Here is a 69,882-nt window from a genome sequence, read left to right as displayed (position 1 = left end):
TTCCTGACCAAAAAATGACATCAGTTTTACTGACTGAAGGCAATTTTTAATTTGTTAAAGACACTTACACATTTTTTTTCCTAAGCTTTACTCATATGTACTTTCCTTTCCAGCTTCCCCTGGGTGCCTTATCCCTAGGAGCATATGCTGGGCTGCAGTGAGTTGGTTTGGTTATTACTGCTGAAAGAAACCAGTAATAGCATTTTAGACTTATGCCACCTGACTGGGCCAGATTATTCTGCAAATATGTAAGTCACTGCTGTTTCTGAGTACATCTGTAAGGATGAGCCAGGTGTTACACCTCACCTGCAGCTGGACTGATACTTCTTCACCTCCTTGGAATCTCCTTTTGTCTCAAAAAAAGAGTTGCAAATAATGCTTTGTGGATGAAACAAGCCAAGACACTTGGAAAATCAACTTGAGCTTAACTCTGTTAAAAGGAATGAGAGAAGGGCAGGTTTGTCCTATCACGCTATAGATATTTTTGGTGCATTATATAAGCTGTTGCACAACTGGAAGTAAACTCATGAAGTTTCACTGTTGATTTATCCCTAACAGTATAGCTAATCATTATAGTAGTGAAATATTTCCTCTATTTATATCAGTCCTGTCATGAGATCACAGCTTGATTTCCAGACCTTGCATATTAGTACAAGGTTACTGAGGTATGTAAGAATTACTTTAGAAATCTAATTATTTTTCTTGCTTAAATGGTAGAACATACTGCAGTGATGAAACTTGGGAGCAGAGCAGTTCACAGCAGATAATTTAAGAGATTTTTACCCCTTTCTCTGTGCAAATATTTTAAGCATCTTTTGCTGCAATTTGCTTGCCTAGTTTTTCTTATTATGTAGTTTTTTCTGTGTGAACAAGTTCAGGCCGATTGATTTTTAACAATCTGCTCCATGTAGATGACATTCACATTGGTTTTTTTACCAAGACTGTCTGGCAATCTGCTCTTTTCTAATTCTAATGCAGCGTTGTAAATGGTTTAGTACAGGGGCTTTGTTCTCTCAGGCTAAGGGAGAAACAAAAAGTAGAAGATGAGTTAATCTTGGAAGTCTGATGTTAATATTTCTTCCTCGTCCTGTCCTAAGAAAAAACATAGGACATATGGACCTGGTGTTCAAATTATCCTGGATCTTTATCTGGAGGAAGATATGATTTAAGCTTGGTAGCTTTAAGGAAACTTGAGATTCCTTTCTCTGCTATCACAGTTATGCCATCTGATTCAAGTGCCTTCATTCACATGACCCTGTTCGAAAGATCTGTCAGACCTTTGACTGGTTTATTGAATTCCCCTGGGTGCCTGAGCTTTGAAGGTGGGTATAATTTTCTTAATCTCTGTAGCCCCAGATCAGGAGCACAAGAAATTACATATAAGTGCCTTTTTAAATGCTGCTTTTTTTGAAGACAAACGAGGGATTTTTAAGTGTCTCTTTCATCTCAGACTGAATAAAACTGCTTTCTTGGGCCTATCAGCAACCTGAACTGAACTCGGTGGCCTTCCTATTTCTAGGCTGTGTTGTTGTGTTTGCATTTGTCATATTTGTCATAGTAGTTCCTTCTTCCACACTTAGAGGAGTATATGCACTTTCCTTTCTTTCTTTTTTTCTTTTTTTTTTTTTTTTTTTTTTTTTTTGTGGAGACAGCTCTGAACAGAAGTTAAAAATGACTAGCAATCAAGGGAGATAGTAGCCATAAAATCATAAGGTTCCGAGTAGCAGTATTATTTTGGCTAAGGAATTTGGAGAGAGTTTAAGCTGTAAATCATGCCTGAGGGCTACATCTTATGTTGGCTGAATTCTTGGAGCTGTAAAGGAAACAGGTAGTCAAACAAGTAACTGAAGAGCATGAAGGGAGGTAAGATGTGAGTAAGTTGTGAAGGACCTCAGAAGGAGCTCAGATGTTAGGCGGAATGGCTCTCGACAGCAAAGAAGCAGATTTGGCAGGCATCAAAAGGTAGGGGGCTGCATTTATTGAACAGAAGTTCAAGAGGTACATATCAGTTGTGTTAGAAACTGGTTGAGGTTCTACCTGACAAGTAAGCACTGGGGAAAATACAAAAGCCAACATTTCCATGCTGGTTCTGAAGTCTTTTGTGGTGCAGAGGTTCACAGATTTAGAAATAACTTAGAGAAAGTTTTTAGACAGTTTCACTTGGAACCTCTTTTGGTGCAGGCAGAATCCCAGGGTGAAACACAGAGTTTGTTTGACTAGCCCACAGAGACCAGATTAGTAGTTGGAGACAAAAAGGGATGAGTACTATGTTTCTATCATTTTGATAACAACAGTGTTTGTCTTGCCTTATGTGGCTTACAATTTAAATACACTATCCAGAAAAGTTTTGTTTCATTTTTATGGAACAAAAATAGATGTTTGGGGATTTGCATTTGAAGTTCATGCAGAAAAGTGTTGGCACAGCTGGGAACAAAACTTTGAGCTCCTTGTTCCTAGACTAAAGACTCTTCTCCCTGTGTTTACTGATCCTCCACTGATTCAGATAAATGTTATGGTATGAAATACAATTCAGCTGATTTACATCAATAGTGAACTGACCTTTTATAAAAAGATAAAACTTCAGAGTTTCATTATCCACTTGAAATCTATTTTGATTTCTAAATACGACTGTAATCCAGCAGACAGAATGTCTTTTGCATATTAAAATTCATGTTGTTTCTTTCTATATCAGTTCTATCATGTAATAAGGTTTTACAGAGAGAAGGCTGCATTTTTTGTGTAGTTTACAGTAGCCTGTTAGGTATTTGGATTCCACACTTGTGATGTGTCATACTGGTGTCTGTTAACCCAGTTAAGCTGGTTTATTACAGAAGGACATACTGTATGTGATTCTGGGCTGGGGGAAGAAAACGAACTAAACCACTCCAAAATTAATTGCAGAACTATGCTGACTGAAGAGAATTGATAATGAAAAACATGATGTGGAAAAAGAAAATAATGAAGAGAGGGATGATCGCAGAATGACGTTTAAAAAGAGGTGAGATTTAGATTTGATCTTTTTCATTAACAGTCAGTTGCTGTTACTTTTAATGATTCAATAATATTGAAGTTCAGCTATATGGGACGTTCCTCAATTGTCTGCATCTTTGAGAAGACTGTAAATAAACCTGAAGTAGAGGGACTGACATATGTATTTTGGAATCTTTTGTACTGTCTGTAATTTATCATTCTAGAGTGGTAGCCAGGAAAGGATCTGACTGAATTGTGGAGTGGGAAAAAACTTTTTTCCCCCTTTCTTTGGTTGTTAATAATGATTGCCAGCCATATGCCTTTTCTGGTGAACTTTTGATTCTTTCTCCTCTGGGAACAATATTTTTTGTGGCATTTTGACATGTTTATCTGATTCTTCACCCGACATTTCATTAACTCATTGGTCTTGATTTTTTTCTCTTACAGGGATGAAAACTGAGAGCATGTTGGTGTGCAGCTAGTGTGAGTGAGACCAGGTTTAAATTCAGTGACAGATTCCTGCCTCCCACCAACCTACTGTTCCAAACATGCTAATGTGTCTTCTGGGATTCTGACACTGCAGTTAGAGTTTGGCTAATAATACAACCCATACACTCTTCACCCTTGTGTCCATGCCTGCTATTCTAGCACAAGCTCTTGCACAAGAAAGTGGTAAACCTGATTGAGGAATTGATTTGGCTTCAAAAGAACCTGGCAAACAGCCCTACTTTGTTTTTCAGCTAAATAATTTTTAGTTCTGTCTCATTGGATTGCTGCTAAATTGTTATAATGCTCTGTTGCAAGGGGTAAGAAGTGGCAACAGGGAAGTGAGATTGTCATTATTGCACCCCAGAACTGCTGTGAAAACGTGAAAAGGGAGGAGATACCTTGAGATGTTTTGCCTATATTGCTACTACTAGGTGCCAGGACAAGCCCCCAGTTCTCCCTCAAACTGAGTGGAAAATGCTTCCCTGGTCTGAAAGCCCCAGAAATCTTCCTCCTTTCTGGTTTCAAAATTATTGTAAAGAGAATATTTGTCTAATGTTGAGCACTTTTATAATCATATCTTAAGAGTATTTTTTCTCTGTGTTTTCCTTCACTAAGATTTTGCAGATGCCTTTCAGCACAAGATATGCTTAGGCAACATGAAGAGACTCTTTGCTGCAGAGGAAAACAATGTGCCTGGCAGTAATTTTATTGTTATATAACACAAACACACACGCATATATATATATTTACATATATATATATATATATATATGTAAAATATGTTATGGACTATCTGAAAAAGTCAGTCCTGACTGGGGTGGAGAGAACAAACAGTTTCTGATGAGGGGAAAAAAGAGCACTGTGTCCTTCTTAGTGCTGAATAGATTGGAAAATAGCAAAGGTGTTTTGCTGTCCTTGATAGATATTTACAGGTAATGTAATAAAATCTTTATGCAAAGGTTTCTAGATGTCTCCATCTGTGTGATCCTCTTTTTTTCCAGTGTCAAGCTAGGGTAGTTGAACTGCTAATTGATAAAACCATGTTAAACTGCATTAGACCTAATCTAAAATTGGAATACTAGAGAAGCACTCAGTGATATTTTTTTAAATTATTAATAATAAGAGATACCTTTTCACTGTGTGCTGCTGGCCAGAGCCAGGGTCAACTGCATCTACCTATAACTTGAGCTGTGGGTGATTTTCAGTTCTACATTCAATCTCTATTTCAAAGTGCCAAGTTCCCATTTTGAGCTATGTTAACAATATTTCCATTTTTGATAGTCATAATAATTCCCATGTATATATGTTTAAACCTTCCCACTAAGACTACTGGCTGTAGCTTTGACTCCGGAGTTGTCTTAAAAGGGAGATTACACAGTTAGAAAGGGGATATCACTTTTTGGCAGTACCACAAAATTGAAGGTACTCAAACATAACTGAATTTTGTTAAGGTTTCTGTGTCCATCCAGACTAAGGCAGAATTTTGGCTTTTATCACTATGAAATTACATCTCTGTCTGCTGAACTGGCTGAATCCTGCCTTCTCCTGTAGTTCTTTGCCTGTTCTCTGTAGATGCCCAAGGGAGGGAGGAAGGAAATGGACTTGAAATGAAGGAAGGAAGGAAATTCGGAGAGAGGTTCAGGATATAACAGCTTCCTCCTCATTACATAACTACGAAGTTCTGGTCAATATTTTCATTAACGACTCCGGTGATGAAATAGAGAGATTGATAGACTTATGAAGAACTTGAAAGATTTTTTTACATTTAAATTAGAAAGCAAAATTTTCTGGAAAAATGGAGATGTGACTTGGAAAAGTCTGCATATTGTCCAGAAAAGAGGAGTGGAAGTTCAACATTTAGGCAGATCTAATCAACTGCAATAGTATTTGGTGCAGAGATTTGGATAGTACCAATTCTGAAGGAAACCGACTAGCCTAGATTTATAACTGAGGTGGGTTAAGACAAGGGGTTGTTCAGGCTGAATAAAAGATTGAGATTAATTTAAAAATACAGAGCAGGATGCTGCAAAGAGGGAGAGAATAATTGTCCATCCATGTCTGGCAGCTGGGACAAGAAATTATGAAGTTATAATGCAGCAAAATATATTTAGAGAGTGTTGAGATAAACCCTCCTGAGAAGGATAGTGGCATATTGGAATGAATAACTAGTAGGGGGTGTCAAGACCCCATAACTCTGCAGAGGAAATCTTAAGGAATTTAAACTATAGATCTGTCAGGAATGGTATGGATATCATGGTTCTCCCTTGCAGGAGGGATGTGGACTACAGCATTTCTCGTGTCCACTAGAGGCACAGATTTCTTATTTTTTTAACTGAAATAACTCTGGCTGGTTTTTCATTCTTTTTTATTTTTCTTTTTTCTTCCCCTCTCAGCTGGGAGATTAAGAAGATTGAGTCAGTAAGATCCCAAGACAAATGGAGTGGGAAGGGACCTCAGGGGGTCTCTTGGCCAACCCTATTGCAAGCAGGGTCAGCTGTGACATCAGACATGGTTACCCAGGACTTCAGCCATTTAGGTCTTGAAAACCTCCAAGGATGAAGACACTCAAGTGTCTCCCTCTCCCAGCTGATTCCCATCTGATAAGTGTTTGTCCTCTTCCCTGTCCAAGTGCAATTGAACCCCATGCAAAGGAATTCAGGGGAGTTCAGCTCTACGAGCCACTTCCCTCCTTTGCAAAATGATACACACGAATACAAGATTTTTCGGGCATAGTTTTTGCTTTTAACATTCCTGTTGATGTTTTAGGAAGCACTGGAATGAAAATAATGTTTGTGTTACTTGAAAGAATTGAGGGAACATTCCATGGAGAAGACCAAAGCAGAGGAAAACAAGGTTAACAGGTACCTTAGGAACCACTGATCAGCTGAATGAGTTGGAAGAAATGAATGTAAAATGTCATCATGGCTACTTTTTGTATCAAAGGGAGACTGACGCATATATAAAAATAGGCGGTTTTATTATTTTTTACCCACAGTGCTTATTCTTCAGTTTCTTATAATTTTTCCAATTGTTCTATAATAGGATTGCTATGAGCAGGTACTCTTGCTCATAAATGGATTAATCTGGCTTCTCCTGAAGACAAGGAGACATTTCTATTGATTTCAGTGGGAAATGAATTAAGTCCATTTTCTTTAAACTTGGCACCAGTTGTCATCACTCAGAGCTATTGTTCAGGGAGCGGTAAGTAATTGAAAAGATGGGAATTAGTGTCTGTTTGTGATGCACTAAATATGCTCTGGACTTGATCCAAATTAATTTCATATTTGTACAAACTGTCCAACATATCAAATTGTCCTTGTCCAGTGGTTCCTTTACTTTGCTTCCTGCCATTCTGAACCATTTTATTTATTTTGCCTTCCCATTGGGCCCTCAAACTCTGTGTGCCCTCACTTTGTAGCCTCGACAGTTTGTGGCCCTCAAATTAGGGATGGAGTTCTCATTGTGGAATGAGTTTAACAAGTACCATATGTCCTCATGATGTTTCCCTGACCAGACCAATCCTGCCCTTTTGTTGTTTGGCTGATCTAGTTTCCTTCTTTAGCAGACTGCTGAGTTGAAAACATCCACACCAATGTTCCCATTCCAGTGGGCTCCACTGCTGGAGGCCTATTTTATCTAACAGCTGGCTGTACGTCATTGTAAAATTGTAAATGCTCAAAACTTTTGCTCCCGTTCCCAGGGGTTCCCCCATTAAAATTATTTTGCATTCACTACCTGCCAACAGGGCCTGTAAGTGAGCCAGAAAAGCAGCAGATTAGGCATAACTATGAATTCTGAGTGGAACTGAGGGGTTGGAGACTGAATTTTTAGCTGAAAAAAATGGGCCTTTCATAAGAAACAAAACTGAGTATCAAGTGCTCTGTGGGGCCTTTATATTGAACTGTAGTTCACAATTAACACCTCTGCTGTTTTCTCACCATGGGAATAGAAATCCCCCCAAAAGTTCATTGTGTTAAGATTTGTCCTTCACATTTTGGAGATCTTCTTCCAGCCAGATTCTCTTATTTCTGTAGGCAGAGTAAGTTTTTGTGGCTTTCTATTTAAAAAGAATCTGGGTATTAGCTGCACCATTCTAGTCTTTTCCCTAGGCTTATAATCAATGGATGTGAAGTTTTAATCCTTTCAGTTTTACAGACCTGTAGAAATAAGTAATGAGAAAAAAGCCTCTTGCAGATTTTCACCTTTAAGTGCCCAACTTTTCAGTGTTGTGAACAGACCGATTGTGTAGTACAACAGATGCTGGGGTCTTTCATCCTTCATAACAAGGAAGAAAAAAAAGTAAATTACACATTTGCAACCTGGAAATGTTTTCAAAGGAGTGAATCTATCTTTCTATAATGAATATTTACAATATGATTGTTTCAGTTCTTAATTATCACTAGGAACATCACTCTTCCATTTTGCTTCTATAACCCGTGCTTGTGGGAATGACATCTTGATCTTTCTTGTGATGCCATTTGCTGTCACATGAGTTTGTGTTTCTAGTAACAGGCCATTTCTTTTAAATGATTTATCTGTTTTCTTTCTCCTGTGATATCTTGGCCTATGTGCTAATGATTGCCTGCTGATGTTGAAACGTAGTGTCACTGTTCATGTTTGGTTAAATTGAAATGATTGTACTTCTCTCTTAGTGTTTATTTTTGTTTGACAGGGGGGGAGGGAGAACACTTGCCATCTTATATTTACTATTGAAGTTCACTTAATATTGTACTGTGTTGTCTTTGGAGCTGTACTTATCTTAGGTGCTTCATAATGGAGAGCTGTTAAGAAAGAGATAATTGAATACTACTTCAGTTTTGTGTAGCTGTATGAGACCTGACACCAGTATATAAATACAGAAAGAATATTTTGTTGGTGGATATAATGGAAGAATTAAAATAGTTAAAAACAGGAAGACCAAGACCATCAGTAACTTGTCAGTTTAACCTTAAGAAATGTTCCTTAGAGATGTGTTTTCAGTGGGAGTCTGTAGAAGAGAACCTGAAAGGAAAACAACCCCAACTAAGCAAAGGCGGGGCAACACTTTCACTCTTTATTTATATTGGGTTTTTCTTGCTTTCATTCTTGAAGAGACAGAATCCAGAAAAAAAAGTCCAACTCCTATTCCCTTTTTGATAATCAACATATAAAACCAGTAGCAAATGCCATAAATAACAGCTGTATAACTGCTGAAAGGTCTGGGAACTGAAATATGTGGTGATGTATGATAGAACATTAAGTGATGGCTTTAAAATATTATTGGGAATACATTTTGTCTTTCTCAACATAACTCAGGAAGAAAACAAGATGGTGAAAAATAGTTGAAACAGGCTTTAAATGTGCTTGACTTTTTCTTAAAGTGGAATTGAAATAGGAGCTTTATATATGTGTATGCATATATATTATTCGTGGTGTTTGACAATGCAAACTTCTCGTGTTTAACGTTCTGTATTGCCTGTAGTTTAAAATTCTTCAATCAAGTGGAGGAAAACATTCCAATATGATCATGCTGAAATATTAAACAAAATGTCATATTTCAACCAAATATAGATAGCAACACATATAAAAACATTTTAGGCTTTTTGGTTGACATATTTCACTATTTTTTCTTCCTACTTCTTGACTTGAGCTGTGTTCTAAATTGTGACAAAGCCCATCATTGAGCTTTGGAGATCTTGAAAAGAACTGGACCATGTTACAGAAAGACAAGAAAGTAATTTTGGTAACATTTCTCTGGGTAATTCTTACTTCAGAGCCACTTTGAAAGATGAGGAGTATACACCTATAACAGAATACTTGTGAAAAAACCCAACCCTTGGAGCAAGAAAATTTCAGGAAAAATCACTGAATGACTAATTTCAGAAATACAGAAAAGCAGCTCACAACTGAACATGTAAAAGAAAAGAAAAAGATCCAGTGTTTGTCTTTTTCCTGGTTTTTATTGAAAATTTTGCTTGTTGAGATATTCAGAATAATTGCCATGTTTTGGCACAGGCAATTGTTCAATGATTTTTGAACAGTCCCTCACACTTTACTTATAGTCACAGTGGTCACAATTCTTGACCTGTACATGAATTAATTTCTTTTTGATTTTGTTGACTCCTGAAAATTGCCCTTTCTACTCAAGAGACAGAAAGGATGATTGATCACAGGCAGTATTGCTGCTCCTCCAGGTACGTGATCATGTACTTATGTGTTTCATGTTCCCTGGAGGAAGAAATGAAAATTCTGGTAAAAGTGACCTTCCCCATGTCATCACAGTGTTATTGATGACAGACACGTTTCTTTTATTTGCTTGCCTCTACCATTACTGGATGGAGGATAATCTGTTGGTGCTGCAAATCCTTCCCTTGCCCAGTTAATGATATTTCACATTTTTATTATCAGCCTTAAGCTAACCTTTTTGCTCAGAAACCCAGACCACACATAGTTTATTGAACAGGGATAATATTGAAAGCTATGTTATATCTTGGTTTTGGACTAGTCATAGAAAAAAAATTGCAGTGAAATGGAGGTTAAAATGCAACTTTTTTTACTACATCTTGTAGAATTAGTTTTAAAATATAAACCTATTCTTATGTTCTTATGAATCACAAAGTTATAAGTTTCTATTTTCTTTCTCTTCTATATTGATCTTAAAATTGCATTCATATTTTTATATGAGAAAAATATAGATGCCCTTTGTAAGTTGCAGTCAGGGTAGCATTAAATATAAATAAACCTGGCAAGTACAGGTACCAAGATCAGTGTGACCTTTCACAACTTGAAATGCAGTTTTGTCCTTAACTTTGATCTACACTGATGTAGTGTTATTAATAATAATCATGAGATTGTCTTTGTCTTCAAGAGAGGTGTTAAAACAATATGTTTTTATAGCATCTCATTTGGTGGTTTCTGATTTTTTTTGATAGGGTTCAGCTATGAAGTTTCGCTTAAAAGCAGAGGTAAGAAATTGTTTTGAAATCTGACCTTCAAATACAGTTACAACTGGGATTTTGAAGAAAAACACCCAAAACAGCGAATATTTTGATAAAATTGTGTGCTGACAATGTTATACTGTCTGATCAGCCCATGCATTTTTAAACAGTTAATAATATGGAAGTATTATGCAGCAGTAGTGTTTAGATACTTGATATGAATATCCACTTGAGCAAAATGGAGCCCATCTGGTTATTTCATGTGAGTTTTCAAAGTTCAGTCATAATTATGAGCCTCAGCTGGGTTTAAAATCCTGACTTGTAGGTGAACTGTGTCATATCTCTTATGAATTTTTATTCCACTCAGAAACCATGGGATACCAAATATGTCCTTTTTTCCAAACTCTTTCACTGAGTCTGAGGTACAATTGTCTACAGAAATTCCCATATAACAACGTGATTAAAAAAAAAAAAAATGGAATGACCTGGTATCTTCCAAGTTTTTATAACCTAAAAGTGGTTTGTAACTTGTAGAAAATAGGGGATAATTCAAGAAAATATTGACATATTTTATTTTCATGGCTGTTTTCATCATCCCTTAGCTGTGACATTAGCTGCTGTCACATGATACTTGAATGAAGGCTTCCCCTCAGCAGTCCAAGGAACTCTCCACATATCCACATGGAGGTCACTCACGTAGCTTACCTGGGAATGAAAAATCCACTTGGGAAAAGAACAGCATCCTAAGAGCTGCAAATAAGATATTTGAGCAGAGTGACATTCCATTGACATCATCAAATATAGCCGAACTCTGAGCATATTTATTGCTGGATTGGTCCCTAAGGGGGAAAAAAATTGTCAGAGAAGGTGGATAATGTGGTACTGACAAAGGGGATGAGTTATGAGCTGTCCTTCATAACATTTCATTTCTACAAGCTCTTCTTTTGCAATTGCGGCAGTCAGTTGGTTTTGGGTTTGGTTTTTTCTTCATCCTTTAAAAAACCTCAACAGCCCCACATCCCCAACCAGAAACCAAAACAACAACAAAACAAAAAAAAAGCCCAAATCTGAAACACACAGAAGAGCTGGTTTTACCTCACTATTCTCTAAAAGCTCTGCCCTGGCTCTAACTTCCAGCTCCCTCCATACCAAGTTCTCTGTCCCTCCATTCTAGTAGGTTTTGAAGAGTGGGCAGATACAAAGTGCAGTCTACAGAGTCACTTGGTTGATATCATTTGGCTCTGTCACACCAGGGCTGCTTTAGTTCACCTGAGAAGTCCTATATTTTCCAGGGGAAAAAAAAGAAAAAAAAAAAAAAAAAGGTTTTGATTTCATTCTTGGAAGATCAGTGTAGGCTTGAAGAGATTTTACCCTATATCATGGCTGTCCTTAAAGCCCTAAAGCAAACTTTATGTAGTGCAGTAGCAGTTTCACCTACTTGGTTGCCCTGAAAGAGAATTAGGTTATACATTTCTGTTAGGTGAATGAGACATGTCTGAAACACTGATGTTTTGTGAAGATGTTTTGTGAAGGAAAAATAAAAAGGTCAATCACCTATGGAACAGTGATGGCCTTAGAAGCAGTGTTTTTTAAAGTACCGCAGTGGTTTTCACTCTTTTCCTTACTTATTTCCCATAGTTTCTCTTCTTTTTAGTAAGTGTGTGGCCTTTCCTATTTTCTACAGCAACAATACTTCAAAAGAGATACTTTTCACCTAGGAATGGTTAAACATTTTACAAATACCTTAAATGTCATAACATTGCTTGTCAGATTGAGGCAGATATTTATGGAGATTGCATTAAACGTATCTCCTGTTTATCTAGCATAACATTATGCTATTTTGCACCTGCTTATTTCCTTCTGAGCAGAAGAGACAGTTCATTCATTGTTCAAGATGGACAAACCTATTGAGGATGAAATTCTTCAATTCCTCAATATTCAACATTCTTCAGCTTCATTTGTGAGTAATTTTTAAGATGAGAAGAATCTTCTCAATTTCAGCCTGCTCTTCTCTTGCTTCCAGAGGCCCAGGAAGAAACAAAATCAAGGTATTTCTTTTGGGGAATGTCACATTTTGGAAAATATCTTGGGGAAAGTTGTTTCAGAATTTTAATTCTGCAGAAATTTTCAGCTTTAACTTTTTTGGTGAGCCATATGAACTCTTTTGGTGTAGTTAAAATCTAGTGTCCAATCAGGTCTTATTTCTGTCACAGGTTCTCATGGAAGCTTTCAGCATAGTGCTGAGAATCATCGGAATGTACATGCTTAAAGGGGTTAAGATTCTGCTGATAGCCTTAATTCTGGCATTGCTTGACTTTTTTTTTTTTTTTTTTTTAAGCATGACCTTACAAAATTTCTCCAGTATTGTTGCTGTATCTGTAATTATAGAGAGCCCTTGATTATATTCTATGAACGTCTTGGTTTCTGTAATTTGTACTCCATTCCCACCTTTCCAGAGCTTTCTGTTACCTGCAGAGCTCCCATGGAACTTCCCTCTCAGCAGAATACACCAATCCTTAACCTGGAAGGCAAAGGGAGGTCAGCCACGGGAGTAATTGTATTTTCAGGGTGGGAGGTGGGGAGGGGAAGAGCGGAGCTCCTGGCTGCTGCTGAGGAGGCTGGTTGGGCAGACCTGTGAGTGGGTGACAAGCTCACTGGTGTGAGGCACAGCAGAACACCTTCTTCCTGGCCAACTTCATTGCTGTGACCCTTTTTCCCCACCAGCAGCATATTTCCAGGAAATGTGAATGGGTAAACCATATCCCAGCATCTGAGGAGATGCAGTAGATGTCAGGGTATCTTGGGTGTTATTTTCAGCAGAACTTTGAAATCTGAGGGTGAGGATCATATGGGATCTGTCAAGAATCTGCCCATGACTCAGATCATCTCTGTCCCAGCAGATATCTGCCAGATGACACCCAGAACTGAGAGTCATGTGTGCTCTGTGCATGAGCTACTTTGTGGGTACTTGTAGACAGATTTTTTCGATCATAAGACTGATTCAATCAAAACATTACAAGTTCCTAAATAGCCTCAAACAATAATAGCTATATGTAAAGCAGGACAATTATCAGATGGATTTTCAAGACATGCTGACAGTCTTCTCACTGATACTTTTTAATTTTCAGCCCTGAGGTCATATTTTGTCTGTATGTTTTGCTGAGTGCCTTATAAGAACTCTATAAATAAAAAGTTATAACCATGTGTTTGCATTTTCCTTGATTAAAATGCGATGTAAATGTATTTAAAATGACATGCAAATGATATGAAGGCTCCAGGCATATTTTTTCCAGCAAGACCCTCTGCATTGTAAAGGTTGTTAACAAAGCAAGAAATTAAAAAAAAGGGAGACGGGGAAAAAAAAAAAGGAGAAAAAATCAAGTCATTACTGGAAGCAAGAGGGCAATGAAGGAGATATTTTACAGTTGTAAAATGGATTTAGAAAGAGGAGGCAAGACATGTTGGTACAGAGTTCACTCATTTCTGGTGACTATCGTGAAGAATTAACAATATCCCTGGGTCTTTTGCTAAGGCTTGTTTCAGAAACCCATACTACAGTGTACACTGTATTTTCTACTGGTTAGAGTTTATGTATTAGGATGGAATTAGCTAAAATATCTTTCTGAAACATCAGACTTAGTATTGAAGGAATTTATGGTTTCAATGTTTTCTTGTCTGGAGTTTGACATATCATAATTTGGTGGCACATGAAACTGTGCTAGGAAACTTTATGATACAATTTTGACTCGGGTTATAAAATAAGAGACAAAAATGTGCCTTAAAAATGTGGTACAGTATTCACAGGTCTGTTTTCACGATGGGATGAGTACAAACTCTGTTAGCATGGGGTTTAGCATTTCCAAGCTCTGCACCTTCTGCTTTATTGATGTCATACTTGGGTTCTTTTTGAAACCATGTTTTCTTGTTTTCTGTTCTCTGTGTGTGCATGCACGTATAAGGATGTGTGTATGCATATGCATGTCAGTGTGAACAACATGAAATGACTCTTCTTGAATCTCTAAACAATGGAAAACTGGATATTGCTGAATTACAGCCTTTAGACAATTCCTTACTGGATTTATATCTCCATATAAAAACATGGTAGCATGAGATTCTGGGGTTCATTCTGCATGCTCTACACCTGCTCGTTTAGTTTAACTGCCTTTAGAGATGCCTTTGGTCACTGACTTGGCATAAATAAGGCATCAGGATCATAATAGCCAGTTTTGCAATACTTTGCTGGAGGGAGAAATGGGGGCTGTAACTGAAATTGTCTAAAAGCACTTCCTTGTTAACAAAGAAGTCAAAACTTACTTAAGCCTTCCTAGCTGGCACAGAAAATTCTCAGCCACTTAATACCTGCTGAAGGAGTGTAAGTCTAAGTCAATTGTGGATAAGACAGCTCAAGGTCAGAATAAAATACTTTATCAGGTAGCTTTGTTTAAGCAAGAACAGAACTGTAATCCTGATTTTAAATTTTGCATATTCGTTTATCTCATCACCAAGCTAAATATCTGTCATTGCAGCAGGCTGTGAGTTTAGGAAAAGAAACAACTTTCCTTGGGCTGGAAGATTTAGAAGGGGAAGATGTGACCTTTGAGATATCTTTCTTTTTGTCCACAACAAAAAGCTCAGCAGTTCTGAGATGCAACAGCGTAAGTCAGATGTAACGTGCTGCAGAGCTGATCAAGTTCTGTGGCAACTGGATGCACAAGTTAAAAGCTGACTAGGCAGATACTGCTCCCAAGGCAGTTAATTGTTTCCAGCAGCTTTTCTTTGATTTGCTCTTTTTTAAGAACATTCTTCCTGGGTGAGAGAAAAGCCAATGCAAATATGCATAATGAGTATTGCTTTAGGTTTCATTCAGGACACAGGGCATCCCTAACAGTATGTGAAAACTCCAGACATTTCCTACAGCTCAGACTGAACTGGAGTAAGAGCTGGCTTTAGACAAGAATAAATAAACCCCCATGAGAGAAAGCCAGGTTATGTGGCAGGTACCTTCTTGGGTCAGTCACCACTAAAATGAGAGAGATTAGGAGAAATTCCCTTTATGATTTAGCATGGTATTCTATTTCTCCCCTGAACACTATCTTGATTAAATTAACTGGGGAAAACGTGCCAAGGTCTTTAAGATGTATAAAATAAGGTACGCCAATAAAGTCAAAAGGTATGTTAGTAAAGTTCAACATGTTTGTACTAATAAAAGCAGTGATTCAAGAAACTCACACTTCTGCAGCCTTTGAATGAGAGAACTTGTTCACTAGGTGTGAGTGAGTCACATTGCATGCATGTCCAGGCATTTCAGGGTTTTATGTGCATGAGGCTAATGTTGTCAGAGTGCTACTGAGCTTATAAGGAATGTAGGGCGAAAGAAAATTCCTTACCAAGCCTTGTATGTTTTTGAGAGGAACTGAAATATGTAGAGGAATTCATCAAATATGACCAGTATATTTAAATTGCTTGCAGTGATAACAGAACGAGATATTAATAACAGATAAAGGGGTTCTTAGTTACATACTTAGAAGCTTATTTAAAGAGCCTAGATTAGATCATAGATCAACACAGCCTCTCTGGAAAAAGCACTCATCTTACACATCGGGCTGCACACTGCAGCACTTAACTGAGACTTCAGTGAGATAAAGCTATTTGGCTTTTAAGCCAACCTTGAGATGACTTTCCCTTAAAAAAAGCCAAACCGCTTTGATTATGTATTTGGTTTGCATGCTAAATAAGCTGCTCAGCTAAAAATGTACCCCTGCAAGGAGCTTATGTCATCTCCCCCCCAAATGTGTGACAGAGAGTGAAAGACAGGCAAGGCAGAAGAGGCAATATAAGAACCCAAGTTTTAATTTCTGTCAGAATGAACTGGCAAATTTGCATTAAGTTATCTAATGCCTAAAAGACAAAGGCTTTAGCTTTTAGATGACAAATCTGACAGCTGGAGACCAGATCTACAGGTAACATGATCATGTGCAGTTTGGGGAACTTTGTTGATTCTGTGCTGATTCACACCTGTTCCAATGCTCATATGCAAACCTCATGACCTTTCTGCTCATTTAAAAAAAGACAGCAAAGTCAGGAATGAAACCTATGGCACCTGAGATTGAATCTTTCACCCCATTCCCACTGTACACCTTCAAAACCAGGTGCAGACCTGGCTGTCGTGGGCCATGAGCTGGATCTCCAGAGATCCATGTACAGCGGAGGTGCTGGCTGCCCCTGTGTCCGCAGCCAGCACACGTGGAAGAGTAACAGGTACAATGGATGTGCACTCCTTCCTGCCCTCTTTTAAACGGTGTGCCCACCAGATAAATTCAGGCACTGTCAGAGTTGACACCTTTCTCAGGAATTAACAGGAGGCAAAGATCTGAAATGCCAGATTCACAGTAAATTCTCTCAGCTTTTCATTAGTTCTCTGGTTGTAGGAACTTACCCCAGGAGATGTTTAAGGGCCTTTCTATTGTTCTAAGGAACTTGTTGGAGTAATTTAAATAGATAGGAACACCATGTACTCTGGATGGGAGGTGAAGGAACCATGATAAGGCTATTATTTTACTCGAAGTTGGAGGGTGAGAAATAGGGAGTGTTTAAATTTAGAATGAACAGCTCTGTCCAAAGGCTGTGGAGACTAGGGCAGTTTTCAACGGCTTATTCTTTTTTTGTTTGTTTGTTTTTGTAATCTCCTCAACTAAACAGGGATCAGAAATGGAAAAGGAAACCTCAACAATGCAGCCAAACCCCTGGGGAAGCAAGACTGATTAATGAACAATTTTATGGCTCATTTGTAAAAAGGGAAACTCTAGCAGAGTACTCTGTTTACTTTGTCTGTACGATTCATATCAGCATTTCTGGGAAAAAATGAAAAGATGTTTGGATATCTTGAACACCTTGGGAAAACAAGCAAATAGCTTATGGACATCTGCCATGAAGAGTACAAACTACTGGAGGATTTATTACAAACTTTGCATGTACTGAAATGGTCAGGCTCCAGCAGATTTTCCTTTAGCCTCATATTCTTCCTATCAATTTATTTCTGAAGGTTAGTTTGGAGTTTAGGGGTGAGTTTCCATCTAAGAGAGGCAGTGTTTGCAGACCTACATCCAGCCAGACCTACAGACCTGCAACTGGTTTGGGGAGCTCAATGACACTTTGGAGTCTCTCTGTATCTCTTTGTGTGTTTGATCTACCATGGTTTGATTTGCTGCACTGCTGACCAAGTCTGTAATTAGAACAGCAGCAACAGGCAATTATACATTTCTGGACCTCAGTAAATTAGTTTAAGAGGCTCTGGTTTCTTTTTTCTGAAGTTTTGATTCAGAATTACCTATTTCAAATTCCCTGTCTCTCCCCCCCCCAAAAAAAGAAGAAAAAAAAAAAAAACAAAAATACCAAACAAAACAAACAAACAAACAAAAAAAACAAATGGGAAGAGCTAGATTAGCCTCTTCCAAATTGTACACAGATTGGCTGTCTTTGGCACTGAATTGACAGGACTTGGACTGTTGGATTGTTTTCAGATGTGTTATGGCTATCATGAGATGTCAACTGACTGGGAATCACACACTGGGAAGAGTAAAAGGTGCAAGACAAAAATCAGAAATGAAGAAGAGGTATTATACAAGGAGGGGTGAGCTGGGAGAATATTGGTAGAAATGAAGTGCCAAATACCTCCTAGATTTTGCCAAAAATAACAAGCAAATTATGTAAACTACAGAGGAGCATAGGCTCTTTAAAATACACAAGCATGCATTACATACGTGTGCTGAGGCTCAAGACAGTGCAAGTGCTTTGGAGCGAAAAGCTATGCTGAAAACTTTTCTGTTTAACATCACCACCTCCTGAATCATGGACATTAATGTTAGTTTAATGCTACACTTGTAAGCCATGAGATTTGTTTCTCTTTTTGTATGTATATCTGAGTTATAGTCACTTTGATGAAAAGTTGCAGAGAGCCTCAAGGCAAAGGTGAAACCTGAAGTAAAATACATTCTTAGTAAAGGTACACAGAAACCTGACTCTGTGGCTCCCTCTGTTTTTGATAGATTCTAACTGTGATTGGCATGTTTTCACTGAATATCTGAGGTTGGAAGAGAAGTCCAGAGACTCTCTAATTCAACTTCTCTGCTCAAAGCAGTATAATCTGCAGCAGGTTGCCCATATGTAATCAGGATTTGGTTATCTCCAGAATGGAAGCTCCACAACCTCTCTGGGCAGCCTGTTGTACTGGTTGCCCCCTGCCCCAGAAAATTGTTCTCTTATGTTTGAATGGAATCTTCTTCTATTCAGTGTGGGCCCATTGCCTGCTGTCCTGCCACCTCTTACTGGATATTACCAAGAAGAACCTGGCTCTATCTACTTAATCCCTCCCACCAGGCATTTATTTTTATTTGCCCTCCCTGCCCCAACCCCCCTACTATGTTCCCCCAAACCTTTGTCTTCTCCAGACTGAACCACCACAATCTTCTCAGACTCTCCTTCTCAGTCAGATGCTGCAAGGCCTTATAATCTTTGTAGCCTTTTGCTGGACACGCTCCTGTGTCTCCCTGGCTCCAGTCCTGGAGGGCTCAGCACTGGACACAGCGCCCCAGATATGGGCAGGCACTGTTTATCCTACTGCAGCTAAGGATGCTGCTGCCTTCCTTGCTGTAGAGGTAAACTGCTGACTTATGGTCACCTTGGTGTCTAGTAGGAGCCGCAGGGCTTTTTCTAAAAACCTGCTTTGCAGCCAGTTGGTCCCTGGGTTATTCTGGTGCAGGAGAATTTTGCTCCCCAGGGACAGGACTTTTTACTCTCCACTGTTGAACTTCATGAGATCCTTGTTGGCCCATTTCTCCAGCCTGTCCTTGTGCCTCTCTATGGCAGCACAGCCAGTGTGCACACATCACCTGCACACCTTAATCAGAAGGTGCCCTCTGTCCCACCACACAGGTCATTTATGAAGATATTAAACACTGGGGGCCCCAGCTCTGCCCTCAGCCATGCAAACACCACCAGTGACCAGCCTCCAGCTGCACTTTGAGTCACTGGTCACAGCTCTGAGCCAGGCAGAGCAGTTTATTTCCAGCCCATCTCTCTGTCCCTTTCTCTAGTCCATATTTCATGGGTTATCTGTGTGGATATTATGGGAGACTGTCAAAAGCTTTTTCATAAGCCAAGGTAAACAATATCCACTGCTCTTCCTTCCTTCTCTGCTCTAGCCATATGATAATGGAATGCTGTCAGGTTGGTCAGGAATTATTTCCCTTTCATAAATCCATCTGGTTTCATTAGGGGGTATAGCTGCATTTTGGAAAGAAAACCAGGGAAAGAAAGGAGGTGAGGTTAAATCAGGAAGCTTCACATGTAATGTTACATTTTGTCATATTGGATTCTCTACCCTAAGCTCAAAATAGCAGTGTCATACATAGACTCTCATATGATAACATCCTATCCTAAGAGGGTCTAAGGTATGTGTTAGCTCTGATTTTGTATCTAGCTCAACTGAGAGCTTATACCTGACTGGCGGATTTCCATATTGTGCTTTATTTCAGAGTGTTAAATGAACACCATCACTGATATGTCCTAAGTGTCTGCCTCTCCTGCCCTTTCATGACCTATGGTGTCCTTTGCCCCTTCAGTTTTGGGGCTGCCTTACTAATGAATACCTGTAGTATTTGCTTTCTTGTGAGGCCACCTTATCTCGCCAGACCTCTACACTTTCCATTTAGCCTAATTTTGTATATGTTTGAACAGTGAATTCTTTAGTCTCTTGGCAGACAATGTAATTGGTTAATTGAGCTTTGTTACTCTTTCATGCAACAATCACAGTTGCCTTTGAGGGATTGTCCTTGCCTGTTGTACAGTCTTGTACTTTGTGGAGATTTTGGCACTGATAAAATGCTTTTGGCCAGACTGGATGTGTGTTATTTACTCCTGTTTCTTCAGAGACAATTATTCTAAGGTTGACTGTAGCATCAAACAAATATCCAAACCTACAAATGCTTCTGATCAGCTTTTAGCTGTCTGACAATGCTGGGCTTATGTGCATGTTATTGGGAACGAGCTATTGAGCTCTGGAGGGGATTCAGAGCCAAAAGTCGGCAGCCTAACTGGGTTGGCCAGAGAACAGGAGCTGAGCATTTCTCCATTCAGCACTGTGTGCTGTGAGTGCCTGTGAAAAGCTGGCCCTCCATATTTCCACGGGCATTTTAATGCCTTGGGGTGCTATTTCTCAGAAGAAAATAACAGGAAATCTGTGCTTCTCATCATCTTTCAGTTGCTAGATATTGGAAGTATCTTGAGGACAAGATCTCCTGTTGTTTCTTCCTCATAAGGGACTTTTTGAGGAAAACACTATCTTGGAAAAATATGGGTCCATGCACCACCGCAGCTATTGAAATAATTCATGTTAAGAAGGTTTCTTGTGGGATGCAGTATGTAAGGCTTGTTGAGCAAGATCCCTTCTGGGTGGCCATTGTTCATCTCCCAGTGTTTTCATGACACATTTCCTACTGCAAAGAGTAATTAAGGGCCTTCACCACAGAGGTTCAGGAAGAGTGGAAGGAGGTACTGCCTGAACAATGATATGGCCGACACTTTTGTTCCTATCACTTTCCTGATAAGTTCAAGCTGTTAAACTCCAGCAAACCAATCAGTAGAACAATTTACTACCTCTGTGTCATTTTAAGTGGGCTGTCTGGCTGGAGCAGGATGTATTCAAATGAAAGTTAACAAAGTATGTTTTCTTTTGAGGATTTGTCTGCTATAAAGAGCCTGAAGGGAACTCTTCAATGGGCATTCTCATCCCGTTACAGCTGAAATATCCATTGTACCTCCCACAGCTTCAATAAGTGCAGTTATTTTCATTTCCAGCACATTTAGAAACAAACGATGTTGAATCTACTTTATTGGATGGGAGAGGTTCATAAAGAAAAGGCAAAGGGCTTGCATTTTTAAAATATTTGGCCTTCAGATATCCTCTTCTTTCCAGATCCTTTAAGCCGTGCTCAGGTGACCCTTACAGGCTGAGCAGAAAAACCCTGCTGGGAGAGAGAGGGGCCCAGAGCTGCCGCAGCCTCCCTTGTGGTCCCTGCTGATCAGTGTCTGCTCTTATTCCACAAAGAGACTGGACTGTCTTGGCAGGGAAAGCTTCATGGGATCAGGTATAATCCCCTGAGGAAAACAATTGTATACAATAAGAACTTGAAAGCATGAAAGGAAAAGATTTTCAACTCCTCTAAGCAGAGCTTTATTGATAAAAACTGCATCTGCCACTTTTCCCTAGTTAGTTTTCTATTATGTGAAAAACTGTAGGAAAGCAAGGCTCATGCCATTCATAAATGAGTTTGTCGTGTAATTGAAAAATAAAATAAAGTATTTGGCTGCAAACCGGATATAAGCTTGACGATTGAGTGCAAGGTATTTGTTTTCTTGTGCAGACTTCTCATATTTTCTCCTCCCCTTACTCCAACCCGTCTGTAGAAATGTTTTCTTTTCTTGTTACCTCAAAGCCTGAATGTTGTAGATTCTGGGTGAAAGACTTAATTCAAATCCTTTTCTCTCATCCTTCTGTAGAAATTCAAGACTTGTTGGTTCAGAGAATGTGGGTTCTTCTTGTATTTTCTCTTTTTTTCCTTTCAGGATGATCATGTTGTTTAATTTTAAATCTCAGTGTTAGCTAACTGGCATGATGGTGGAATACCTTTTTACCTTTTGTGTGACTGCAGCAGCTTGTTTCCTCTGTTAGAGAATTTAGAAACCAAACAAGATACAAGTTTATGTTTTTTTTCTCTTTGCTGATGAGAGAGCCCTTGAGGACATTTTTAAGTGCTAGTTTGCAGGATAGCCAAACCCTGCAGGTAAATGTTGCCCATAATAAAGGAACATTGTACATGTGCCATATGTACCTGAAGTGTCTTTCTGTGCGACTGGGATGCCAACAGGAATTTGCCAGACACCACACAGAACTGCAGCTGAGAAAAAAAGGCACTAAACCGATCCTTTGTCTGCTCTGACTAACTTGGAACTAACTTTATAGACCTTAATTCTCTTTCCCTCACAGCTCTTAGCCTGCTGTGCACAAGCAGAAAAAAGGCTGCTGCCTGGGCTGCTGTCCACCATGCAGGTGATGGGCAGAGCCAAACTGTGGTTCTTGCCCCCATTTGGGGTAAGCCCTTGTACACTGCTTAGAGTTTTTGGGCAGCATTGAAGCCTGGGGGTCCTTAATGTTAGGTCATGTGTCTGCCTGACCTTTAGTCAAGCTATAATTTTTAACCCCCTGTGTAGATTCTCCTGGTTAAATTATTGGGCTTTTCAAATCTCCCTAGAAGGTAGAAAATAAAGCTGCATTTTGTCTCTCTCCAGCTACTGAAGCTCAAGCTTTACATCTATTCTACATTCTTGTAGTCTTAAAATCCTACCTGTTTCCAAGGAGTCTAAATGAGTCTCAAGTGCAATTAAGCTATTCTATTTAATCTCAGCTGTGAAGAGAGGGTTCAGAAAGAACGATGTTTTTGACATCTGTCTCTTGCACAATCACCTTCCAGTGCCAGCAGAAGAAATCCATTACCCTGTCTGATTAGAGAGTGATTTTAACTAGCAGAGTTATAGGGTGATACCAGCTATAGTGACAGATATATATCCTGGAATGTTTTCCCAATCCTGCTGTGTTTATAAAAGGGATACAATCAAGACAATGTTATTTTTTTATAGCCACATTTCTGGGAGGAATAAAATCCTATTCTTCCCACAAGTAATATTTTGATGTACACATTTAAATGATGTTGAAATTACACCTATTAACTGCTAAAAGTAATAGATGCACATTAGTATCACAAAAAGAAAATACTACAACAGGTAAGAACTGAAATAGAGCTGGGGAATTTAACATCATCAATGTATGATTTGTCATGTTGGGGTTTTTTTTATTGATTCTTTGTGATAAAAGAAGTTACCAGCTTTTTAGAGAAACAATACAGAACAAGATTATATCCTGTCATGTTGGTGATACCTGTTCAAAATCAGAGACAAATGAAACTTAGATTTAAATTTACTATTTAATCTAAATAGTGTTATTTAATTTAAATAAACTAATAAACTAAACTAGTAAATAAACTAATATTTAATTTAAATAAATTAGTAAGCCCACATATTTTAACTATGAACCAGTTCTGAAAACTGGGGAACTGTAAAAACACATGAGCTTCAGTAAGCCATGGTCAAGTAACTATGACTTTGTGATGAGTCAAACCAAAGTTTCAAATCCAGCCATTCCTGGGCACTGGAACATATAAAATAGGAATTTGGCAATGGATCTGTGGCTTGGTTCTGTATCTCAAATAAAGGAGAAACCCCTTTCCCCAAAACAAAACGCACTTGGGAAAAATGTAGAAGTTATAAGGGAAAAAACTTGCAGAGGACATCAAGAGTTGTTTAAGTGTGCTAGTCCTCAACCATATTACCAGATAGAACATTTGGGTGTCAGTGTGCTTACCTGAGGGTCTAATGTCCCTCTCATGTGCACAGGTGTATATCTGACATATGCTTAAGGTGGAGGCAGTGATGTCACCTAACCGGGCTGTCACATTTGTCTCACACGCCTTTACATTCAGACTTTGCCGTATGAAGAAGAAAAGTGTTTTGATTGTTGGTAAAGAAGGTAAAAAGGGAGAGACTTTGGTCACTGTGGTGTGAAAATTCCTCATTGGTATTTAGGTATGGTGACCTAGGTAAAAGGTGTCCTAAGGATGCCTTGGAAAATGGACTTCCAGGTGACTTCTGCTCCAAGGGTTATTAATCAGCTGTCTGTGGTTTTAGCTGACTATCACCATAAAATTGGCTGGCACCTGATCAAAAAATACACCAGGGACTTTTAACTTCCAAAACAATACCTGATAAGTCTGTTGCAATACTTAGTAATTTAGGCTGTTCTGCAGCTGAATCTTTCCTGAAACCCTAAGAAGGATGGTAAGACTTCCTAAAGTACTCAAATTGCACATGCACACTTAAAGTCAGCTGATCTTTCATGAAAATACTATGATAATGTTTGATTAGCTTTACATCTTTCAAGTATTATAAGAGTGCATAATTGCTTGTTTTCCTTGAGTGTCAGAAGCAGCCTTTTAAAAAGGGAAATTTAGTAGAAAATTTAGCAGGAAAGCTTTTAAACTTAGTGGAGCAAGGAGGCCAAACTCACCTTTTTGTACAAGAATATGCTGTTGATATATTTCCTGGCTCTTCCCAGCCTAAACAACATTTAAGATCAAATCTGGAGTGCTCTGCAACAAATATAATGAAGCTTAGGGCCTCAGAAGGTAAAGTATTGGTCTCAGGAGGAAAGGGCTGTACAGTACAGCTTGTTCTTCCCTGAATTCTGCTAAAAGCTGGCTAAAAGCGGGATTTGAGGGATTCCTTGTTAAATAATAGAAATGTTGTTTTGTAACTGATGACTTCTCCTGCCTTTCCTCTTCTCTGAAATGGGCTGAAGCCAATAAAAGGATTCCTGTCACCTCAAATGAGTTTGGGATTGTGCCATATCAGCAAAGCATGGGAAACAAAGGCAGTCTGTGTCTGGCACTCAGGAATGAGGAAGAGACACCTATAATGTGGGTCTTGTTCTGTCGTAGTTTTCATATCCTTTTCATACACTCATTCTTTATTTCCATGCAACTCATTGCATATCACTAAAGGCAGCTGCAGTTGTGCAAAGATGGCAGGAAAACGGGAGGAATTAGTCCCCCAAACCGGTAAATATGGATCAGGGCAGAGCAGAATCAGAGAAGGTTGGAAGCATTGTTTATGCTAAAAAGGCCATTTGCTGGTGTAAGTTGTACTTCCCATTGTCAGGTGGCAGGGAGCCCAGCGCCTGGCTGGCTGCAGCCCCGGTAAAAACAGTGCTGCACAGAAGGTGGATGGGCTCCCTGCTGCACTGAGGGCAGAGCTATCTGCTGCCTACAGCCAGCATGGAAACGGCACAACCCCCCAGGGACCACATTCACGGGGTAACTTCAACATTCACCAAAACCCTTTTTTCAGACCCAGCTGCCGACTTCTGAGTCTGCCCTTATGTTCCTTTTAAAGAGACTGGCTGTGTTCAACAAGGTGAATCTCACTATTCCCTTCACCCTCCTGGTTTGTACGTGCTCTGTGTTAAATTCACTGTGAGCAGGTTTCCTGTTCACTTGGTAAATCCTGGGCTGTGAGCACTGCTTGGCCAATTAATTTTTGTGGTACCTGGGGAGCAACAAAGCCTGAGAAATCATGTTTTTCTTTCTTCAATTACATTAATTGTGGTAGCAAGGACGAGGTAGGAATCACTAAAATAATTTGATCCAAAGTTGTTTTGGCAGAGTGCTTCTGTGATGAACTGCACTGCGTTTACTACTGATTTGGGATGATATGGGGCCACAAAGAGCTGCAAATAAATGAGGAGTTGGAGCAAACAGGTGAGTCGGGCTTCCTTTATGTGCCATAAGGACAAAGAGGGGCAGTTTCACACTGAGTATCCATCGTGGAGAATCAGCCTCCCAGAACTGCTGTCATTAAGAAGCATTGTTGAATGAAGGATCATTTAAAACAGCTGGACAAGGAAGGAGGCAGTCTACTCCAGTCAGTCAGCAAGTGCAGAGGACAGCAGGAGAGCAACAGAATTAGTTAGAAAGTCTGCCATTAATGATATTTTTTACTAGTAATTTTATTAGAGGAAAGGCCTTTTATTATTATTGTTTTTTCATTAGAAATAATAGTGCTTGTGTGTGAGGCATATTTATATATTGTTCTCTAGGACTAGATTTGCTCACAGAGTCTAAAATAACACGTTGTGCTGTACCTTATATGTTTGGGGCTTTCAATTGCATTTTGTTGTCACCTCAGTGAAGTGTTTCTTCTTTGGAAAACTGACAAATCTGTGTCATTAACCTACACAGTAAATAGTTTGACTTTTCTAGATCTAGGACTGGGTTTTAGAAGGGAAAGAAGAATGTTGCATGTGACTTTTTTTTGTTTGTTTGCTAGTTAGTTTTGGGGGTTTGATTTTTGTTGTTTTAGGTTAGTGGGTTTTTGCCCGTTTGTGTGTTTTTGGTTTTTTGTTTCCTTTTGTTATTGTATTTGTTTGCTTTGTTCTGTTTTGTTTTTGTTTTTTGTTCAAATACTGCTTCAGGTGTCATTTTGGCAGAATAAAAGGTGCCAAGTTAAGAAAAATAAGAAAATCTGTGAAGTCCTGTAGAGAATTCCTGTAGGATTAAAACAGTTATAACAGTCTCCTTCCTCTTACATTCATGCATTTGGCCTCACAAACACACATTACTAGCACTGCCCAGTTTTTGAGCAAATGTGCTTTGCTGAAGTTTTGCAAATGACTGCTGCACTCTTTGAAATGGCTGCTCCAAATGCAGGTGTCTGCCATGCAGGACTTCGCCAGCTGCGTCGGTAAATGCTCTGCCTTGCTGCAGCCTGCAAGCTGCTTTACATTGCATGAGAGAAGTCAAAAAGTCAATTAATATGCTGACCAAGACAAAATAGTTCTTTGCACCTATAGTCAATCCCAGTGTGGACTCTCTTATGAGAAAATTATTAATAATAAGTATGTTGTAGGCCTCATGTCATCTCTCTAGGAGATACTTAATCCTACAAGTTGGATCAAGAATCTAATTTACTTTTAATCAGATGGGATATAGCTTTGTGTATGAGGAAATACTGCTTAATCTTTTGCATTCTGGTGGGGAGGCTGGGAGTCCAAAAGCCATTGTGATTTGAGGACTCATTCAGTGCTGGTAGAAGTGAATAAATTCAGTATTCCAGGGACTTAGTGTGACTCCCGTGGTTTCCTTTGCCTGTCCTTTTAGAAAGTGTTTCGCTGAGATGCTCAGAAACAATCCGGGGAGGGTGAGCTGAGTGAGAGGGAGCATTAACGGGTCACAAGGCAGCTGCTGGTGTAATGACTGCGTTGTTTGTGTTACAGACTGGCAGCTCGGCACTACCGCAGGTGCAGCTTCAGGTGTGAAGGCCCTGCATGTGCAGGATCTGTGCACGGCCATCCCAGACACACCTGTGCCTGTGCATTTGCAGCTCCAGAGCCTTTGCTGCACTCAGCTGGATCTCAGTTGCCATTTAGTGCAGCTGCACCCGGAGGAGCCATGAGGACATCAGGGGCGTACATGACATTCAGAATGAAAGAGGACTCCAGGTATGTGAGGCTGCTGCTGATTAACCTCAGCTCAGGTTTTCCTCCATGGTTCAACGTGCAGCTCAGCAACTGTGTTTGGTAAAAAGCAAATTGAAATAAATTTCTGTGTATCTTCTTCCCTCCAAAGATTAAGATGTGATTTTGCACTAAACACCAAAAAGCAAACTGGGATAGATTCTGAGCCCTGACACCTTCGTATAAAGTAAATTTAGGCTGAGCACTATAACTTATTTTGTCTTTTTGCTCTAAGATCAGTAGGAGAACAGGATTTGGCCCATTAAACTTCATTTGCAATGTATGGAAGCTGTTAAAATTCTACTTTTAAAAAGCTAGCTGCAATCTGTCATTTAATTTGAAGAGTCCCTGCAGCACTGAGATTCAGGTAAGAACCAATTAATGATAATGTTATTAATGAACTTTTCCAAATGCACATTTCATTTAGCTATAACAAGTTAGTTATCTCGGATACAATGAATATCAAATTAGCTATCCAACTGGAAGAGAGAGTAATGAATTAGATAAATAACTAAATATATAATACTTTAACCTTAATATGAGAGTTTAAAAGTAAAGACTAACTGGTCATCCTGGGCAGATCATGTTCAAATAAACACTACCTACAGAATTAGGTTAAATACCAGTCCAGGTTTTTTTATATCAGTAGCAGTCTAAAGTAATGAAAGAATCATGTTTCCTGTAGGGAACATGCCCAGGTGTAGACTGGAGGAAAATGCTGCCTTCACTTTCTTTGTTAATGCTGGGCATGCTTGTAAGATAGAGGTTTTTGTCAGGATACATGTGCTGTATCAAAAACGTTCCAGCAATATAACAGAAATTACACTGAATGGCTAAAGAATAGCCTGTGTATTTTATTATTTCACTCATAGCCCAATTTGATGGAAGTGAATCCTCTCTTTCCTGTGAAATTATTTTTAATGAGCTTAATATAATTCCTTCTCTACATACAGCTATTTGTTCATAACCCTGGCCAGTGAATAAGAGAAAATTATGTATTCTTTGAATCATACCAGGCACAGCTATTTTCCAGCTTCTCAAGGGCATATTTATATTAATCCTAACAGCAGCCAGGCACAAAGTCTGAGTGACAAAGCAGGCTCAAAGTGTCCTTTGTGTGTTAGGACCACTCACCCATATAAGCTGGGTCTGGTCATGGCAACACTCAGAAAAGACTGGACACTACGGCAAAAGTTGTGTAAGCAAGAAGACAGAATCATTTCCATGGATAACCTTGAAAAAAGGACAGGAGGAGAGTTGAAGAGAGAAAATAGGGCTCTTTAACCCCTGAAAGGTCAGCCATTACAGCAGAAATGAAAGAAGGGGATGCTATGGAGGGCATGGCATGTATCTCACACAGCAGTCACGCATCCCTGCCTCTCTGCTGAGGTGTCGCATATTCAGCTGAGCTCTGGATATACTACAGACATCAGTAGATGTCTCAGCAGTGCCCAGGAAACACATTCCCACATTGCCTCCTCTGATGGATCAAGGCCAGAGAGAACTGTCTGCTGTGTCTGTGGCACTCAAAGTGGCAGCACAAGGTGAGGGGCTCACGTCTGCATTTCTCTCTTCCCATTCCACTCAGCAGCTCAGCCCTCAGAAACCTGTAAACTTCCTCTCCTGCCAAGTGAACTTTACCCCTCCACAAATAGCAGCAATCCTTATGGCTTTGTGCTGCCGGTCTCCATCTATGTCTTACTTCTCACTCAGTTTCTGCATCTTTGTGACACCTAAAAGTGCTTAGCCCTGCTCCGCGCCCAACCCCAGCTAAGACCTGTGATACTGCTAGTCGGTCATAATTTAGATTTATAGAAAAAGCAAAATGAACTTGGAAACCTGCAAATAATCTTGTTTCTTGATGTGAGAAAGCTATCACACAGTGAAGGAAAGCATGACAGCTGATTAGATGATTGGCATACAGCTGTTAATTGAAATCAGCTGTTCTGTGGCAGGCAGTGCTTTAAGGGAATTCCCACTCTGTTGGTTCCTGAACAATGCATGAGCTTGAGTTGGTATATAACTGATATCTAACCTATATCTAACCTGCCCTTTCTGGGCCTTGGTTTTCCATACCTAAAATGGGGACAGTAGCTCTTTCCTGCATCAGAGAATTGTTGAAAGAAAAGAGTGCATAGCACTTTGGATTCAAAACAAGTAGAATTGTAACCAGACTTATAGTATAAGAAGTAATCATAGAATACTTACCAATAGATTTCCTTTTAGAAAAGCAGCAGAACAAATAGAGATTTAACAGATATGGTTTAACAAAAGAATATTTAATTCTCTCAGTTGGCTGTTTTCCATTACAGGCTAAACAGGTACAATTCAGAAAAATTCCAGTGACTTGTATGAAGAAAAAGAATCATTATCTGAGAATCTGATTGGTCCTCCAGTATAGATTTTATATCGTTTTTAGGGCCTACATGAAAGAAATGAGACTAATAAATAGCTTCCTATTATGTTAACTTTGAAACATAAAAGTTGGTGTAAAGTTTGTTTGTAACAGTAATTAAGAGAGGCAATGAGGAATATTCTTATCTAAATACTTATTACTGAAATGCATCAACAAATCACTGTCTTAAATGTAATGCAGTAGGTGGGTCACTAGCCTTTGCAATCGCCTCTGTGAACAAGCTCTGCAGGAGGTGTAATCCATAGCGAAAATAGGAAAAGTGTTCTCAGATGTTGAGTTTGTGGCTTATAGGGAAATCATCGTGCTTGGTCCAAATTTACACTCTGACACAGCCCCTTATACTGAGACTGGGAAGAGACCCCTGTTTGCACTTTGTGAGGATACACAAGAAAAAAAGGAAAAGTGGTTTGGAAAGGCCTACTGTGTGGCTTCTAAGAAATGATAAAAATGTGCAGAAGGCAGGAACAGAAGGATCTTGGTTAATCTAAAGCAAACTTGTGCTGGGAACATCTCAAGAACTGTCTCTGGGTGTAATGGTTTTGGATCCAAGTCTGGCGAAGGGCTAGTCTGGGTTGTCTCTCCTGAAGTGGTAAGCAGAAGTCCAAAGCACAGGAGAGAGAGAACTGTTCTGGTGCAGGAGCGAGGAAGGAAGTCGGAAATACCTGAAAACAAATGTCTTGGTGGACTCTTAAATCTCATATTCATTGCATTCATATTGTTTTCACAAATTCAAAGACTGAATGTGGGAGGCTCATAGAGTGATCAGGGTTTTGCTTTTCTGTCCTTGTTTGCTTTCTCTTGATTATAAATGACCAAGCCACTTCCATTCTCTTTGAAATGAAAATTTTTTCTGTCAAAACAGACAACAATGCTCCTTTTTATGCCACAGATAAGCTTTCCTCTCTGTATCAATATCAACTCAATAGGGATTCATGCTTTAAAACAAGGAACCCCTTGAAAATGTACCTGCAATAAATAGCAAAATACCATCCCTTTGTTTTCAGCTAAAACACCATAATTGTTCTGGTTGCAACTTAAGAACAGCTTTCCTTGGATGAAGATAATTAAATTTCACTAATTGTTATGAACACTGCTATGCTTTAGTGAGTTTCTGCTCAACAAAATAGCTGGGAACAAGTAAGAAAAGACCTGAAGGGGAAGATAGTTAATGGTGGGTTTCAGGTACTGAAAAATGCCTCTATCACTTGGAAACAAAACCCGAGCAAAATGTCTGGTAAACAGCATCAGTGGAGGAGGGCATGAAGCAAAGCGAAGGACTGGCTCAGTGGACTGGCTACTGCCAATTGAATGGTTTCATGCACTGTCTACCTCAGGTAATGAGGTCTGGCTAAGCCTTTAGGCCCTGGGCAACCATTAGAAAAGACAAATATAGCTGGTAGGGAAAGAGAAAATTCCTCTGGGACATCTTTGATTTAAACAGAATCAGATGGCACGCTGCCATGTCAATGGTCTTTCATAGAATGCAAATAGATCTGTCTAATGGAGAGAAAATGCACATCATTCATTTTAGACTATAATTAGGTTTTAATTTAATCAAATATTGGTACCAAAGCAGGCCTTGGAGAAAGATTCTGATATTAAAGCCTTCAAAGCTCCTTTGGAGAACTCTAAATGGTTTGTGTGGTAGTAAATCAACTTGCAAAGTGGTGACTATACAATGTGCATATCTTAGCTCTATCACAGTCTATTATAAAACTTAAAACAGGGAACAAGTGGAATGCAGTCCTTTTATGAAAGAAAACACTGAGTAATACTGTGAGTCACTCTGTCTCAGGGAGACAAGCTTTTTGAACATTGGCTTTTAGAAGAGTAGTAAAGGAACTACCAAGGAGAGTGTGCAATTAAAGGTAAATTTAATCTGCATTTAGGGGCTAGAGTATATGGTATAGAATTATTAGTAAATAATGTTTAATTGCAAAGCAAGGGAAGCAAATATGAAATTAATAATGGCTCTATAATTTTTCATTATTGTGGTCTTGTCCATGTGAGCAGATTTACATAGTCCTATGTTCCACTCTGGCTGGACTTTGGAAAAGGAAGAGATGCTTTCAGGTTATGTTGGATAATCTCCAAAATTATTTTCATCCCTGGCAATGTCCTGTCTTGCTCCTTAGGTACTGCTACCCTGTCAAGCAGGCTGTAGCGGAACACAATGAAGCTGGAACAGTTTCTGTGGAAAACAGTCATCACTTCTAGATCTCATTTCCATTTCTAGAGTGCAGCCTGGGTTTCCTGGCTAGAGTGTCTCCCATCTTAACTAGAAGTTGGTGTGTAAAGAACTCAGTGTTTTCTAATAGCTGCTTGATTGTGAAAGATGGAGATTTGGTTCTGGGCTCATGGAAATGAATGAAAAAAACATTCTGCACTGGATTTTTCAGCATATATTAAGTGTAGAACATGGAGAAAATCATTATATTCATTTCATGCTTAATTTTCAATTTAACATCCAAACTATAACTAGTATTATATAATCTGTATTATTTGATTTTGTAGTTAAGATTAAAAATGCACATAGTCAGTTATGCATTTTAAATGATTCAAGCTCCCTTTAAATACAATATTTTTTTTTATGGTGGACAGAAAAAGCTTCTTTTACATTGAGTTTAGGAAAGAAGAGAGGGTAAAAAAAATCCTGTATTCTCTGGAAACTGTGCAGAAAAGTAGCACTTTTTGATGAAGAGAATGGTGGGTATTTTTTACCTTGGCTTATGAAAAAGCTTTTGACAATCTCCCATAATATCCAAACAGATAACCCATGAAATATGGACTAGAGAAAGGGACAGGGAGATGGGCTGGAAATAAACTGCTCTGCCTGGCTCAGAGCTGTGACCAGTGACTCAAAGTGCAGCTGGAGGCTGGTCACTGGTGGTGTTTGCATGGCTGAGGGCAGAGCTGGGGCCCCCAGTGTTTAATATCTTCATAAATGACCTGTGTGGTGGGACAGAGGGCACCTTCTCCAGTGTGCAGGTGATACACAGCTGGAGTGGCTGATTTTTGTACTTCCTGTAATCTTGAAATAATTTTGAACCGTGGCAGGGTGTTTCATTACAGAAGAGGTGTTCTTCATAAATAAATGCATAAAAACTGCAGCAAATGAGGACTACTGTGAAACTTCATCATTGTGTCCAGGCCTCAGTTTAGGAACTTGTTCTTGCAGTGCCCACTGATTTCAAGAGAAAGCTTTAGCAGGCCAGGAAGACAGACTGTAAAAGAATTTACAGGAGGATGGATCTGAAAGTAAAACAAAACAAACTTCACCTATAAAAAGAATAAATTTGTTTTTCATTGCTGACAAAAGCTCATTGACTGAACAGTCTGTTTGTAGCTCCTGCTTGTGCTAAATTGTGACTAAGCAGTTTGCCTGCAAGAGGTGTCAATTTAGCATCATCTGGGGTAATGTGCTTACTTAAATACCTTCTGAGAAATTAGGAGATAGTTTTAGGAGATCATTAGTCTGTCGCTGTCCCCAGCAGAAATGTTGCAGGCTCAGTTTTTCAGAGACTGTTAGGAGTTAATTTCCTGCCCTGTGTTGTTTTCTGCAAATTGTGGCTTATGAGGGCATGGGCTTTTACTGTAATCACAGCAAAAGTTAACATCTTAAATTAAGATAAACAAAGTTTGGTTGCTAGGAAGAGAACCAGTCAAGCAGGAAATGCCAAGCAAAACAACATTCTTTGGGCACCTGATACAAATGATTCTCCAAGCAGCCTGTTGGGTCCTGCTGGCTGGGGTTTCCCTAAACTTTCTCCAGACACCCAGTGAAGGGAGAGTGATCCTGGCTGAGGTGTAACAATTCTCATCCTGTATAGAGCACACATCTCAAACGTTATGTTTATTTTACATGGGTGTCACTCTTAGCATGCTCTGAAGACAAGGCAGTCCTGAGGCTTGCCCACTGCACTTGGGCTCTCTGGGAACTCCCAGCAACTGCAGTGTGAAATGGGACTGTTTCCATTTGAAAAAAAATGTGGTGTACCATTTCTAATGTGGCCTTCCAGTTTGTTCTGAAAAGTTGGTTCTACTATTGCCCACATTGAAGCATGTGGGATGCAAAAAGGATCTTGAACTACTTAGCTGCATTCTTACACGATAAAAATTGTTATGATTTCCTTTAAATGCATGTCCCCCTGATATCAATCAATGGAGAGGTGAGGCAGGGGTGTTGCTAATTTTTATGGAATTATGAATTTGTATGCGTAGAATCAGGGTTATTGTTTCCATTAATAGTAGATCTGTGAGATTGTTACTAATACTGATTGCTTCTGATGGGCAAAACACCTTATTGAAAGAGGCATTAAAAGCAGTTGTAATCTAGTTTACTCTACTTGCAAAATTTTAGTCTGATGCCATGTTGATTTCTTTGCTGCTAATGTGATTAAAATGACTTTCCCTTGCTGGTCATCATATTAGTGATGGTGATCTCTCCTTCAATTAGATAAAAGGAGTAATAAGCAGAATGCCAATAGAGCCGCCACCCAATAGAAACAAGATCTCTACAGTAATGCTGATGCTTCACCTAAAGATCATCACTGAGGCTCCTCAGAGCCTTTACTCTGCAGGCATAACCTTGAGGCTGCCACAACTGCAATGTGAATGTTCACTTGGGATCTGGCCTCATGAGGTTATCAATGTCTCACAGTCCAACATGGCCAGCCCATCTGGTGGCCTATGCTTACTGATGGGCAGGGATGAGGTTTGGAATCTTGTGTGAAATAGTTTCTATTTTTACGTATTTTTTTGTTTCTGTAGGCTGCACTTCTTCAATGATTAGCTACCATGGGAACTGACTTCACAAAATCCCTGACCAAGGTGTAGCTGGGGACACTCCTGTCCTTCTATTTCTTCAACCTTGCCTTCCCCTACCACCCTCACCTGACCAAACAGAGATGCATTTGTAATGGAAGACCTTAAATTTCACATTAAATTCCCAGGGCTTAAGTAGAAATCTTTCTTGTTCCCCCTTCTTATATTTTACATATATTTTAATTCCTGAAGCTTCAGATCAACATATTTTTTTCTTTAATAAACACTTAAGTTTACAGCCTTTAATATTTTTTTTTATTTAAAACCACAAAGAAATGTATAACCTTTTATGAATTCAAATTAAAAATGAAGTGTGATGGAAATGATTTACAGTCACTGGAGCTTAACAGGGGAAATATACAACTCTTTTGCAGTACATCATATTCAAGCAAGCTGTAATGTAACATTATTCATATGAAGAAAATGTAGCTTCAGTTTGAAATATTTGTTGTAGCAGAACTTCACTCACCTGCAAATTATTTATTCTTTAAAAAGAAAAGAAAACATGTGAAGCACACACTATTGTATCCACAAGAAAAATGGATATATTTAGAAAAATCCTGCAGTAAATTATCTTTGTATTTTTTACCTTTTTCCTTCAACCACTTTCATCTTTCCTGAGCTCAGCTTCCCCTGCTCTTTCAGTCAGATGTTCTGTCCCTTGTGAAAGTTAAAGGTGGCTGGACCAAAGAGAGAAGGATGCAATTCAACCTTATGTCATAATTTCCTGTTTAAAGTGGAAGAAGCTTCTGTTACCCTACAGAGGAAAAAATAAGGTCTGAAATATTAAAATATTTTTCAGTGATCATAGAGGGGTTGCTGTTTTCACAAATTGGTTCCTTCAACCAGGAAGACAGGCAAAAAGGCTGGCAGGGTGAAAAACTGTGCTGAAGAAATAAATCAGTAAATATAATGAAGTTTACTGTGAGTATGTCTGATATCTGAGTGATAGTAGTAGAAACGAGGGTTTCTTTTTGGTGCAACAACACTTTTGCGAACACTGCAAACACTGTGCAATAGCCGCCTCTGCCCCTTTTAAGGATTTGAATCTTGAAAGAAAGTGTAGGAGACTTGCAGGCATGAAGCACTTGAAGCCTGATTTGCTTAAATTACAGACTTATTCACAGGAAGGGGAAGATTCTGGTGGGTTACAGCCAATGTTTCAGAGGGTGCTGTGGATCTCTGCTGTTGGCTTGGGCTGTGGTTTCTTTCTCTCTGTTTTCTGAATGAACCTGTCTGGCTTGAGACACCAGAGTGTCTTCACATTATGGTGGTGTTTCTCTTGTTAAGAGCAAAATTATTTTGAAATGAGACTGTGGAGGAGGGAGAAATCATGATAGAATTTTGCCTTTTGCCTCCTTTCCTAACCTGAATGGGAGAGGTAGTTGGAAGACAATAAACAAAAAAGGGAGGAATGGGGAGCAAGAGGGCAGCGGCGAAACTCCCAGAGGGAATGGTGAGTCTTGTTCTCACAAGTCAAAAGGCCTGCAATAATGAACCACTAGGGATAGGTAAAAAGGAAAAACATAAGTTACAGGAAGCCAAATGCAGTGCCTTTGGGCATGTAAGTTCGTGTAGAATGTGTGCAGGAATTTCTTTTAACTCTTTCATTCTGCACCATTGAAAGGGTGAAGTTGATCTCATGTGTCCCCTTGTACAGCCAGTGCTCTATTTCCTGTACTGAAATCTTAGAAACTTGGCTGATTCTTTAGGATGCCAACTGGCAGGAGGAGTGGCAGTTGCTGTTACTGCTGAAGATTTCAATCAGGCTTGGGTGTTGTCATTTCTGTGGGGACACTTCTGTCCACCAGGCTTTCCGCCGTGCCTAATTCTGATTGTCTTAAAGAAGAGGGTAGCTGATATCAAGTAATTGAGTTGCTAAGAAATAGGTTTGATCTGCTTGACTGAACTTAATGCAGACCTGCTATTTGTCCCCATCAAATCTGACCATTCCTATCTCATACAAGCAGTATGTCTGTGAGAGCAGAGGACTTGTGACTTTGGAACCTTGAGGAATAACACTGCCAGATGAAGATCCAGGGAAGTGGAATGGTTTCCTCTGTTCCCTGTAGCTAGGTTTATTCCCTTAGACCTCGGTGAAAAGTTAACATGCCAGATGGGGTAGAGTACTGAGGAACTGAACTATACAATCATTGTCTGATAATTCATAAATAAAGAAAAAGTGGCCCTGGCTCTATTTCAGTGAAAAAGGCATTGCTTGGCAGTGTGCTTTAGACAAATGGGATGTGCCTACTTTGGCACAGGGTGGTGTTAACACTGCCATGCAGGTGTCTGACCTGGCTGGGTCAGGGATAACTCCCTGTCCCCACTCACCTGCGTGGGTGGTGACTGGAGAGGCTCCCTTCTGCAGCAGCAGCAGCAGCACCTGTGTGTTGTGCTCTCTGGGGCCTCGCACAACTTGGCTTTGATTTGCACCCTGCAATCCAACCCCACCTTGCTGCAGGACTATGCCTTGAAAGCACAAGCTGACTCTGAAGTAGCAGCTGGCTGGAACCCAGCAGCTCCTGCCAAGTCTGAGAGGCTTCACTGCAAGGATGGGGAAGCAGAAAGAGAAAATGAGAGAGGAGAAAGGAAGGGGAAAAGCATAAAACCTCTGGGTACATTTGCACAAGCCTAAGGATTCAGAGACCTGAAATCTGAATGCTTAATCTAAGAGATGGAATGTATTAAAGGAAAAACGAACCCCAAACCAGTGCTGCCGCCAGAAAACCCACATTCCCTCCATGCTTTGGAGTGAGTAGTGTCTGGATCTGAATAGTTGACAATGTTTTTGCCTCTCCTCTATGGTCTCCTATTGTATGACATCCTCCAATGAATCCATCAATACTGACACATTGTGATCCAGAGCAATTTTTTCAATATCTGGAGATGCTGGCGAATTCACAGTGCTTTTTCCCAAGGAAAGCAAAATGAAATTGTGAAATCCTCTACAAAAGCAACTTCCATGCTCCACATAAAAGGAGGATAAAAGGCCCAAGATATAAGTGATAACTTTGTTGTAGCGTAAGACACAAAAGTCTATTATTAAAACAGTTTATTTATTAGCAAGCTCTTGTAATGAACCAAGCACATCAGATGTGGGCAAAACTCTACGAAGCAGGTACAAACTGAAATAATAATGAAGGTAGGCAAATAGCTACATTCAAATTACTGGCTAGACCAGCTTTTAGTGTTGCTTTGGCTCAATCTCTAAATAGAACAAAGCAGGTTTGAACCTTTTCTTTACCTTTTCTCAAGGAAAGTTGGCGATACATATCAGAAATGGCTGATAAAATGAATTCTGACTCAGTTCAAATTTCTTGTTGCTGAAATAACAGTTTTAGCAAAATGTGGCCTTTTAAGTTAAAAGAAGAAAACTCATAAAACCCCTTAATTTTGGACATTCTTCTTTTTCAGCCTTCCCATACCCTCTCCTTTACAGGTGCACATGTAGGTTTACAGATGCCCACTGACACCAGCTGCCCTGGACCAGAGCAGTGTCCTTTGTGCTGTCTCTGCTGATCAGTATTTACACCATGGTTCCACCTCAGATCCGTTCTGTCACTGTTGTTAGGGGACAGAGGGGTTTTGTCAGCTCATTGTGCTGCTGTCTCCTTTACAGCACTTGTCTCAATAAAGAATATTGCTTGTTGACTTTGTCTAATTTGTTGGGGAGTGTTGGTGCATTGTTAATTGGCAAACAAACCACCACAAGTTAGCATATGTTTGTAGTTTTTTCTATTAGTGCTCTTCCCACAATAGCAATTTAGATCCCTCCTAAAAAACTCCAGAAACGATGACAAAACAGCTCATAATTTTCTTTGGTGGTTCTAAAAGCTAATCGTGTGCAGTTTTGTCTTATTTTTCATTTGCTGTATGATATTTTAGGCTTTATTTTAACCTACAAATATTTATCTAAATTTCAAAACAGGCTTGAATATTGGTTGTTTTGTGGTTTTTTGTGGTTTTTTTTGTGTGTTTTGTGTTTGGTTGTGTTTTTGTTGTTTTTTTTTTTTTTTTTTTTTTTTTTTTTTTTTTTAAACAGGAATGTTTGTACTTTGTGACCATAGAGGCTCTGGAGAAACAGAAATTTCCCTCCTCTCCTTCCTGGACCTGAGTTGTTGAACTTCAGATTGTTCTTCTCAGCATTTCAGTTTTGGATTGCTCCTATGCTGGCTGACTAAGCAAGTCAAAAGGTATTTATTGCTGCTCCCTGGAAATGGTGTGTTCGATAGGTACATGTTTGAAAAGCTAGGAGTAAAACTACCTCAGAGCACAAACTATGAATAAGGCCAGATTCTGACTCATTTTCTAATGTTGAAAAGCCTTTATTCTTTGGACTTCAATAGGACTTCTTCCTTGAGTAAGCACTACTCATGGTGATTAAAGGCTCAATTTTCCTGCCCTGTGTTATGTAATTAAAGTATGCAAATAATTCAGCTATCCAAGACAATGCAGATTGTGAATGGAGTAGTCAATTGTATATTTCACAACTTCAGTACCTTCAGAACACAGAGCTTATTTGCTGAAGAAATAAATGGAACAATTTGAAATAATGAATACATTTAGGACTCTAAGACTCTGACAATTTCTTTGTGAACAGTAATGGACAATTGGTTATGAATAAATTATTTTCCCATTTCCAGGATGGCCCTTCATCCCTTCTTCAATCTTTGTAGCTTGTGGGCTTTGCATAAAGAGGTTATCAGCTATCTGCTGCAGAGTCCTTCCCACTCAGTAAATCAAAGCCTTGCTCTTCCCCGCTCCCATTTCATAGACAGATGATTCCAGCCTCTTTCACTTCCTAGCGGCAGAGATTACTTAAATGCTTGTCCATAGCACCTTGCCATGTTTTGAGCACTGTTTACAGAATCCTGAGGGATCATTTTCCTTCAGTCAGTGACAATCACATGTGCCTGCTGGGCACTGGGTATCCTGTCCATTACTGGCTGCTCAAAACTTTGCTAACCAGCCAGGACTAGAAAAGAAATATTAAAATTTACTGAATCAGTTCTTGTTTCTTGCAATATTGTCTGCAAGCAAATGATTGTCTGATAGCATCTCAGTAAACTGAATTATAGAAGTTTTGTGTTAATCTTATGTAGTTACTGTGGGTGGGAGAATGAAAGCATAATGGTACAAATACACTTTTCCTTTAAATACTGCTTTGAGAAAAGTTGTGTGGTCAGTGGAGTTTTGAAATAACTCAGAAAGTGCAGGGAAGTTGATAGAAGGATTCATATTGACTTTACTGGGATTTGGATCAGACCTGCCAATGTGAATCAAGAATTTACTGGAGCCTGAGACGCAGTGTGCAGGAATTTAGTGCAGATCCTTTCAGATTTCTGGGTTAATTAACTGGGCAGATCATTGTCTTGAGTAATGCTCAGAGTTGGACAGAAGTAAGTTTCTCACATGTTTTCCTTGGCTGTCAGGCAGAGTTCCACCCTGTCCTCAATGCCTTTTCCCATGGGCAGCACCGAATTCCCTGAGGGCCAGGCAGCCGCACATCCCTGCTGCCAGGTCCCCTCTACCCACTCCCAATGCAATGTAAAAATGTGGAAAGAGATGGTAAGGATTAGGGTGATTGTTTTCTACCATGGATTTAAAGATTTTCTTTGAACCATTAAGAAGATCAGGCATAAAGTACCCTTCTGGGGAGCAAAGACCTGCTTCTGGGAATACCTGTGGGTTAGGAAGAGTCATGTGAGGAGCAGCTCATGGTAGGGGGACATGTGAAGGTGTTTGGTAGTAGGGAATGTTTTGTAGGAGAAATGGGAGGTGCAGAGAGACCGTGAAGGATGTTTGTTCTCTGGAGGGCAGGGGCCTGATGCTGCTTTTCTGGCTGCAGAGATGTCCCTGGGCTGTGCCAGGCAGCTGCCTGTGCCCACCCTGCTCCCTCAGGGGGCTGGGCACCCATGGCAGGGCTTGTACTGTTCATCTTTGTTTGCTGTGTAGTTCTTGAGTTTATGTTCTTTAACTTCTCTGATCAAAAGCTGCCGTTGTTTTTCAGAAGGGTATGATCCATGGAGAGCTCCCAAGCAGTGTGGAAAATCTGCAGCAAACACAAAAAAGGCAGGACTTCAACCCAAACCAATATTGTCTTCCCTTCCCAGGAGAAGGAGGGGCTCATCTTACAGTGACATTAAGAATTCATTCCCCTAAATGAGATATGTCACCCTGCCATTTTAACTTGATTCATTAAAATACAGACTCATTAGTTACTCCCTTGTGCAGTATAGAATTTGCACATTAAAGGCTATGCATTTCATGTACTTACTACATTTGGGGATAAATTTCTAGCCATCCTGTTTGCAAGGAAAAAGTGTGGGTTTTGAAAGAAAGAAGGTAGAAATTCTAGTAACTTGATCATCCTTTCCCCATAAGTCTTTTCTAATCTGTTCTGGCCCCTAATATTTCATTTTAGAAACTGAAGCTACTATGACACAGGACCCACTGAAGCAGCATTGATCTCTTTCCGGATGTGTTTGATGTATATTCTCTTTTGTGCTTTGGAGTGTTGAGATTTTCCCATTGTTTCTTTAGTCTTGCCATGAAAATTATCATCTCTGAGCTGAGAAAGTACTTAAAATCCTGGACAGGGAGGAACTCTGCCATTGTAAAAGTGAGACCACACCTGCAGAGTGAGCATTTGTGACTACCTTGTGTCAGCCTGGTTGGAGAAAGGTGTCACTGGCCATATTCCAAACATAAACCTCTTCCCTAAATGGACAGATCCTTCCACTCTCCAATGGCAGATTTTCAAGTAGAAGCCCTGTGGTGTGAAATTCAGAGTGAAAAGGATTGGTTTTTCCATTACCCATGCTGTGGGAAAGTTCCTCAACCAGAGGAGAGTAGGAATGGGATGGGAAAAGTGTAGTGAGCCCTCTCTGCTGAACTGGGGAGGAAAGGACAGCACTGTGCAGTCTTCCTGCTCCCACCTGCCCTCCCCTCTGGGCACACACAACTCCCCAGGGCCTTGCGAGGTTCACTGAAGTACTGGAAGGGCCACATCTCCCAAAGGTCTGAGTGTTGGGTAGGTTCTTGAACCTTGCTTGGTAAAAATAAAAGAATTCAACATGTGGAGGGGTAAATTTCAACTAGGAATAGCCAAGAAGAAAAAGAATATGAAAATACTGAATTTCTTCAAAGAGCTGAATTGAACAGACTGGAAAGTTATTTGATTCTTTTATGTAACCTTTAGGCTTGTTCCAGACCCTGGTTGATGAACTGCTTCCATATTCCTGGAATTTGAGGGCAGAGCTGTTGTTCATTTAGCGGTAAATGCTAGGGCTGGATGAGAGGAATGTCATTCCTAACCACAGTCGAAGTCTAATCCTTTGGTTTCACTGGTGACTCAGATTACAATAATTCAATACGGAGAGGGTTCATTCTCCCTCCTCCCTTTTCTTACTACATTACAAATGGCCAGTAAAAGAAATCTAGCAAAATGCTTATCCTGCTTGAAATGCAATTAAATATATCCACATTCCATCTCCTGTCTTTGTGATTTTCTTGCATGCAAGAGACTCAACTCTTTTCTCCTTGCCTTCTCAGTCTCTCTCCAACAGCATCTTCTGTGCTTTCAAGATGCTTGTACTGTTAGTTTTTCAAATTTCAGACAAGAAACTCTTTCCCATACAATAAAGTTCCATACAAATATAGCTAATGTCAATAAAGCTAAAAAGATATGTCAGCAAAGACCCAAACAGCCAATTTATTACAGTTAAACATCCTGCCCAGACATTTCATTTACAATCAAAGCTTGTTATATAAGGCAATCCCACTTCCCTTGATATCTTTTTTTATCTCACAGTTTACAAATTACTGTTTTTCTCTTTGTATCCCATATGAAATACTTAATTCTCTTGTGCATGTTCTTTGAATACAGTCTTTCTGTTTCTTTTTAAAAACATTTTTGAATGATCCCTTGAAAGTGTGTACAAAAAAAAAAAAATCTGTGAATTTGGCCTTTTTAACCAAAAGAAGTTGTATCACAATAAATTTAAACAAATAAAAGACATTACTGAGCACTGTCTCCTGTTAACAAAGTCCCCCAAACGACTTAGAAACATGGTTTACAGAAATATATATTTTCCTCACTATCTTACATTTCACTATAGTCTTTTCCCACTGTAACTATACATAGGAGGAAATGTGCGTAACTCTTTCTTAAGTTTTTCAGAATACGGTAGCTTGGGGACAGAGGAAAACCACAGGCCATTCTGATAGAAAAAGAAAATAAGCCAAGCTTGTCAAATATTGAGATACAAACCCAGAAACTCATATTTGCTATAAAATGGCTACTTTTGACTTGTTATACAGACAAATCAAGCCTCTTTCAGGCTCCCAAAATAGCCTTTGTGTGCCTTCACAACTGTATCCTCCACGGCTTCTAAACTGGCCCTCAAATATTATGGGAACACTAGGAAAGGGACCTCGTATTAAATTACCCTTTCAATCAGTCATCTACATCTGCTTGTGTTTGTCAGGGAAAACCTGGGATGGGGGTGCAGCTTCTATCTGATTGAGTCTGCATCTGTGAGCGGGTTCCAGGACACTTTATCTGGCACGGGAGAACAGTAAAGGCTTCCCTTCTTTACCAGATCTGCTCCAGAGATACTAAATTCCTTCATGATAATGAGGTGTCCAGAATAGTAACAAGAGGCCAGGAGTGTGCTTTTGGTTTAGACTGTGCCGGAGTATCTGCTGACTGTGGGCAAATACACACCAGTGTACCTGAGTGAACCTGAGCCCAGAGTGAGCAGTGAAACCTTATCAGGTGCCAGATCGCCTGGGGCAGGCGTAGGATTGCTGTGTGTCTGCCACAGCTGTGACAGGAGGTGCAGAGAAGACTGTACAACAAATAAGTAAAGCTGTTGCCCATCATGATATTGTAGTTCCTGCTTATAAGACTTTTACCTGGCCTTGAAGGCTGGCAGCGAGAAATAGTTCTGTCTCTGCCACATTTTGCATGCAAAATACTTAAAAAGCAAGGCTCCTTTGCAGGTGCAGTTTATAGGGGTGCTGAGGCAAAGTGGATGGAGAAACACTTCCCATTCAGGTCTTTGAAAGGTGGAGAGTGGAACCATGGAAATCCCCCAGACTGTGTCATTTTAAGTTTTGCAGATGTTCTCCCCATGGCATTTTCCTCCCATCTCCGGTTTAGCCACAGCACAAAAATATTTTGACCGACACTGCAGACTCAGGAAAGGTCATACATGTACCTTCTTGTGACATGTTTTTCTAACCTCTCTACCTGCTGTGGGTAGTCTGCAACCTCCTGTGCTGACAAGTCTGCAATGGCTGGGGCTGTGATTAATGGTATTTCATTAGCGTTTGTGCAACCAGTCCTGAGAACCCTCAGAGGTGCTCTGGCCTCCTCCTCTCACTGTGAACTTTGTAATGGCAATAAGTACAGGCAGATATGTTGGAGATTCTCTATCCAAAACTTTCCCCCCAGGCAACATTGGTGAGTAGTGATTTGTATCGGAAAGGGTAATGTATAATAATTATGGCTACAATGTCCTGACTAGAAGGAAGGGTAAAACATCCTGTAGTTGCCATCATAGAATTTCACCTTTGACTAGGTGTTGCTTCATGCGTGACCATGTTGAAGGGTTAGTTGAGACTCCTCCTGGCTCTGAGCATGGATTGGAAGGAAGACAGGGTGAAATACAGAGGCTGCACAGCAGGTGTTTCTTCCTCAGTGTGAGAAAATGGAGTGGTTTGTCTGCAAAGGAAATGGCAGGATTGAGTGCAGTTTTTAAGAGAGATGTACAATGCTGGGGATAGACACACATATCTTCAGTGTGCCCTTGTTCTGAGCTGAGAGATGGGATTGGCCCAAAAGCTACCCAGTTGTGAGCTGTGCCCAAATGAGTTAACCTCTCCCCATCTTCCTTCCCTGGTTTTCTCCTGTGCATATTTTATACTGTGTCATGTGGCAGAGGTCTGCTCTTGGGGTTTCCTTGAAATAATTAGGGTCAAACTGCTATTGCTATATTTTCCTGGTGTCTCTCTAAGTGTAGAACAGCATTTCATTTCACGAGATTATTAGTGGTAGGATATATTCAACAACTGCAATAGGCTGGTGGTGTATTGGAGAAGGATTAATTGGTGTCTGTGGTCTCCTTGTTACCTACCACTGAGCATCTACAGTCTGACACAACTCAAAATTTCTTATGCTCCAGTCTGTTGTTATCTCTACATCCTGCTGCCAGCTCTTTTTGTTTAAATTAGTTTAATTTGAAATGACAGGCTTTTGTTTTAATTTTGCACTATTGAACTGTGGTAACATGATATGTGACTATACCTAAATTTCCTTGTGCCATGTTGCCTCACAGCAGGAGCTCTGGGAGGGCAAGGTGTGAATGACAGTGGGAGGTATGGAAGTCTGACTAACATGTGTTATTCATCTAAAACTGATAGAAATAAAAGAAGAGCTCCAGCAGACTGTCATGGGTTCCAGAGGACAATGTGCATTTCCATTTTTTGGTCGCATTTATGCAGATTAAGGACTAAAGGTAGCTAAGCTAAAATAATCTACCATCAAAGTTCTTGTGTTGCATAGCTTTGGGAGAGACAGGAAAAAGGCCTGCCTTTTTTCTCACCTGTAGGGTGAGAAAACTGAAGAGAAGAGTCAAAAATGGCTCTGACAACAGTAATACATACAAATTGTCAAATTGTCCACAGCTCAAGGATTCCTGCAGCTTCCCTGAGTAGAGAGTGTAAAATGCAGCTTTGTGCCTTCCCTGGGAAAGGGGAGAAAGAAGCTGGTTTAAAATGCATATTCCATGCTCATGTGTCCTCGTTAGGGATAGTAACAAAAGTCCAAATACCTGTTATGTACAACAGTTTTTTTACAAGGTACAGAGTTGGTGCCAGAGTACACAGCCAGCAGGTAGGTCAGGGCTTGTCTCAGAGGGAGATAGAAGGCATCTCTAACAAAATTATGTTCCCAGATTCTAAAAGTTGTGAAAGAAATTTTTCAAGCCCTTTACACTTTCCTAACCAAGGTCTCCTTGAAATGATCTTATTTTAAAAGTAGAGTTTATGACTGTTCAGCTTTTAAGCCTATTTTGGTATAATTCTAAGCTAATACTGATCATTCTCTTCAAAAAAGATTTTAGGAATACATCTCAGCTTTGTCTGATCCTTTACATAACCCATTTGGTTACGTTGAAAATGTTTTCTTCTCCAGGATTTCTGATGCCTTCGGAAAAAAAGGTGGTTGCAGTCATTGATCTTCAAGTTGTGTTATGAAATCCCACTCACAACATACTGTGTGTATCTTTAGCACCAGGTTATGTCAGGCCCTACTTAGAAACACCAACACATCCACCCAGAGTCATTGTTTCTTTGCTGAGCGCATTCTTCTTGGTGTTATTGCTTTTTTTTAAAAAATACCCTTGCACTGGGGGAACCAATACATTTTATACTACCACAGCCTGCTGCAGGCTAATATTCCTAAGCTGGGGGTAAAGAAAATGAAATCAACAAAAAGGACAAGGCAAATAATTGATTCCTTCAGTTTTGATCCGGGGACTTAAAACATTAAATATAACTTTGAATATTCTTCAGAAAAGCTAATTGTTATTGTAAAAGTAAATTCTACCTTAATTGCCTTTTCTGACATAAGCCAATACTGCAGTGACATTCTGCTAAGGTAAGAAGGTGGGCAGGAGTCTTATGGACTCACTGTTCATATCTAAGTGCAGCAGCAGCAGAGACTGGTTCTTCCCTATCTGATTCATCCCACAGTCTTTGATGCTCTCCTCCACTTTTTATAGGGTAGGAAAGATCTTGTGACAGACACACAAGTAAAAACTTCAAACTAGAAGACTCAAAGACCTGATTTCTTTATCTAGTCTTAGACCTTCAGCAATAGGTGTCTTCACGCAGAAGCACTGACACCTGAGCTTTCAGGTTGCCAGAAAGTAATTCCCTGAAAAGTGCTTTAGAAGTGCACTTGTGTGCTCTGGTGTTTCAGAACTAGGGTTAGTTGGACGTTTCTCAAGAATGATGAAAACAGTAGAAGTATATGGGGTTTGAGGGTTGGAGGGGTATCTTTTTTGATTAAAAAAATATATATTTCTTGACCAAAACTTTTGTTCAAATATTTTCATCAATACTTTGGTTTTATTTCTCCAGAAATAAATTTGTGAGTGTGCTTGCACAGTCACTATTCCTCCTTAACCTCTCAAGTAAAAAATTTTTCTGAGTTGTCAGGTACCTATATTCAAATCCTTCTTCTGCCAGACTCAAATCAGTGACTTTATAGTATTTCACATTGAATCGCTTACTTTCTTTTCTGGTTTAAGTCTTTCATTATTTGATGAGAGTAAGAGGGAAAATTCACTATCATTTTGACTCTATCCTGATGTAAAAGGGAAGTTGCCATTTTGTCCCATATTTATGAATACTTCAGGGGAATTGTTTTAAATTTTACCCCGATGGTAAAATCTCTGATTTGTTTTTAATCCCAGAAGAGCTAGTCTTCTTTAGGGTGCATTGATTTATCTTATGATGCTTTTAGATGACCATTTCAAGAAAGCCTGGGTCTTATGCAGAATTATTAGCCAACAGTCTTTATGTGTCCACTTCTTTTTTCAGATGACTCACTGTTTTGCTTAGCAGAGTTCCATGTTGCTCCTCCTCCACTTCCTGCTGAAGAGCAAACGCAGAGGAATTTTCTCACAGGTAATTGTGTCATGGGGGTGGCTGAGACCTGCCATTAAAACTCAGACTCATTTGGAAAGGCTTGGCAGCCCTGCCCTGGAGAACCCTTTCATGTGAGATCAGTGGACACGGGGAACAGAGGTCGTGGTCACTCCTGGTCAGTGCAGTGGGCTTTCACCTGAGGACTGGAATCATGACCCAACACACATGACATAGACTCAGATGTCCTGCATGAGGGTAACCCCACATCCTTAGATGAGTCAAACAGGATGAAATCAGGAACCAGGATGAAACCAGGAACCCGGATGAAACTGAATGTTTAGGAGTTTTGCGAAAATGCAGTGGCATTTACATTTCTCCAAAGAGTTTATCTACTTTATTTTTTGATATATTGCCTCAGTTCTGAGATTGTTGTATGATGATTTTATATTTAAATTACAGATTGGTCTCATACTCAAAGTGTAGGGGTGTGCAGATCAAAACCAGTGAGTTTGGAGCTTGCTAGTTGAAGCCATGTGTAATGTCCTGTTCATTTTTTGGTTGCAGATTTGAAGGGTTTAAACTGAGGTTCACCTTTTTGTGTGTGTTCATATTAAAATTAGAAAATAACTCAAAACTCCCCCAAAAAACTGGGATCAAAACTATGTAGCCATGAATGCAAGTGGAAATGAATATGAACAGTTGATTTTGTTCACAATTACTGACATTCACTGCATCATCCTACATTTTCACTTGACCCTGGAAGTACTTCTAAACAGCTGAATGTATGGAATAAAATCTATAGCCAACACTAAAAAATTGCAATGACAGGATCTTAAGGTCTTCAGTAACTGTAAATCAGTAGAATTGCAGAAATCAACTGAGCTGTAATAATTTACACAAGCTAAGTGTCTGACCTTTAGTGTTCATTAGCATCATTAACATTTCTTAAATGGTGGCAACCAGAATTTGAGAACAGCACCAAAAGTAAGATAAAAAATACCCTCACACCTGCCCCAGGTGAAACACAAAATAATTTGACAGGTAATTAAAATTCTTGTAGAAATTATGGCTACGTAGTTTGTTCTCTGCAGAAAATTAGCATAAAATATACAGATATCAAACAACAGCTTCCAACATATGCTAAAAGGACTCCTTGTTAGGTGAAAAACCCAGGAATTTGGAATGGTTTCCAAAATTGTGTCATGAAAAAGTGTTATGGTACAGCTCTTTTTATTTTCCTTTCCTTTAGACTGCGTTCAAACACAAACAATTTGTGAGCCAGAAGAGCTTAATACCTGAGGAATTCTAATCTGCATATTTGCACTTTGAATCAGGTACTGCTTTCTACATTTTATAAGAAACTTCAAAGCACTCAATGGTTTCCCTCCAGCCAAAAGTTTGGAGGGGGGCACATGCCATTTATTTATGTGTCTTCTTAAGCCAAGTCTCCAGGCTTGATATATGAACACAGCCTTCCAAGCAAACCCATACAAACTTGTATAAATGTACGGCAGGACAATACTGCTGCGGTTAAATTGGTGTTACCTTATTTTGGGGTTGTTCTGATTCAGGTTTCAGGAAAAGAGGCAATGAAAGCAGCACTCTGATCAACAAGCTTATAGTGGTGATGTTTAATTGTCAAATTCGAAAACAAACTAGAACATACTCTGAACCAAATGCATTTTCCCTTAACTTTGCCTGTGTAGAAGTGGGTTTTTAGGAGTGGGCAAATAGCAATTGCAGCTTTCTGAGTCACTGTGGAACAGCTGTTCAATAGTTTGCAAAATATTACCTGAATGAATTTTTAATTTAACCTCTATTACTATAGGGCTTTTCTTTATTTTTTTTTCTTCCCGTCTGGAAGCTTGCTTTTAAGAAAAGTATTTTGCAAAGCTTTGTATATTAGTTATCTCTTGCACAACTTCTGTCTGGCACACAGACCGTCAGTAAATCAAACCTGCCCTCATTTGAAGCTGAGCATTGCTGTAGCTCTCAGTAGAACAGAGCTTCTTGAGCTCTGGCTGGTTTGTTCAGAAGTGCCTTTGGCACATTTAAAGCAGTAGCAATATGCAAAGCAAGGTGTCTTGTCGGGACAGATGACTTTGCCATGACTGGATGTCTTTAGTGTACAATTGTATTACCAAGGTGAACAATCACTGTCCTAAATCAAATATTTTCTTGTTGTTCTGGAAATGATCCCAGTTTACCAGACTGCTAATGAAAATACCCACAGTTCATTTATTTAAAAACACCCTTTCAGGTTATGGAAATGTGTCCACAGACCAGATACAGCTCTGTACAAAATTTGCAAAATGTTAATCAATCCTTAGAGAGGAAAAGCAATTTTTATGGACAGAAAACAGTGATGTCCTGATCAATACATAATTTTATGTAGGCAGGATGATGGTGGTAATGATGATAATAATAATAATTAATAATGTTTTCACATGCATTTCCTTTTCATTCCATACAAACGGACTTGGTTTAGAGTGTATAGGATTCCCATCCTGCCCATGACAATGCACCAGCTGATAAGGAATCCCCTTTAAATAACAGATTATGCAAGGAATGAACTGATATCTGGCATGATTAGTGGGGAAGAATCTGAGCCCTAATATATGACTATCACCTCTACTTTCCGACTGAGGAAATATTTTGGAGCTAAAGGCTGCTTTTGTTTACCATTAAAGCAATAGTGGAAGATCTTAAGAGCTAGACTGAAGCTGTCACCTCTTTACTAGCTCTTGAATCAGCCCTAGGGTGTGAAATATACCTTCTAAACAGATGGTCTGAGATGTTTTTCTGTATTCCCTGATTCAATCTGTGAACCTGTTATTAAGAATGAAAATAGTGACAAATCACAGCCACAAACAGAGAGGCAGTCTCAGAGGTGGCTCATCCTTGTTTGTAATAAAGCCATTTATGTGATGAGGATTCAGAAGAAATGCACAAAAATGATTCCAGATTCTTCCTGTGCTCTTGTGGCAGACTGAGGCATGAGGAACTCAACTCACAGTGCAATCATTTTTATGAAGCTTTCAGATTTGCTACTCTAAGTTCTGCTTGTTGTTCAGTGACCTTCTTACCAGTGTGGCAGGATGGGCGCGGGAGGGGACGTGGCCCAGTAGTTGCTCGTGAACTGTGATATTCCGAGATAGCAAATGCCTTCTGCAATAGGTGATGATGGTGTGTGTGTAGCACTGGCAGCCTGCTTCCTGTGTATCTGGTTGGTCCTGCTAAGCAATGAGTCCATATGTCTAAGGAGAACTCGCACAAACTGGATCAGTCCCTGTCCTCCATGTCCTGGAACGTAGCTTACCTTGTGCAATGTACTGAGTTGGCTCTGGAAAACCCCTTCAGCTGAGTTCAAATAGACAAAAACCCATCCAGTTTAACTGTAGCTCCTCCAAACTGATCCCTTCTAGTCCTTTTCTGTAACAAAGGTAGTTGTCCACCTGTCTCTTTGTGCTTTTTTTGTCCACTTAATTCTGCCTGACCTTTTCTCTGTTCCACTGTGTGTCAGACATGCTCTGCCCACACTATAACACCTGTCTTTTTACCTAAGACCTTCTTGCTGTGACAAATCTCAGCGCAGAGCACAGAGGAGCCTTGAGCTTGCTCTGGTTTAACTTTACTCCCGTGTTCACTCTTTTGGTGGTTCAGTGGTTGGTATTTGTCTCTGTACAAGGTGAGGAGTGGGCACAATCTGTTAATGTCTAATGCAGGGAGAGAGTAAGGGCATAAATCAGCTCTCCCCTGTCACTTCTGCATTTCACTCCCTGCCCCAGGGATCCCAGATGTTCCAGAGACATCACATATGGCACTTTCTTGACATACAGAATGTCAGCAGAGGCTACAACTAGAGACGATGACTGAGGTCCCTCTTTGATAAAAGAGTCACAAGGACAGCTGTGGTCACCTGTAGAATAACAATTATTTTTTGCTGAACTCTGTCTGCTGACTCCTCTCAATTAATTAGTTGCTTCGTTTGAATGGGAATGAATCCCAGATTGCAGCCTCTAATATGTCTTCATTGCATATTGTTTTAAATATCAGTACTCTGTGAGTTCATTAATTTTGATTTCATGAAAATCATTGCTCTACATCCAGAAACAAGTACGAGGGGCTAAACTGTATCAGCCTTGTGTTTTTTTGAATGATCAGAAGGAGAAGCAAAAGCAAATGTAATGCTGGTGCCTTTGTGTACAGCACATACGAAAGCCTTCCCATACTGCCTAGAGCTGGGGTTTGCCATGTGTTTATAACCAGCATGCCTGCAGATTAGATGTAGGTGCTCTCCCATATATTGAAATATCATTTCATGGCACCATTTTTTCCCCCTTGTTTTGATCCATGCTATAATCCAGTACAGGTTGTGCCAAAGATTTAGTCAACAGTCCAAAACAAATAATAAGGCTATCTGGTCAGATTCTATCATCGTCTGAGTCAGATTTGTGCAACTTGATTAAATCAGGGCATATAAAACATATTTAATACATGGCCTGGTAGGGGGAGAGGTACCAGGAGGTCACAATTAATTTCCAACAATTTAAAATGCTCAGATCCATGAATAAAAGATAGATTTGATTAATGCAGAGATTTAGTTAGTCAATGCAATGCAATGCTACATAGCCTGCATCAAAAGAAATTTCTGGGAAGGAGTTTACCTTAAGTGGCACCTGCATCTCTCCCATGTCCCATTAATTATTTCTCTCTTTAGTACTGGTGGAATAGTGCATGAAGAACTTGCAATGTAAGGCATGGATCCTGCAAACCATAATGCTATCTCAGCTTTGCCTGTATGGCAAACTACATGTACAAAACTTGTAGGATCCAGATCTAAAATGACAATACTGAAATGAAGGAAAGAAGAAAACACATAATTAATCTTTCTGAACTAATTCTAAAATTTGACAATAAAATGTTTAATTTTTTCTTTGGCTTGCCCATTAACGCTTGAAGTTTAACTCCTGCTTAGAGGGTGTGATGTAAAAGTGCCAGAAAATGTTTCTCTATTGGATTTCTACTACAGCTCTCACACAAGTGAATCAGAGGGTTGTTTAAATGTAATATATGCCTTTTCACTGTGGAAAAACTGTTAGCAAAATTTATCTCCTTGAGACAGTCTCTTTCCATCTTGTACCCATCATTCTGTAAGCCATTATTTTAACTTAAGCTTTCGTAGTTCTTCTGGATAATTCACTTTGTCTCTAAGGACATTCTCCCTCGACTCCTTTGTTGCTGGAAACAGATTTAGTACTGACAGGCAGAGTCCTGTGTAGGTGTGGGAAGAAAGACACACCTCATATAGATAAAAGCCAGAAGCTTTTATAGGTAAGCTTATGGGGTAGTAAGAGATCAGCTTAGGGGAGGGTCTTTCTGCTTGCTTTGGAAAAAATACAGAGCACCCCTCATTTGGTTTAATGTAAAGTAGTATTTTCACAATTCATCTGCAAAGGGATTTGCATAGCACTTGCATCTAAGAACTGAATGCTTACCACCCTAAATAACTATGATGACCATCAGCTTTTACTTCAGGAAAGTTCTTGGAAATTATTTCAGGAAAGTTTTTGGAAATGCCCTGTTCAAACTGTATCATTTTGAGAAGTTTTTCACTCCAGTGTCACCAGAAGAGAACATGAGAGTGGCTTTGATGAACTTAGTAAGGAAAACTCCATAAATAATTGGTTATAAATATACTTTTACTCTTTTTTTGATATTAAGGTATCTTGACTTTCTGCTATATTGAAATATTTTGTGTGTGTGTTGGCTTTTATATTTACCTTACTGAAACTAAACATTACAATTTTTACCATATGCAAAGATATTTTCATTCTGAATTGGACCAAAAGTGAAAGCCCAAACTGTAGAGTTTCAAGAGAAATGGAAATTCAGTTGTGCTGGAAAGAGGAGCCTGGGCTTGGAAAGATAGATTTTGGAGCCATTCAATACTTCATGCTTATGACCATTTGTTTATCAGACTTTTGTGGCTTCCTCTGTAAATGCTTTCCAAATAAACACAATTACCATGTACCTAATTTGCATATGCCATTACGCTCTGTGAGAGAACAACCTCATTCCTGGAGTTTCTTCATGTGGCACAGCATAAGTGGTAAACAGAAGTAATCTCATGGACTTGCTGTAGGATTGCAGGACGACTTTTTAGCTTTGGTTAGGAAAGAATGTGGGTTGTTGTCTCCACCACCAGTTTTTATGGGAATACAAGGCAATTTAATGGATTTTTTTCTGACTGACATGAGGGTGATGGTGAACATAGTAAGGCACTGCCACCTTAAAAGTTTTTTACCTCCTAATTGTTCTTTAACTGCAGGGAGCAAATTTAATTTTAAGTTTCTGGTCTTTTAATTTATTCCATAACCATGAAAAAAAAATCAACCAAAAAAGTGGACAACTGTACAACTGTTTTGTGCATGGGTTTGCATCTTAGGGAGATTCTGTATTTTGTACATTTAAAGACACCTTGAAATGGCAAGAAAAGTCAATGTTCCTTTATTATGCTCTTTGCTCCCTGACATTTGAGAGAGCGATTTCCAGTCACCATGTTCTTCAATTCATCCATCTGCAGCCTGCTCCTTCTGCTTCACATTGGTGATGAATTATATTCTGCTTCCTCCATCTAATCCTTTTCATTTATTTATATTTTATGAAGGAAACATTAAAGACTCCTCATAAAAATCCAACTGTTTTTGATAAACCTTGTCATGTGCAAATAATGGAGCCTTGTCAAGTACAAGCCTTGCTGGAAATTTATGCCTTCTAATAATAATAACAAGAGAGAATCAGGAACAAATAAGAAATATATTGAATTGGATTCAAAGCATGTTTATGGTTTTAAATTGGTGGCAATAAAGTATTTTTTATCCAGAAATGTTTTTACATGTTAGTTTAATTCAAATACCATGTTGTGCTTGAACTCTGCAGTATTTAGCCCTGCAGAGCTATGAGAGGCATCTTGTACTAAAACATAGTAGAGCAGCCAGTTTTCTCTTTCCAAGGTTTGGTGGTGGAGAGAGGAAAGGATAGACCTGACTTATTAATACAAGAGGAAGCAGTATTTTTGGCAAAGGAGCAAACTGGTCAGCCGAGGCCTCTCTGTGGGTTAGCAAGAAATGGTAGGGACACAGAGGTTAAAGAAAAAATTTATATATTTTATTGGAATATTAATTTTTTTTCTTCAGCAGCAAACTTTTCTGGCCAGTCAACTTGTCAGAAGCATTTATTATTTTTGGCTGCTAAGGCTGTGGATAACTGGCAGGGCAGAAGGACAACTGGTCATCTAAAAGAAGATAAGGTTGCCTCATGTCATAATCTTCAGCCATCCCTTTGCTGTATGATATTTTATTTCCTATTATAATTTTTGCATTGAGAATAAAACTGAACAGAATGTTAATTGTTTGCTGATGAGACCAATTAGCATTTTATAGCACTTTACAAATGTCAGGGAATGAAGGGGATTTCTCAGGAAGAAGACTTTGTGTTCAGCTGGCAAAGTCTAATCCAAACAAATGTGTCCCTTTAATGAAGAGGTTTCTTAGTAACAGTGAGTTCCCTGAATATATTGTTTGTGCATCTTCACAGAACTGATATTTATGCTCCCATGAGTGTTACTCTTTACATGAAATACTTGTTTTACATCTTTTCAGGAGTAAGAATATCTGTAATTCCCTTTCAGTTTACATACCCAATCTGTCATGTTGAAATACTGCTAGAAATAATATAAGAGAACGAAGAAACAAAGAAAAAATTGGTTTTCAATTTAGAAAACTAGTCAGCTCATGCAAGGCCTGTGATCCAAGTTGTGTTTCACAAATATTGAAGGTTTCTATGAGAAAGGCATGAAGAGAAAATTTACTTTCAGGGGATATTAATGTTTTAGTTTAATTTAATTTTGGTGTAGAACAAAGGCCCTTTCTGCCCATTCTCCCACCTCCTTATTCAAACCTTTCTTGGCAAGCTCAGCGCTTAGATTTTGACTTTGCATGATAACACAACCACTGCTGAACTGGGCAGTTGCCAATCGGCCAAAGAAATAAGTTAATGAGAAATCAGACAGAATTAAGGGCACTGTTTTTTTTGCACTTCATCAATTACGGTCCCTAGAAAACAGTGGGACTTTAACAATATTTGACAAAGATATTCTGCCCTGGTCTGTGTGATATCAGTTGTAATGCATTTTAAGGCACCAGATGAACCAATCGATTTTGCAGTGTTGTCACAAAATGATGACCTTTATAAGAAAAATGCCCCAAAAGGTCACAATTTAAGTGTACTTTACCAGGTAAAATTCAAGCTTTGCAGGTATCAGCCTTTATAATGAGGTTAGTGACACCCACCAACATGTATCTTATGCTAGATCTGGCATTTTTCTTTTTCTAAAGATTCAGCACAGATATCTGCATTATACTGTTGCCAAGTCTTCATCTATGGCATGTATATAACTTTTAAATTACCTTCAGAACTGATGACACCCTCCCCATTACTTTTCCCACCATGGATCCCTGAAATAGCACACACTGATTATTAAATGGAGCTTGGTGCACGTGGGTGTTTCACAGTAGTATCAATTTCATACTGCTCAGAACAGATTTAGATTTCTCCTTGTCTGAATTACACCGACGTAACTGAAAATAGAATAGAGGGCCGGCAGAGTTTTCTGAAGAATTTTACTCCAGGTGCTTGCAGTGTGACCCTTAAAGTCAAAAAGTAAATTGCCAATTGGGTGTTTGACAAGCATCATTTATCACTTGTGCATGATGGTACATGAGACATTACTTAAGAAAAAAGAATTGTAAATCTGAATGACCTGTGGGACTTGGTCAATGTATACAAGTTGTAGGTTTCTTGCTGCAGAAGGAAATGAATCAAAACCAATAATTTGGACATGATCTTTTGTATCTTGACAGATTATATATTCACATTCTTGAGACAGACTGGTGGGTTTTTTGGTAGATTGGGAGGAAACAAACAGGGCTGTTGGATTTATTTCTGCTTTTACTATTATAATACTTTTGGAAGGATTACTATCTAGGATATTATTGCTGAGTACAATGATGCTTGGGTTCACCAGCCCTTTCCCAGTGTCTAATGAACAGAATGGACAACATCTGCATGAATAATATGACTAAACCTAAAAATTTTTGATTCAAAAACTTGTTGGTTTTCTTTTCCCCTTCACTAGTGATGAGATCAATAATATACATATGTATTCTGCAGTCTGTGGCCTAGAAATTCTTTACTGTATAGTTCTGAAATCTGATAGTAGTTTGTTCCCACACACACAGAGGACACTTGAAAAGACGAGTTGTATCAAGCAGCAAGAAAGAGCAGCTGCATTTATTTTTAATGATTTAATGTGGAACATCCTAACGACTTAGTAGTATGATATAGTCTATATGTAGTAAGGCTGCTTATGAGTCACAAGAGCCTGTAAAAGTGTCATAATTAAAGTTCCATAGGAAAAAGACAGTTAAATGTGTTCATTCTGAATCTGTGGGAACTTCATATATTTTACTGGAATAGCTATTTTGGAGCACTTTCCTCCTCCACCCCAGCCACCACTGTCTTTCATGGGTCTGGCAATGTTTGCTTAGCAAAGATTGCCTTTGTCCACGTCCCCCCAGCCAGCCCAGCATGGGTAGCACTGCCCTGGGCTCTGGGCTTTGGAGCTTCCACCTCTGTTCGGGTGTTTGTGATCAACAACTGCAAGACAAACGTGGACTCTGCAAACCAAAGGAAAGACCAGATGTTTTAAATAATCCCTTACATGCTAAAGTTTATTCTTATGATGTATACAGATTCAGGACATTAAATATGTTGATAATCTCATTCCAAAAAATCCCTTTGCTCCTCTCTGGGGATTTGACCAGTATGTCAGATGCCAAGTTTGGAAGACATATATCTTGCCTTTTTATACAGCTGCAAATAAGACATGCTGCATTACAGTCTCCAAAATTAAGTCTGAATAAGGTCTCAGCCTTAGCCCTACTTTTCTTTTCCTCCTGCAATATGTGGCTGTAATAACTCATGGGATTTATTCAGTCAGCATTTTAAATACTGTGTGTGTCCCCTTCCATCATTCATAACACAAGATGATGAAAAGCACTGCAACTAATTTTATGCAACACAATGAAATTAAAAGCTTTTGGTATTACTGTACTGCAGGTATAAATCTAACTAAATGTGGTGTTGGAGAGAGATGGACTATATAGGTAAGTGTTGGAATAATTTAAGGTTATTTGGCATTTTCTATAGATGTCTCTTCTTGTTTCTTCACAAATACCATAAGTAATTGTGTGGTTAATAAAGTCTTAAAGTGTCTGAGCTTGCAGTTTTCTACTGCCTTTATTCATTTGCTAAGAAAAAGTAAAGCTAATGGAAAACAATCCATTTCAGTGAAACTGTAGATTTGCTTACCCATCATAGCAAAATGTTAGTTTATGTAATATTTTAGTGTCACATTAATTTATGTTAGGTACAGTATTTCAACTTATGTACTGACAAATTTCAGAGAGCTGGTCAAATTATTAGATTTATATTCTTATATTTCACTTTTATCCATCAAACTCTATATGTCTTTTGTAATCTGGATATTATCAAAAATGTTGCTTGAGATCTGAAGGTGTGCTTTGTGCTTATATAGAAACATTTACATGAGTTAGGACACATAAACAGCTTTTCCCACATCCCTAATCCATTATCGTTTATGTACTCCACTCTTTACTTCTCCCAAATACATACCTTGACCCTTAACAGCCTTGTTATTTCCACTGTTCATAATAAGAGGAATTATGTTCTCTCTGTTATTTCTTATTGAACTTCAAATGAATCTTCACTTATTTTTGTAGAATTGGGCTTACTCCCCTGAGTCTATTTTTGCATACATCTTTTGTTCAGCTCATGCTATATGAGTTTTTCTGCCACCAAAAATTGTGTGAAAGGCATGAAGAAGACTTTTTCATGCACAGGCTAAGGCCCTTTTCATGCTTAGTATTTTGCAACAGAGGACAATGTTGAGTTTCTTTTCTTGTTATCTCATTACATTGCCTCTTTCATCTTGGAACTGCAGTTACTTAAAATTGTGTGCTCCTAATCTACTCAACTTGCCCTGAACTTTATTGCTATCACTTTGAATTTACAACTATTTTCTCTCCCCTTAACCAGCATTTAGTGTTATCATCAGCTAAACTGGCATCATGTTTCTTCAAGGTTGCTTAGCATTAAAAGAAAATCTTTTCCTCAATTAGTTGTGTGATTTTCCCCTCACAGGCTGCCCCCCTTCTTCCCCCGCCTTGTCTGCTCTTATTAAAAGCAGTCCTGAGATACGGAGCATCAACTCATCTCCCAGCACCTGCTTTGGTGTTTTCTGCCTGTATGGGAAATCCAGGCACAGAGGTGCTCATAGGGCTCCTGGGCCAGCATCAAGGGCCCCGTGGAGGAGTAATGTGTGTGCTCTGCACACAGAAACAGCTCAGGAACCATCTGCAGCAGCCCTAAAATCTCAGCCTGTGTCAGCGAGAAAATACTGTCTTCTCTACCCATCTCTATATGGCGCTCCCTAAACTCAGCTGAGAATAAATTCTGTTTCTTTTATATGTCCAAGGTGATCTTTTCTCTTTGATTTGGGTGTTAAAAAGTTTGGAATCAAGGTGGATAGTTCTGGCTGAGCCTGGGCTCCAGTGGACATGTAGAGTGCAGTCTTTCCTCCACACTTCTGCACATGCAGGATTCTGTTATGCTGCTGCCAGTATCACAGGCCCTGCAGCCCTTTGTGCAGCAAGCAGAATTTTTTAACACTTGTTTATCTTCCAGCATCTTCCTTTCCCCCTCTATTGCTCTATCTCATTCAATTTCACCCAACATTTCCCCCTTTTATTATTGCTGGTGAGTAATTAATGTAGTTATGCATCTTTGCAATGATGAAAATTTCTGAGCAATCTCTTCTCTGCAACAGAAAACTTTAAAAACTTTCCTGATATTAAATTCTCAGTCAAGTGCACAGTTATCTCTCTTGAGCTGTGCTGACAAAAAAGAACATTTTTTTGGGCAGAGAGTCCAGAGAATTTTCTTTTTAGTTTATTGGTTATTTCAGGACACAATTTATGCAAAACATAAGAAATCTAAGAAATAAGAAATTTATTGAGATAATGTATTTTAATTACAATTATAATTTTAAATTAGTGTTCTGAAAAGTGCCATATTTCAAGATGCAGAACCATTGACTGAGTACTACAGGAAAAGCACAGTAAAGCAGCTTGACAGAAAGTTGTAGGAAATTCTTTATCCTACTCTTCACCTTTATTTTCTGTTTCTGATTTTATTTTTATGTGTATGACATATATTTATTTCAGACATTATTCAGTTAAGAAAGAAAACTTGCAAAGTGTTGCTAGCAGTTGTCTTCCTTCCAAATATTTTGAGTGGTTGGTTGTCCAGTCAGCTTCTGGAAAGCCTCTCTATACAGCATCACATTTCTTAGTCAGCTCCAGTACTCTGAACTAAAAAATCAAGGCAGTGCTTAGTATCTCATCACTATCAGATCAAGGACTTCATGGAAAAATACCAGGACAACTGAACTGCACTAATTTTCTGCATTAATGAGCTCTCTTAAGCTGTTAAGTTTTCTTTTATATGCCTTACTCTACTTATTTTCAGAAAAGGAGCAACAGAGTTTTCATGCTAGTACTGGTATCTCAGTTCTAAAGTGACTTGTGGAAGGTGAATTTTGATGGATCTCAAAAGAGATATCAGGGATTAGTTTGGGGGAAAAGGCTACATCTGGTATTTTCTGAAAATCAGAGTCTAAAATGAACCCAATGTGTCAGATCAGGCAGTTGAGGATTATGTAAAACATTGTTCAAGCTGATATAATTTCACTGTTTGCTGTGTTTCTCATGATTGTATTTTTCATATCAAAAGGCATTGTAAGGCTGCCAGTAATATAAGTTGTCTAGAGTGGATGAAAAAATTTATTCCTAAAGCATTGTTAGGATCAGGCAAAGCTACCTGGTAATATATTATTTCCTTGTGCTTTTGCAGGAAAGAGACAGGATTCATGACTAAGGTCAGGAGAAAGACAATAGGAGTGTGTCAGACTTATTTGGGACCTACTGGGAAGCAATAAGTGTATCCAAAGCAGTGCTCTGCCTGTTGGCTCCTTTGTGGGAAAGCTGAACTTTGAGTACATAAAGTGACTTGTGTTGAAAATTCTGATATATTAGGTACAGCATTATCTTTTACCTTCACAGTCATGAATTTACCTCTGAGTGCCAGTGATGTTATTTTAGGGCCCTGGCCCAGCCAAAAGCAAGAATGACTTTATCAGCACATCAGCACTACAGGAACTGCCTGACTGCCAATGTTTCTGATGCAGAGTCTGATGTTGAATAACAACATTGTTCAGTAAGAGCTGTTTCCTTGAGGCTTAGTTACAGAAGTGTTTGGAACACGGTGGTTTCTCTATTAGCATTTTTGGAGTGAATACTCTTCGTTGTATCTTATGCAGTTTATCACTGAAGTTGACTTTCCTTCTGCAATTCACTGTAGAATGAGCCAGAAGGAGAATTAAGCATGTAAAGTTTAAAACAAATATATGTAAAAATACTTATCTGCATAAATCCTGCCATCCCATTCATCGTTGATAAGTTCTGAATACAGCAGGACAAAGTACAACCCCTTTTATCTTTAACTATATTTTAGGAATCCGTTTGAAGACACTTTACAGCATTTTCATTTTATTTGGCCTGCTAATTTATTTCCTGCATCTGAATAATGGGCTGCCTGAGGAGGGGCTGTGTCTTCTCTCTATTGAGAAACTTCCTCCGTTCGGGATAGAAAGATCCTTGTCCAAGGTTTAACCAATAAAAGATTCATAAGTGACCTTAATAATTGTCGCAACGCATCCAAGAAAGCAGAACTACCAGAAAGTCTGTCTTTTTATGTATCAAGACAAAACAATAAATGTTAAGAGTTAAATATTTGATGGTATAAAGCCTTGACTTCGACCTTCTGTAGTCAAAAGTGCAAGGACTTAGATTTGTCATAAAGACAAGTTAGTCTGATGTTTGGTGCTCACACGTCTTTTTCTAGGTCCCAAGTCCCCCAGGATCCTGTCACTCCAAATGGAGTTAGTTACATCAGTGCCCTGACAGTTTTCTCAGGTTTGTGTCAGATTATAAAAAAGATCCAAACTCCTGCTATGACCTTTGGCTCTCTGGTAGGCTGAGTGTGTATCCTCGGGATCGGAAAGGGTCTGAAGTATGTGCTCTGCAAGGTAAGAACATCACTGACACACTGCATATTTTTTAGCTCATGAATTACATTTTGATTGAAATATGTAGTATGAAATTTATATTTCAATAATTATGTAGGTTTTTTCCAATAGATGAATAATGAGCACATGTGGGAACTTTGTGGTTTTATATGCATAACAAAATACTAAAACAACCCCAAACTTGTCAGTCAATGGAATTCATGCATAAAGATTGGGATCACAGGTTGATATTTCAATTTATACCATGGATTGCTTTAACATTCATGCACTATATACATTGAATTGCTTGTGGGTGGTCCGGGTGGTCCTGGGCTGTTTCATGTGAAGATGATGAGAATAAAGTGTAAGTAAAGAAAATCACTGATCCTGCTTCTAATATGCCAGGCTAGTCAGCAAGGCTGTTGTTGAACTTTAAAGTAGCAAGGAATTACCCAGAAGTCCTTGATAAGTGGGCAGAGACCAGTTCCAAGTCTAAGCTCATACTTTTTTTCTAATGTTCCTGGAATATCTTGAACTTAGAGCAGGATCAGAATTCCTTGTTCATAGTCCAGTTCATGTTAGTTACACCAGCAGTTTTTTTTTCTGATCAGACCTTGAGCTAACTGAATAATTCAACACGATAAACCTGTTCGTGATGCTCATTTCACTACTGGGTGAATGAAGTCTATGGGACCAGGAAGGATACCTTTTTTAACAAAAGGATATTATTGAAATCTGTGAGGTACATTCAAGAGCTAAGCTGGCTTTTTTTTTTCCATAATAAAACTGGCTTTGCTTCAGAAGCAATGGCTATTTTTGAACGACTAAATATTACAGATGGCTGAAAAAACTCTTTCTTGATAGTCAATGGAAATGAATGATTCTTATTTTATTCTGGTCTGTAAAACATTGTACAAATAAAAATTCAGCAGCTTGTCAATGTGCTATGCCTTACCTTCACAATGCCTATGATTTTGTTTATATATCTTTCTGTAGCACTCATTCAGCTGAGGAAAATCCTCCATCATAATTTTTTTTTACAGAGCTAGTGGTGTCTGCTAACTCCTGTTGGACAGATTTCTGGTTTAGCCCAAAGGTTATTTTTAAAAGAGAAAGTAATTCTTTGGCAAACTGGGACACAAGCAAAAGAATGCTTGAAGGTTGAAGAAGGACTTTGGGTCTTCCCACTGATTAGGTGGGGACCAAAAGCACGCAAAGCACCATAAAACTCGGTCCATTATTTTAGAAGATTATGGTTCTCTCTCACTGGATGGTGCATGAAGCCCTCGTGATTGATTTCCATATTAACAAGGAAAATGGGCCTTCATTTAGTTTAGTGGAATTCAGCAAAATGGCATCAAAAACAATACTGAGCAAGATGAACCAACTGCCGTCAACAAGTGCTTGGGGAATTTAAACAATATTTTACAACAAGGGATAATTAATTATGAATTAATTAGAAACTGCACATGTAGTTGAATGTGCATGTATGTGGCACACAATAATTCTGAGAACATTAATTGAAATTCCCGTTTAAATTACCTGAATTTTGTACCAAGAGACATGTAAGAACTTAGAGACTACTTTTCTAGATGTGTAGGATTTTCAGGCAAAAATTATTCTAACTCCCCTAAAAGAAACATTTCACATCTCTTACTGTTCATTGAATAAAAAATTTGCTCTTGTTTTTGAAAGCATTTATGTAAGAGTTTTGTAGGCATACAGGTAATGTACATTGTACACAAGGACTGTCTTTATCTCAGGCCTTGAAAAATGATGTATGCCAATTCTGGAGTAATTTATTTCATGCCAGGTTTGCTACATCTTTAATTTTCCTCTTTCAAGTCAGCTTTGGAGAAACATGTAACTGCAGTTGCTTCTATACTTCACTGAGCATCAGATTGAAAAGAGAAGGAACACAGATCTAAGAACATTAAACTAATGTTTGACACTTCCAACAGATGTGTGTAAAGTCTAAAGAATGTAGAGCAAAAGACCACTATCATGCTAAAGTACGAACATAAAAATATACAAGTCTATCTGAGTTGTGTTGATAACTGAGCTTGAGGAATGTGCATTATGTCCTGAGCTCTGACAGCTTTAACTAGACAGGAAAACGCAAGCACCTTTTCTCTGATAACAGCTGGTGCATTGATAGTCTTTACCGACCTTATCTGAAGAATAATAAATGCTTCAGCTCCTCAGTTTGTCCTTATTGCCTTTCTTGGTTGATTTTTTATTTCCTTTGCCTTTTTAGTGTCAGATTCCTCAGATAATCAGGAAAAAAAAATCCAACCTTTCGACCTGCTCTAAAGGGATGACTGAGAGAAATGGCAGCAAGACACCTTCTAAGTGCTCTGTGGATTAAGAATGGCCAGACATTTTATAAGGCCCTGTGAAGTGGTGGCTGCGTTAACACCAATGTCAAAGGCATGCAGAGCAGTTACCCCCGTCAAGGTAAGACCCTGCTGCACAAAAGATGCCAAAGAAACTGATATGTACAAACCCCAGGGCTTTGAGTCCGGTCAGGTGAATACTCTTCCCTAACACCCCCCTCCAGCACACAGCCCAGGTGCTTCCCAGCCAGAGCACACTATTTTGTGCAGTTGCAAGCAGCAGGAGAGTTATATAGGAAGCAAACTTTCTAGAAATCCCAACATGGGAAACATAATGAACTAAATAAGTGTGACTGGTTGTCCTACATATAGCACCTTCAAGTTGGCTGGACTGTCCAATTATTGATCAGGAAGAAAATCTCACAAAAAATGTCAGACCAAAAGCTTTTTGCTTTCTCTAGTCTTAACGTGTTGAGGCTTTTAGGTCAAATTCCAAAGGACACTGTGACAATCATGCTGTCTTCAAGAAAGCCAAACACTTACTAGTAATTTCACTGCCTTTACTGCATATAAAACAGCATTGGGACTATGCAGTTTGTACTTCTAATTTTTATTTTTTAAAAAAAATTATCTTCTCCAACAAATAAACAAAAATACTTTCATGTAATTTTAAAAATGTTACTTTTTATTTAACACCATCCTTTGAATCAATTGCATAAAAGGCCACAACAAATAGGCATAAAACAAATATAGATATTAAAACACATCATGAGCTCTTCCTGTGTTAGCTTAATTCAGTTTCTTTGTTTACAAAATAAACATCAGTATAAATATTTAATACAGTAGCTGCAGTAAGAAAAAAGGACAAACTATTATTATTGTGAGAATGCTGAGCGCAGTGGAAACTATCTTTTAAATTACAACTGTCTCTTAGCTTGAGCTAGAGCCTTTTTTCATAAAGGAAAAAGTCATAGTACATTAATGGCAAATATCCATCAGGAAATAAATCTAAAAGCAACTCAGGAAGTATATTGCTCTGAGGAAGATGGCTTTGCATTTGTGCCATGTTTATAATAAACTCAATTCCAATATCTTGAAAATAACAGTAAATATTTAACACAAGGAATATTTCATAAGATTGCAATAAATGTTTAATACTGTGTAACTTTGCAGTACTTCAAAAACGTATTGCTACAAATATTTATCTAGAAATTTAATTAAATACATGTATAATCCATGAAATAAACTACCTCAGCTTTGATTTAGCAGGCTGCTCTGCAGAAATGCAGAGGTGTGTCCCCATGCAGCTCTCTCTGTGCTGGAGCCTGAGACTGTGTGTTTGAACTCCCAACCCTTGCCCTGATTGAAGATTCATCAGTGTCAGGACTATTCCTCTCTTCTAACTACTCCTACACAAATTCACTGACTAACAAAATCAGTGTCTGACTGACCCAGTGTTGTACAGACTTAGGACTGTAACCTTTGCCTGATATTCCTCAGAGTTAGATGATCCTTTCTCCTCACACAGCCTGCCAAAATGGAATCATAATTGCATTAGCCTCAGGAGATGTCCTCCTCCTTCTGGATTGCTTCCAGGATCCCGAATATCCAGCCTTCCTTTCCAAGGCTTCACTACTTGTGAAAGAAAATACACATCCTTTCATGTGCTGGCACAGGGGTAAATTTGATTTAATTCCTGTACGGGAAAGAATAGAGGGTACATTGAATCCAGGGAAGGGCAACTACAGACACTGGTAGGCCAATGTGGGGAGGAGTTTCTGGCTAAAAATCACTCTATGGCTTTGTGTGGAACATGTGGCAAGAGCATGTAGATGTAGCCCCTTGTGGTGTTCAGTAATGTAAAATGTCTGATTGTCCTGTGCACCTCTTCAGCACCGGAAGGTCACCTGAGCTCACCTATTTTCCCCAGACTGTGTAAGTTCCTAGAAGTCGTCAGTCAGCCTTATATTTACTCATTTTTTCTGAAATGCCATTGTCTTTAAAAACACAGGCAGGGATTATTTTTGCACAATTAGATTTCTTGTGGCCTAAAACACTTATAAAACCTTCTGGAATACTTTCTAGTAGTGCAGTGTTGCCGCAGGTCTGGAGTGAGATGCTGGTAGGGCACCACTACAGCTTTCATTAGAAAGAGTTATTGGCCAGTTAAACCACTCCCTATCTGAGCATCAGGACAATAAGAAAACAATTCTGATAATTCTTGATTTAATTCTGTAGTGGAAATGTATTTCTGGCAATAGCATGTTAACAAAGCAATGAACATTTCCTTCTTTTTGTAAGTCATAGTGCAGTAGTCTGTGATCTCTTTAACCTATATTGGAATGATTTCCAGTGAAAAAAAAAATTGGCTGTCTGGGAGAGGGGAAGTGAGGAAAAATAATGCAGGGAAGAAATTATCTGCAGCTTGAGTCTATTTGCTACTTTCTCTTTTGGAATCCATAACTTCATTTCCTGATTCTGTTTTTGTGGTACTGGTTATAAAAACAATTAAAGAAGCAAAATACTGGTGTTTTATGTTTTCATAAACTATAACTAAACCCATTTTCTTTAAGTCCCCTTTCTCTTATATTACTATTTGCAAAACTTTATTACTCCTTTTGCTCTTTTTAATGCTGAAACGATACTATCATTGAACAGCTAAAAATATAGAACTTCATTTGACACATCTTGTAGTGCTGTGACTCTATAATTTTTTCTACTGAAGTGCTGCTAGTCAGGGTAGAAATAGGCCCTGAGATGAAATAGAATTGACTGATTTCAGTGGGATTTGGATAAACCTTCAGAACTGAACAGATATAAAGTGAGCATGACAGGAGAAAATAATGGAGATATTTCAAGGAAGAGCATCTGCAAGTTTTGTGGTTGCCTAGTAGTGGTGATCATTGCTTCTCTTTTTTTTAGTTAAACATAGCTGAGCACATTAGGAGTGTGGTACCAGAGCCAAGTGTGGAGTTCTAGCATTTGACCTACTATCCATGTAATCTAAAAATAAACTTAAGCACAAAATCAAGGAATAGTTTTCAATCTTTACAGGCTTTACATGACAAAATTACATTATGTTCATACTGAAATAAATTGAATTAGTAGAGCTGATTTTGGCAGGACAACCTCAGAAGTTAGGGACCTGCATGGTCTCTGGACAGTACATGACCTGCCTCAGCAATTTCTTGCATGAAGAGGCTTCCTCTGTTACCCAGGGTCCTGCTTGCTATCCTTTATAATCCACACTGGAAGATACTCACTCCTCAAAGCTCCCTTCAAACTGATGACTATTTTCAAGCAGACCATCCTGAAAGGACCATTCTATATAATTGCTTTTCAATCTGCACCCTTTATTTGTAGCCCATTTGAACAATCAGCAAATACATACTACATGTAAAGGCATTTCTGAATTCATGTTTTGATGCTGCTGAATGGGGAGCCCTTAAAAAATACCCAACCTCTGTGTTGCTATGTGATGTGCTTAGAGAAAAGTCAAGTATTAAGTCAGACAGAGGGACTCTGTATGCATAGAAAAGATTTGGATCACAGTTTGATAAACCTGCATGCTTCTCAGGTTGAAGAACTTTAAAAAAATACTACTGCTATAGCTTGGGCCATTAGTTATTCCATGCTGGGCTCTGTATTCTTTGTGTGTGGAATACTTTGATAGAAACATTCCTTTCTTTTGAGCTGTGCACTGTTTGTCATAACAGCATGGGATGTTGTGAAAGTTAAAAATGACACTGTCAGATTAATCATTTTAAAAAGGTTCCTTTTACTCTTTGTAAAAAAGGATAACCTTTGAAAATACAAAGATGAAGGCAAGTAAATGGCTTTCTAGAAGACAAAATTGGTTCAGATTTTTTCAGATGACTCTGCAGATGATCTGTTGTTGTTTATGTTCAGTAGTTTAGTATTTCTGCTCCTCAGCAGACTTTGTGTCCTGCAGCCTAGCTCAGTCATTGTAGTGGGATGTTACAATAGATTTACCTGCATATCCACCCTTTCCTGGTCCCCTTTTCAGAGTGGATCCATGCATTCCCTCTGTTTCTTATGAGTTAGACTGGCATTTTCAAAACTACAGTGTGTGGTGAAATTCCGTGTAAGCAAATCATCATTATACCTGCAGTATCAAACCAACGCTAATTGCAGTTTGAAGGGAATGAGGTTCATTTTTGTGAATATTATGAGAGACACATTTGTAAGGAAAATATTTTCTCTGAACAATAATGTAGTGGCCTATGCTCTTTCTACCTATGAGGAGTAGGGAATTTGGCTTTACTTCCTTGTGCTTCTGTTTAGGTAGGTGGCAATCTCACTCCTAACAAATACAGGGAAAATGTTTACGAAACAGGAATATTTCCATCCAGATTAGTTTCTGGAGAAGATGCCTTTATCTGAGCAATGTTCAGAAATCTGGGGAGAGAGAGTCCTGTGTGCTACATCCATGGTACAAGCTTGAGGAAAATCTGCATGGGGCATTGCAAAGAGGGGATAAATGTGGACAATTTGTTGTGAACCTCACCTCAAGGTTAACAACCATTTGCAAAATGCCATCAAGTCTTCCTATAAAGAGCAAAGGTGCAACTGGTTAGAGGCAGTCAGTGTTTAACTGATACTGTCTCTGCTGTTTACAGACCCACATGTTCATGTGAAATGCTGAGCCTGTGATTCACACATAAAAATTCAACCTTGCATTCTTTCCCCCCTCCTATCCCGAGATCTGGCTCACTCATTTCAGAGCACTGGGAGGAGAGTGCTGGAACCTTCCACTCATAACACCAGGACTCTGTGAGGAATCCATGGGACTGCTCTGCAGCTGGGGCTGTGCCATTTGCTGGCAGAAACCCAACAAGGCAGAGCAGGCCTCACCAGCTGCTGGGACTGTGATTGCTCCACTGTGTGGGACCTTACATCCTAAAGATATGCTTGACAAGGGCACAGGTCATTGTGCTGACACAGGCACCAGGAAAGGAGGTGTTTAAAGGACCTGCAGAAGAGGTGACAGCTGTAGATAAGCACACAGACATGCTTCATGTCAACAGGAACTGCTCATGGCCAAGCACTTCTGAAAATGTTGGTACACTGCAGTAAGATGGCTGAATAGGTGCCAGAGCCTCTGGAAAATCAGGACTCCATTGTGAGGGCTGAGCACTTCTGCGAAGGCAGCCTGCAGAACTGCTGCAGATGGCCTGGCCCCCTCTCAACAGGCGTAGATCACAGTTCCAAGGGCAGCAGGAGGGATCGGGCTCGGAGGTTGTGGGGAGGAGAGGCAGACAGGAGCTGGCAAAGGACAGGGTGTCAGGTGCAGCAGCTGTCCCAACAGGCACATTTGCCATGTCAGGATACTGCTCTCTCTCTGATCCAAGCACTGAACTCTAATTTTATTTGCAATGTGTTGATTATCATGGTCAATCTTGTATTTTTGTTTGAGAGTTGTGTATTTCTGTTGTTTGACAGTGTGCCAGCTGCTGGCTGAGGAGATGAACTAAAAACTCAGAATTAACCGCAGCCACCTGAGAATATCAGAAATTCCCTTAGAGGGAACTCAGCTGTAATCTTGACTCTCTTATTCACTAAGAAACAATCTACCTGATCCCGAAATTCCCTTGGTTAATGGAGACATATTCTTCCCCTCTTTTTTTTCTTTTGAGACCATGTATTGATTGCCTCAGCCTTTTCTACCCCCTGTATGAATCCTTAGAGAAATGCTGTAGTCTTTCAAATCCTATAAAAACAAACTTGAGTACCTTTTAGGAAAAGAAACCCCAAAATAGTTAAGCTTATGACATGGTAAAAATTATTGTCACTCATGT

At 39.1% G+C, this 69,882-nt stretch overlaps 1 long non-coding RNA gene across 6 annotated transcripts; it reads left to right on the top strand.

The window, feature by feature from the left end:
* Window positions 1–27,331: 27,331 nt before the first annotated feature.
* Window positions 27,332–64,171, top strand: LOC138114887 (uncharacterized). 6 transcript variants are annotated; one of them, XR_011152861.1, is made up of 7 exons: window positions 27,332–27,540; window positions 27,791–27,922; window positions 38,841–38,991; window positions 47,411–47,497; window positions 48,708–48,792; window positions 61,565–61,748; window positions 63,985–64,171. It is a non-coding gene; the product is annotated as an uncharacterized lncRNA (long non-coding RNA). The 6 variants fall into 6 exon arrangements; XR_011152863.1 differs by having other exon boundaries at window positions 27,538–27,618; window positions 38,866–38,991; XR_011152860.1 differs by having other exon boundaries at window positions 27,538–27,618.
* Window positions 64,172–69,882: the final 5,711 nt, after the last annotated feature.

The sequence above is a fragment of the Aphelocoma coerulescens genome, chromosome 9, assembly GCF_041296385.1.
Source record: "Aphelocoma coerulescens isolate FSJ_1873_10779 chromosome 9, UR_Acoe_1.0, whole genome shotgun sequence".
NCBI lineage: Eukaryota > Metazoa > Chordata > Aves > Passeriformes > Corvidae > Aphelocoma > Aphelocoma coerulescens.
The sequence above is the reverse complement of the archived record's forward strand: the minus strand, read 5'-3'. Positions and strand labels throughout refer to the sequence as shown.